Source organism: Herpailurus yagouaroundi, unplaced genomic scaffold, assembly GCF_014898765.1.
Source record: "Herpailurus yagouaroundi ecotype Mexico unplaced genomic scaffold, PumYag 159, whole genome shotgun sequence".
NCBI lineage: Eukaryota > Metazoa > Chordata > Mammalia > Carnivora > Felidae > Herpailurus > Herpailurus yagouaroundi.
Genome location: NW_024412400.1, coordinates 781,848 through 853,936, shown reverse-complemented (window position 1 = coordinate 853,936; position 72,089 = coordinate 781,848). Strand labels below are relative to the sequence as shown.

Sequence of the window (72,089 nt, the reverse complement as noted above, 5' to 3'; positions counted from 1 at the left end):
CCCAGACACTGACGCGGGGCTCAAACCCACAAACTGTGACAACCTGACCTGAGCTGAAGTCAGCTGGTTAACTGACTGAGCCACCCAGGCGCCCTAGTGTTTTCATTTTCTTTGGATAAATACCTACGAATAGAATTGTTGCATCAAACGGCATTTCTATTTTTAATTTTTTGAGGAACCTCCATACTGTTTTCCATCATGGCTGCACGAATTTACATTCCCACCAACAGTTGCACGAGAGTTCCCTTTTCTCCACATCCTCACCGACACTTATTATTTCTTGTCTTTTTGATAACAGCAATTCTAACAAGTATGAATGAGATGAGTATTTCATTGTGGTTTTGCTTTGCATTTCCTTGATGGTTAGTGATGTTGAGCACCTTTTCATATACCTGTTGGGCATCTGTGTGTCTTCTTTGGAGAAATGTCTATTCAGATCCTCTGCCCATTTTTTTTAATTGGAATTTTTTTTTTTTTTTGCTATTGCATGAGTTGTATGAGTTCTTTATATATTTTTGTTATAGACTCCTTATCATATATATTATTTGTAAATATTTTCTCCCATCAGTAGGTTGCCTTTTCATTTTGTTGAGGATTTCCTTTGTTCTGTCAATTTTCTGTATTAGGTTTTGTTTGAGATGCCTAGATGCTTTTTAAATTCTTGATTGGACCATGAGTGATATACAATAATAGCTCAGATGATCAATTTATGGCGTTTATATTTTAACATTCTGAAAACTGATACTTCAACACCTTCCAAGAAGTTGGAAAGCCTACTTGGAAAATCTTCCACCTCCCCCATCCTTTGAATGCCCTTTGTCTTTGAGATGGGAGCAAAACCTTGCTGTGGCAACTGTTGGATGTATAAGGGGGCACAGGCCATAAAGGTTTTGAATAGCCATGACCAGGCTGCAACCATCCATAGTTACCCACTTCCTCTTCTAAGACCCAGAAAAAGCCTGGACAGAAAAAAACACCTATCTTTGCTAACCAAATGAAGTATGCCCAAGGGTAATTTGGGGTGGGGCCTGGGGGAGGGGTGTCACGTCCTGGGAAGGAGGGAAAGGAAGGGCTTACAGAGGAAAATGTGGAAGCTAAGGTTTGAGCAGTGAGAATGGGAAATGAGGGAGCACCCTTGTGGGACACTCTAGAGGCCTTGTCCCCTAACAAGGAGAGTTAGCTACATAAATCCTCCGAGTCTATGTGATTCGGGAGCCTTACATTGGGATTCCTCCTAAAGGCATTGTGAAAACACCACCAGAGGTCACTTAACATTTAGTATACAGAAAACTAGCAAAGCAGGGTTTTCAAAAGGGCAACTGCCCTCACCCCCCCCACCCCCCACCCCTAAACAGCACACACACTGTATTGACTTCTGATGGACTCTAGCCCATTTCTCTCGACTGGCAGAAGAAATCCCAAGTTGGAGTCCCTTCATTTCTCCCTCTTGCCAAAAGGGCAGTGTGGGGCGCCCCCAATCCTGTGAGACAGAAAGGAGGGGCCTGGAATGAAGCTATGGTCCAATATTGGGGTAACCGAGGGCCAGTTCCTCTGCTTGTCATTTCTATGTCCCCGCAGAACAGCATATATTCGGCACTCAATAAATATTTATTGACTCAAATTTGGTATGCACTTCTGTGCATGCCACCCCCTCTGCCTCTTCTCTGCAAGTCTACCAACTGGAAAACACTTTGCAATTCTGTTTCTGAGCCAATACACATCATCATTTCTTTTACAGACCTTCTGGGACTTGGATTAGTTTTAAGAAATCCACTAGCATTAGGGAGTCCTATGAGAGGGTGCGAGGATAAAGAAAGACAGTCACTGATCAATATATTTTTGCTGACTGGTGTGCAGCTTGGATGTTAACTAGTATCAATGGCAACGAAGTGGCTCGCTTCTTGGGTGAGACTAACTTGAAATCTCTTTAGAAAAAAGAGGGCATGAGATGAGCTTTCCCTTCTGAGAAGTAGATTGGCAGGGCTTACTAATTAAAGTTAAAAGCAAATGTCTGAGTCACACTTCCTGGCTTTCTGGCTCCTTCCTTTTGGTCTCCCACTTATTTCTAAAACATGTGCTGCTCCACTGGAAAACACTGCGGATAACACATTTGACACTAATGCAGACACTAATGATTTTAAGTTTTTCCAACCAAATCTGAGAGTTTGTCTGTGATACAAATAAATATGTGCCTTGGGCTGTGATTCTTTCAGTAAATTCTTGGGAATTCCACACACTCGTTTCCCCCTTTCCCTCTAAAGCATAAAGGTTTTCACAAATGCAGGGTGTACGCATTGGAGGAGGGAATGATGTGGGAACTTACTGAACTCCAGGTTGATAAAATCCCGTGGGGCTTTGAGAGTGACTGCTCCCACTTTTCTCAAAGTATGTTGAGAGGAAACTTGCAATTCGTGGTTGCATAGCACACACTTCGAAAGGAGCCTCCTTATGGTTTTGTAATTGATTTTCAATTTTTTAAGTGAAACAATACTGCAAGTCTGGCAATAAAAAGCATTGATTTCTTTCTTCCTCATTACCAAGCCACAGGTCCATGCCCCAGAGGCAACCATTTAGTTCAGCTGCTTGTCCCAGTACTTACCCTCCTATTTCTAAATAACATGCTATGCTGCAATTTCTTGATTTACCAGTGTTGGAAATGATTTATTGACGTCCTATTAGGTTAGATAAGGATTTGGCACTCTTACAGATCACCTCCTTCCCTTTCCATTCTACCCATTTTCCTAAGATGCTATTTCAGGAATTAAAACAGTTGCCAGTGTTTACATTTTTACAAGTATGTAAATATTGGTCACTTCTAAAGCAGGATGGCACTTTCATCTTCTCATCTCTTGTACAAGTTTTTGTTTTTCCTGGAGTTGACCACTGCCTCTATTTTTTCCATTTACTTCATTTTTCTATGTATCCATGTCTATTTTTCCCCCATATCTTACAATGGATCTGTCAAGTATAATCAAATAATATATTTTTTTAAAAAATGTTAATGTTTTTAACTTTATTTTGGAGAGGGGGGAAGGGGCAGAGAGAGGGGGGAGGAGACAGAGGATCTAAAGCAGGCTCTGTGCTGACAGCAGTGAGCCTGATCCAATGTAGGGCTTGAACTCATGAACTGTGAGGTCATGACCCAAGCCAAAGTCGGATGCTTAACCAATTGAGCCACCCAGGCACCCCATGTTTTCTAAATGACCAAGTATATAGGTGCTTTATTAGTTCTCTTGATTTTCTAAAGGCCTCTCTTCCACGGCCCTCTATCCTTCTTTATTCTGGACTAGGTGTAGACTACTCCCAAGGTTCCCTTCATGATCCTTCCGTGTTGTTTCCTTTGTTTGATGAATCTAAAGTTTTCCTCTTTTCTTTCCTCTCTGCTTTCTTCCTTCTTTGCTTAAGCACATCCTCCGGTAGTTTCCCAATACTGGTTGCTTGAGAAGCAAATTTCTTGAGTTTGTACCCACCTAAAAATTTTGTTTTCAAATTTGATTGATAGTTTGGAAATGTAGATTCTTTGATTCAAAATCAAACCAATCATACTTTTAAATTCATTGCTTCCATTATGCTGTTGGGAAGATCAGTGTCATTTGGCAGCCCAATATTGTGTGTAGGGTCTATTTTTTCTCCTTGTTGGAAGCTGTCAGAGGTTTTTGTTATTCCTGGTGTGCTTGGTGTGGATCTTTTCCACTTCCCGAACTGGATGAGTAATGTGCTCTTTCAAGTTCTGGAAATTTTTCTTGTAATGTTTAATAATTCCCTTCTTCCTCTTTCTCTCATTTTTCTTTTTCTCATTTCTCTTTCTGGAATTCTGGATCGTTTATGTAATTGTCTTCTTTGCCCTATCATTCATATTTTTGACTTTTTGTCCTATTCTCTGGGAATTTTCCTATACTTTATCTTCTAGTTCTGTCATTTAATTTTTTTTATAATTTTAGTTACATTTTAAAGTTTTGAGACTGCTTTCGGATTTTCTGTTGTTCCTTTTCCATGGTATTCTGTCTGTCTGTCTCTCTCTCTCTCTTTTTTTTTTTTGACTGAAATATGTTTTCTTTTATTTTTAAGAGGATCAGTTTAGTGAGTAGGTACATTCATGTAGTGGGGGACAGGGTCCAGGAGTGTTTTTCTCCACTTTGAGCAGGCAAGGCTTGTAGACTGGTCAGTGTCCAAGGGCTATTGGGTTGCATTCAGGCCGGCCTCGCCCCCAATGCCAGGATCAGGAGGCTTTCCTTCAAAGTCTGCAGATTCTCTAGAGAAGAATCTTTCAGTCTTCTGCCTGGAGTAGAGGTGTCTAGATGCCCACATTTAGGGACAAGGTAAGGCAACAAGAAAGGAACTGCTCAGGATACAGACTTTCATTCTATCTGCTACCGTGAGCCCCATACCTCTCTGGCACCTCTCATGTGCTCATGTCACTGAATCTGAAATGTCTGAAAGGAATCTTTTTTTCTAGAAAAGAAACTTCTCATCTCTTGTGGGTAACAGTGGGTGAGACCCAGGGTTCATCCACTCTGTATATAGACAAAGCTAGTGTTTTACCCCTGCTTGCCCTTCAATTTCTGCGGTTTGGTGTTTTAGGGCCCTGGGATTTTTCATAATTCTGCAGGGTGGGCTCATTCTTTCTCAGCACTTAGGCTATGACTGCCTCCATGTGCAAAGTCAGAGACCATGGCTCCAAATCCTGTTTGCTTCCAAAGATTTTTAGAAGTCTCTTGTCTATGTCTTTTTGCTTCTTGTTTTCTCTATCTAAAATGAATCTAATTTTATTTCCTTGCTGTCATTTTAGGGGAGTTTCAGCAGGAAGCAAAGATAAAGGCTTCTGTAAAATATTTGCAAATCATGTATCTAATAAAGGTCCAGTCTGTTACAACTCAACAATAAAATGACAGACAACTCAATTTAAAAATGGGGAAAGGATTTGGATGAACATTCTTGCAAAGAAAGTATACAAATGGCCAATAAGCACATGAGAAGATGCTTATCATTAGTCATCAGGGAAATATGAATGAATGTCACAGTGAAATACCACTAGGATGGAGATAAAGTACCAAGTGCTGGCAAGGATGTAGAGAAATTGGACCCCTCATACATTATAGGTGCTGTCAGGAATGTAAAATAGGGCAACATTTTCCTTCAACAGCAAAAAAAGAATCTAGGATCTGACTATTGATCATTAGTCCATCTACCTGGCCATTGCTTCATTTTTTCAAAAGGTGTTTATTGAGCACCTACTATTTGCCACACAGTGTTTTAGATACTACTGGGATTCAGTTGGGAGCACTGCTCTGTGCTCATGAGGTTTTTCGTCAAGATGGACACCAATCAAATTGCACAAATACTCAATTATAACTGTGATAAATGCTGCAAAGGAAAAGCACTCTGCTTCTGTAGGGGGGTGTAATAGGAGGGCCCACCTGGGCTGTGTGAGGACTGGGGAAGCATCCCTCAGAAAGTAACTTTGAACTGAAATGAAGGTGAAGGAGAGTGTTCTAGACAGGAGTAAAGACCCCGAGGAAAGAGTACGTAGGGAGTGTTGGAGGAACTTCATGCAAACACATGTCTGTTTCTTGGAAAGCACAGCTCAGAAAGGAGTGAGTTGAGGCTGAAGCAGTGTTCCAGGGGCAGAAATATCCTTAAGGCCATAGCCACAATTTTGGTCTTTATTATAAAGGTAATAATAGGTCATGGAATGGTTTTAAGCAAAGGAGAGATATGATCCAATTTCTATTTCTTTGTTTGGAAAACTACCCTGGGCTTCTGAATGCAGAAAGAGTTGAGGGGAGCAAGCCTCAATGAGAAGTCATTGTTAGAGCTGTCCAAGTGAGAAAGCCAGTAGGTAGGCAAAGGCTTGGGATGGAGATGGAGGGAAGTGCTATTTAGGTGGTGTTAGTGGGCTTTGACAATGGATGGGATATAAGGTGTAAGGACAAGGGAGGTGTCCAGAGGAATTATTGGTGCCATTTGGGGAAAAGAAAGGTTTGTGGGGGAGGGGAGGGAGACCACAAGTTTGGTCCTTGACTTGTTGTGTGTGAGGAATTTGAGCCATAGGAGTAGAAATGCTGGGGACAGAGGGGCGGCTGGATAAGGGGGCAGACATGGAGCGAAGTGGGCCGGAAGTGTATATGGGGATGTCATGGGCATGCAAACTATTGACATTTGCTTCCTGTGCAGTTGTCACTGCCTTAACAAGGGCAAGGTGACAACAGTTAGGCAGCAGGAGACCTCAACCGAAATCTACTTTTCTCAAATGAAATCAGTAAACATGCTGACAGTTCACGGTGTACAAGGCTCCATCCTAGAGGCTGACAGGGAGTGTAGAATTGACACTGTAGCTGAAAAACAAATAAGAAACAACCCAAATAAGAATACAGAAGCCAAGGAGCGGACCACCACCATGAGATGTCCTAAACGGCATGCAGTGACTGCTGAGCATGAAGTACAACCGTGAGCCTCCTGGGTTGTCTGACCAGCTGAAAATAATAATACCACAGTGTCCACACTCCTGCCTCATCAGGAGCTTTGCTGCCACATTTCCATTACCTCTCCTTTTGCTGTAGAAAATAGCAAATGCCATATTCTTTCTTCCATTCCAATACCCCTCCCTTCCTGTGTTCCTCCCTCTCTTTCTCATGCTCTGTCCTTCCTCATCACCAGGCATCTAGAAGCAGAGATACCCACTTTCTGTGTCCAGGGGCAGCACGGACTCATAAAATGTGAAAATGAACCTCTGTGTCTGAAGAGCATCAAAGCCAACTTTTTATTAAAGTGAGGAAGGGAGGGCTTTTTTTCAGTAAAAATCACAATCCTTCCCAATAGCCTCCAAGAGGCTCCTGCTTGCATCCTGTTGACCAGAACTATGTCTTGTGGCCCCCGTAGCTAAAAAATATTCATGTTCTGCCACTTCCATACTGGAGATCGGTATTGAAAAAAAAGTATCGGAATTGGTGTTGGGTTATTCAATCACCAGAGTCTGCTGTTGCCTCTTCTTTGTTTCTGTAACAGAGAGAGTCAGGAAGTCGTACCTATAAGTAGATGATAGGTTGATCCAGTCAATCAACACCTGTCAGGTGTGTGTATATATGCGCTATATGTAATGTTTATCTTCACATATATATACATATGCATATATATTATACATACACACATAGAGATATACGTATATATTAGGGTCAGGTGAGCTAAAGTTTCCACTTTACGTTTATTGCGAAAAAAGGCAATTTCATCTTAAGAAAAAGACAAAAATATTTTTATTTTTGAGAAAAAACTTATTTTTCTTGTTTACTGAGAGCCTGTGTGTTCAGGATTTTGTGGGCACTGTTTTGAACCCTTAAGACATTATTGCCCCCATTTCGTAGCTGGGGTCTAACAATATACCATTGCTCAGCCGGGTGGAGCAGGATTTGGCCTTATTCCACTTTGATTTCAAAGCCAAGGGAACACAGAATCCAGGACAAGGAATCCCCAGAGGAGAACAGGCAACCCTGGGAAGGACATCTGAGAACTGCTCACTCCCAGGTGGGCAGAAATGCTGAGAAGTTGCCCGTTGGAGAACTGGTGCCACTGAGTGGGGACCCAGCAAGGAGCTTCCTTCCCCGGCTTTCCATCCTGGCTTCTCTCTGGAGAATCACCTAAAGCCCTTACATTTCTCTGAGTCCTAGAGCAGAGGGTCTTTCTCATCTTAGGCGCGTTGGAAACTTTTTTCTCTGGTGAGAAATAACTGCTCCCCTGCCAATCAGAACCAATGAGCAGAGGCCTGAATCCGTGCTACATCCCAGGGAACTCAGGTACCAAGCAGATTGTTCCAAACTTGCCACCTACGTGCCAGGTGTGATGCTGGATTGTGTCCTACATCGTGGGGGGAAAGTGTTGCTACAAAAAATGGCATTGGGGCCATTAGCGGTTGTAACAACGTTAATTCCTCAAATTTTATTCCTGAATGTGGTTATGTGAGAGAATGTCCTTTTTCTTAGAAGGTACATGTATAGTATTTAGGGGTCTAGGGTCTTGGTCTCTGCAATTGGCTCTCAAATGTTTGGCAAAAATAAGAAAGGAATGAATAATGTATATATTTCATATGGTTCAACCTTATAAACGGAAAGAGAGAAAAAAATTGATAAGGCAAAATGACAAAATGTGCACATCAGGTGAACAAAATGTGAGCTCCAGGTCAAAGATTCGTTGGGGTCCACTGAAATATTTAGGTCTGAGAAACGTTTCCTAAACAAAGGGTTAAGCTTTTAAAGGCTCCAAGGTGGAGTAACATGCTGTTGTGCAGTGGGCATACTAGAACACTCTGTAGTAGGGAAATGCTGTAATTTCCAAGTTCTGCATAGGTGTTGCCTCCCTTTCTCCACAAAGCATTCTCCAAGCAGACCTTGAATCCTGCCCAGATCATTTCAAAATCCCTCACAAGGTTCTCAAAAGCTGCATGTCTCAGAAGTGTTGCTAATGGGCTCATCTGCTAAGAGTTACCTTGACATTTGACTTATGGCTTTCCCTCACTCTCAGTTTGCTGTGAAAGACGAAGTGGTTTTCCAAACTTGGCAGAGTCCAATGGCCTTTCAAGGCAGAGTCTTTAGCTAGAGTTCCATGGCCTTGCACTTCACATCTGGAAGTTCCATTATGTTTTCCCAAGCTTCTTTGCTAGGAGTCGCTGCACCTATTACTACCATTAATATTGCATGTTTTGGCAAAGAACCTGAGAGTAAGTGCTTCCAGCAATTGCCCCATCAGGTGGATCTTCCCTGAGGCCTTCCTCAGAGTGCATCTTCCTGAGCCTGCTGAACTGATGACACTGAGAAGGGGTTCACTCAGCTAAAGCTCTAAGACTCATCAGCCCACTTGGTGGCGAGCGGGGGGGGGGGCGGGGGGCGCGGCGACAAGTCCCGGAAGTTGTCACCACCTCTATCTCATAGAGGGGTTTGGGGTCAGTGTGATTTCCAGAACCCAGAAGAAGGGAGTTGTAAGGAACAACCTGCTATGAGAAGGGTATAGGCTAGACAGAAGCATGCTCACTGAGAGAGAGCCCTGGCCTCACGCAGCCCACCTCTCACCTTCTTCAGGAACTCCCCTGCCAAAGTCAGTTGGAAGCCAGATGCTAAAGACCCCATAGAGGCAAGTCCCTGGAGCAAAGCGTGTGAGTCGGGAGGGGCAGCTGGAATACATCTAGCATATTCTATTTCCTCATCTGTAAAATGAAAATAATAAAAATAACAATAAACAAGACAATGTAAGTAGACAGTCAACTTAGTGCCTGTTGTTTTTATTACATTCCAGAAAGGAAGTCTTTATAGGAGAACTCTTCCAGGAGGAAGTTCTGTTCTTTTTGCTTTGCTTTGCCAGGAAGGAGTCAAGAAAACCCCACTAGTGTTGCTAATGTTGCTAGTTGAACTAATTTATGATTTCAAAACTTACCTCAAAGCTACAGTAATCAAGACAGTGTGATATTGGCAGAAGGACAAACATAGCTCAATGGAGAGCTATGAGTCCGGAAATAAACCCTTACATTTTTTAGTCAACTGATTTTTGACAAAGGTGCGAAGACAATTCAACGGGGGAAAGAAGTTTTCAACAACTTGATATCTATGTGCAAAAGAATGAATCGGGAATCCTACCTCATACTAGATACAAAAATTAACCCAAAATGAATCTAAGAGCTAAAACTATAAACTCCAACAAGAAAAAACTGGTGTAAATCTTCATCACCTTAGATTAGGCAAAGATTTCTTAGAACACTTAAGGCACAAACAATCAAAGAAAAGATAGATTAATTTGACTATATCAAAATTTAAAACGTTTGTGCTTCAAAGAATACTATCAAGAAATTGAAGACAACCCTGGAGTATATATTGTGAGTTATATATACATCCAGAATACATAAAGAATACTTACAACTCAATAGTCAAAAGACAAGTAAGCCACAAAGGATTTGAGTAGACATTTCTACAAAGAAGATATGCAAACAGTCAATGAAAAACACATGAAGATGCTCAATATCATTAGTTACTAGGGAGGTGCATATCAAACCCATAGTGACATAACCACTTCTCAGCTGCAAGGCAGGGAGAGCTATAATAAAAAAGACGTACAATGTCAAGTGTTGGGAATGATGTGGAGAAATTGGAGCCCTTATAAACTGCTAGTGGGAATGTAAAATGGTGCAGCTTCTGTGGAAAACTGTTCAGCAGTCCCTCGCCAAGTTTAACATGGAGTTAACATATGACCCAGCAATTTCACTCTTGGGTAGATACCAAAGAGAACTGAAAATATGTTTACACAAAAAGTTGTACATGAATAACCATAACATCATTATTTATAACCGCCAAATGTGGAAAGAACCCAAATGTCCATCAGCTGATAAACTGATAAGTGAAATATGGTTTATCTGTACCATGGATTATCATTCAGCCCCCCCCCATACAAAGATGAAGTATTAAAACATGCCACAACATGGATGAACCTTGAAAACATAACACTAAGTGAAAGGAACCAGACCAAACAATCACATGTTACATAATTCCATGTATATGAAATATCAAAAGTAGGTAAATTTATGGAGGTAGAAAGTAAATTAGTGGTTTCCAGAGGAAAGAGGGAGGAGAAAATGGGGAGTCACTGGTAATGGATAAAGGGTATCTTTTCTGAGATGATGAAATGGAATTACATTGTGAAGATAGTTGTGCAAGCTTGTAAATATGCTAAAACCCACCAAATTATACACTTTAAAATGGTGAATTTTGTGGTATGTGAATTATATCTCAATAAAGCCATTTTCAAAAAAACCATTGGACAAGTTGATATAGGGGAAAAGAAAATTAATAGAAAAAAGGTAGAGCTGAGATAACCACCCAGAAATTGCACAGAGGGAAAAAGAGATGGAAAATATGAAAGAAAAATGAAGAGATATGAATAAAAGCCTGAGTAGGACCAACATAGCCTCAAGGAGAATATAGAGTGAATGGAGAAGAATCATGTTCAAAGACATAAAGAGTCAAAGTTCTTAGATTGAACTTTGTATCTCAGATTAAATACAAATGAAGTCACACCTTGTTATAATGTAATAAAATAGCAGTACATCAAATACAAATAGATTATCCCAAAAGGTGCTAGAGATCAAAGAAATATTGCTGTCAATGTGCTTGGCTGTTCTTTTGGAAGTAGGCATCTTAAAAGAATTATGGTTGCCTCCAAACAAAGTGGTACCTTCAAAACGCTGAAGGAAAAGAACTCTCCAACCAAACTTCTATGCTAGCTAAACTATGACCCAAAAATGCCAGCAAGGCCATAGATATGTTCTGAAAGAAACACTAAAGTATGTGCTTCAGCAGGAAAACAAAAGCGAACCTGGAATAGCGGAATGGAAGAACCATTAAGGAGCAAAGAATTGGCTAAGTGTTGGCAAATCTAGACAAATGTTTCTGGACGTGATCTGTTTGTGATCCTTTTGGGATGATGGTGTTGGGTCACTCTACTCCACTTACGCTGGCAGTAAGCATTTGAGTATGATTTTCATTGGTCTTATTTGCAGCCAATATACGTTATGAGGCCTACATTTTTGCAAGAAACATTAGTTTCTTCCTCCCTTAGTTTCGGGCAGTTTCTCCCCAAAGACCCTAAGCTCTGTAAGAGTAGAAATTGTGCCCACCTTGCTCATCTGTGCCTCCCTGATTCCAGGATGAGGAACTTGGTATGTGTTCCATGCACCTCAGTTGAATGAATAAATGAACTTGACCAGTGAGTACAATCTTGAGTTTGTTGTCTGCCTTTTGTCTCTCTCACCTTGCTTGCTCTGCCACTGTCTAGACACCCTCCTCGCCTCAGGTTAGGTGTTCCTCTAGAACACCTTCCTCTCTGCCAGCTCTGTCTCACCATGCCTGGCTGCCCCTCTGTGCATACGCCATCACCCCACACCAGACCTCCTGATGGCTCCCCAGGTGAGTGCCCTTGCACTGGCCTGAGCTCTGCTCCTCTGCGCTGCCATGACTACCTTGGGCGAGAGTGCCTACTTGCTTTGCCCCACCTAATGGCTGCAGAGTGAATTGCGTTTTGAGAATGGAAGGGAACAACAGAAAGAGAAGGGAAGAAAAGGGGGAAGTGAGAGGAGAAGAGGAGGAGGACAAGCTATTTTTTTGTTTTCTAATCAATCCTGTTTCCTTCACAAAAACTATATTTTGTCTTGAACCATGATCAATTCTATTCGTGTGGTTCCCTCTCTGCATGCAATCCCTCTGGAATTGCCCCTACTCTTGCCTTCTGAAAATCTATTCGTTCTTTAACACAGAAGACAAACGTCTCTCTGGGGTCTCCTCTGATCACACACACACATGCACACACACACACGCACACACCTGCACATATGCACAGGCACACAAAGAGAACTGTTCACTAGATCACCTGAGTTCCTAAAGCCCTGTGCACAGCTTCTGTAATAACATTTAAGAGATTATATGATGATTGATTGTTCACAGTCAGCCCCCACTAGACTGGGAATTCTTTCAAGTCTGAGGTCCTCTTTTGCTAGCACCCCCCCCCCCCCCACCCAGGCTGGCATTGAGTGAGTACTGAATGAACTGCCAGTTGCTTTGGCACACACGGGCAACCTTAGTGTTGGAGAGCTGGTGGAGTTTGAGGCACTCCTTGAGTGGTAGTGTGCCTTTTTTTCAGCTTATTTAAACTTTCTCGGGCAGCTTTAGATAGCAACCATTTTATTCTAAACTCAGATATGTTCTGTAGGACAGTAGGGGGCTGATTCAACCCGATCTTATGGCGACGACTAACAACTACCAGAAATTCACCCACAGCATTCTCATGAGAACTCCGGTGCTCAGCAGCAAATTAATTACTATGGCTCATCAGTAAAAATCTATGCATTTTCAGCCTCTATTCGACTATAAATAAATTAACATGACAAAATTTTCAATTCGGAAAACAATGCCAAAGTATGAAGAATTGCACAAAGCAACCCGAGTGCAATTAGAGAGGAAGAATCCAGTACACCCTACAGGAATCTCTCTAACCCTGAATTCCTGCAGAGGAAAGGTACCCAAGTGTGCAGCACTGGCGCTAATTTAAACGTCTTTCCTGTAATTTTAAATTCAGGAACTCAGGTTGCCCTGGTATTCCTTGCTTCGCAGGCTCGGAGAACTTGTCATCCTCTATCATTTGTGTTTAGTTTCACAGTTAAATATACACACCAGAAGCAACCCTCCATCCTCTTTTATTTACTTCTTTCCCTTTCTCTCTCCCTCCTCAGACAGCACTGGGTAGGGTGGGCCTGGCTCTGTTCCAAGGTTCACTGAACATCTGGAACAATTTTTCTATTGTTCTTTATCTGAGTTTGAAAAACCGCAAATAACTTTGCTAAGCACCATTTCCCCTTAATTTTTAAGCCTGCCCAGATTTCAGATGTATTTCTGTCCCCTGCTTCTGATTCACATACTACACCTTACTCATCGAAGCTCATTTTGCATTTTCCATCTTCTTTATGACCCATTTGCTACCCAAGATGTTTGGGCAATCTTTGCAGTCTTTTTCAGCATAGTTTAACCTTTTTTCTTCCAGGAAAGTAGACCACTGACAGAATAAAGGAATAGGCATCAGGAACCCCCAGCTCTCACACTCCCTCCCTGTAACACCACCCAAGAAAAGCTGATGGTAAGTCCAGATCCTGAAACCATGTAGTGAAATGTACCTGCTTGGCAAAGAGGCCCCGCTGGGCACAAAACAGAGGGTTATTAGTGCTGTGTTGTAATTCATGTAGAGAAACTAGAAGGATTAAATGAAAGGATTTTTGTACACATAATGAAAGTATACATCACAAACATGCTCAAAGAATGGCTTAAATTTTTTTTTAAGTTTATTCATTTTGAGAAAGAGAGAGAGAGCATGAGCAGGGGAGGGGCAGAGAGAGAGGGGGAGAGTGAATTCCAAGCAGGCTCCACACTGTCAGTGCAGAGCCCAATGTGGGGCTCAATCTCACTAACCATGAGATCATGACCCGAGCTGAAATCAAGAGTCAGACGCTAACCAACCTAGCCACCGGGGCGCCCCATGAATGGGTTTTTTAAAAAACATTTTTGTTGTGGTAAAACATGCATAACCTAAAATTTACTGCTTTAACCATTTTCAAGTGTGCAAGTCAGTAGCATTAAGCAAACACCACCACCATCCATCTCCAGAAGTCTGCAACATCCCCAGCCGAAGCTCTGTGCCCATCGAATACTAACTCTCCATGCACCCCTGCTGCCACCCCCGGGGAGCCACCACTCTGCTTTCTGTCTCTATGAATTTGTCTATTCCAGGGACTTCCTACAAATGGAATCATATAATATTTGTTCTTTGGGTCTGGCTTATTTTACTTAGCATAATACATTCAGGTTTCAACCATGTTTGAGAACATCGTTCCTTTTTAAGGCTGAATAGTACTCCACTATGTGTATGTATATACCACATTTTGCTTATCAATTCATTCATCAATGGACATTTGGGCTCTTTCCACCCTTTCACTACTGTGAATAATGCTGCAATGAACTTTGCTGCACAAATACTTGTTCAAGTCTCTTTCAATTCTTTGGGGGTATATAACTAGGAGTAGAATTGCTGGATCATATGGTAATTCTATTTTTAATGCTTTGAGGAACCGCCATAATGTTTTCCATAGCAGCTGCACCATTTTACATTCTGACTAGCAATGCTGAATGACGTGGGTTTTTTTTTTAACTGTCTACATTATCAATGCCGGTGTAACCCCACCAACAAGAACATGAGGGACAATCTGTTTTCTCAGGAGAAGGGCCAAGGGCCAAGGTGTCGATTGCATCGCCCTTGTATTCAGGATGTCTGTCGTTAAAGAAATAACCGTAAAGGTACCCAGAACCCCCTTTCTAGTATACTGTTGTTAGACGTTCATAGCCAAATGCAGAGGTGTTCTGGCTAGATTGCATTGCATTTTTATTGTATGTGTATATCCAACAATCACATCCCAGCTACATTTCCCTCTCTGTGCACTCTCCTCCCTGCCAACTAAGCCACCTGGTGAACTTTTGTGTCCAGTTAGGAAGCATCCCCTTCCTCAAATAGCAAGTAGCCCCTGGCCTCACACCCAGGCTCTCCTCCCGATTTCTGCTTGCTTCTCACTTGGGGGAAGGACGGTGCTAATGTCCTATCCTCTGGGAGTCCCCAGGCTGGTCCCCGTCCTCAGTGGGACCAGCTGACAGATGGGAGGGGCAAAACGAACTTCTCAGTGAAAGCTTTGAATGGGCTTGAAGAGCAAGCTCATCTCTGTATGTGGTTCTGTAGTTCTCCCCATCATCACCATTGATACCTTATTATACCTCACCCCCAGCCAGGTTCTCTGGCCCAGGAACAGACTTCTATACAGTTAGGAGCTGGGAGGGTGTAGGAAGTGTCCTATGACAGACTGAGCCCCCGGGAGGGACCCCACTTGGCCAGTGAATCAGGAACAGGCCCCCGTCACCATGTAGACATCCGAGTGCCCCTGATCCATACAGTGTTGGCTGTACCGGTGACCCCTTACAGGGCCTGCTGAAACTATGATTGACTCCCCTGGTCAGGAATGGTGGTTCTAGCTCTGATTAGTTTTTCTTGTGGGGGGGAGGTCACGTAACTGCAGACAGATGAGCCTCACAGACTGTAAACTGGGCCAGGGTGGCCCATTTCAAAGGCATTAAGGAGGGAGCCAAGAAAGCAAAGAGGCAATTTCCTCTGGCCACATCACAGAAATGTTGGGCAGGTTGCATCTAAATGATTGCAAAGAGCCTGGAAAACTCCAGGCCACAGGCAAACCACAGCCACGAATAATTACACCCCCACAGTATCAGGGTGAGGAGGGTTTCCCACGGTCTCAGGATGAGAGCTCCCAGCTCAGCGTGTGGTCCCCAGACAAGGCCAGAAAGTCAGGGTGGGAGTGACTGGAAACTAGATAGGACCCTGGGAGAAAGGGACCGTCAGTCAGGAACTGAATAGCATCCTGACTATCAGGAGATGCCGGGACCCAGGCAACAGGCAGAAATGCTGGGGAGATCCGATGAGGACCACACGTGGAGTGTCGGAGAGAACATCACTTTGGGGTCAGCCAGACATGGGTTCACATTCCAGCTCTGCCACTGTCTTCTTCTGTGATCTCTCCCCCCACGCACACACAGACTCCGACAGGAGGAGCTGGAGGCAGGTAGTTGATTTGGAAGATAAGGCCAAGAGACGTCATCTTGGGGAAATGAGGGAGAGTAAAAGATCTGGCGGGAGTTCTCCAGCAGTTCGCGCTGTGGGAAAGGAGGCACAGGGCTGTTCCCTGGGAGAGATGTCCACCAACACCCTTCCATCATCAGTCGAGGCTGCTAACTCTGTGGCCTTGGGAAATGGGGCACTCAGGCGGAAAGTTCATGGGGTTGCCATAGGCAGATTTTAGTATGGAAAGGTGTTGACGGGATATGGGTGGGCTCCAGCAGATACTTACTTCCCTCAGGGACCTTGGACAACCCACATCACATGCTCTGTGTCAACATGCATAGTACAGACAAAAGCCACCTTCTTCTGAGGAAAGTGGGTCCTGCTTGACTGGAGGCTCTTTGTTCTGCCAACAACCTCATAGGCTTGGTTCAGCTCCTTGGGTGTGGAGGCCACAGTGTCCAGCCTACACGACCTTGCAGAGCAGAGGGAGGAGAGCCGAGAGCTCCTGGGTGAGCAGGAGGGAGGGGGTTGTGGGAGGAGAGGTGATAGGATGGAAGAGGGGAGGCCAGAGAGAGGGCAAAGTCATGTGAATCCTGCAGCCCAGAGTCTGTAGTGAAGTCTACAGAACTCGAGAAGAACCCAGTGCGGGTGGATGTGCCAGGCACCCGTGAGGGGCTGGTTCCATGATCAAACTGGTGTGGGGACAAGTAGGGACAGCAGGTCTGAATGGGTGAGCCAGGAACAGAAGCCTGAGAGCTCCTAGGGACCGGTGGAGATTCTGAAGAAGGCTTTGGATCTCTCTAGGCTGTGCTAGTGTCCATGTTCACCCAAAGCGGCTTCTGGAATAAGGATTTGGGTGCATGTGGTTTGCTCGGGGAGGTGATCCAGAGATGGGAGTGTGTTAATGAGTGGGTCTCCACCGTGGTCAACCGGTGATCCCCCCTGCCAGGAATAGTTCTCTGAGGAACTATGTAGAACAACCTCAGGGTTGTCCCAGGAGGAAGAGAAAGCTAAGTTTAACTAGAGGCGCCCTGTTTGGGTGAGAGCTGTCCCTCGGGTGTGAAACCCCCACACTTGTAGGCTGCCATGCCCAGGCTGAGCAACCTCCTGTGCTGCCTGGGAGGGCCTCAGTTAGGGAGCGGGAGGACGCAGACACTGGGAGTGGCAGCTGTCACATGTGGGGACTCCTCTCAGCATCATGTGAACCCTGAGGTGAGCAGTGGGAACATGTAGCTTCGGGTACACCTACCTAGAGCTCTGAGGGCAAGATGGTCCCAACAGCATGTGGGGCGCAAAGATAATGATCTTTCTTAACAGCGAAGGTGTCTGGAGGCCAGTGGCTGTTGGTAACAGGTGAAGCCAGAGTCTCCAGATGTTCAGATATTCCAGCAGGCAGACAATTAAGGGCTTCATGGAAGTCTGGCCACACACAGGAAGAGGACGGCAACCTCCAAACAGGGCAGGGGAGACCAGCATGATTCCTGATCCTTTTCCCTAAACTTTTTTTGTCTTTAATCCATTTAGAGTTTACTTTCTTGAGTGGTGTAAGATAGGGGTCCAGTTATGTTCTCTAGCATGTGGATATCCAGTTTTCCCAACACGACTTATTAAAGAGATTATCCTTGGGAGCACCTGGGAGGCTCAGTCGGTTAAGTACCTGACTTCGGCTCAGGTCGTGATCTCACTGTTCTTGAGTTCGAGCCCCGCGTTGGGCTCTGTGCTGATAGCTCAGAGCCTGGAGCCTGCTTTGGATTCTGTGTCTCCACTCTCTGTCTCGCCACTGCTCATACTTTGTCTCTCTCTGTCTCTGAAAAATAAATAAACGTTAAAAAAGAGATTATTCTTTGCCTATTGTATATTCTTGGCACCCCTGTTGAAGATAAGCTGATGTATAGGTTTATTTCTGGCCTCTCTACTCAGTTCCTAAGTACCTTGTTCTATGTATGTTTTTTTCTGCCAGTGCCACATAGTTTTGATCATGATAGCTTTGTAACATCATGGAAGTCAGAAAGTACGAGGCCTCCAGCTTTGTTCTTCTTGCTCGAGAATACTAATCAGGGCTTTTGAGGTTCCATAAGAATTTTAGGATTCAAAAAATTCTGTGAAAAGTGACATCGGAATTTTGATAGAGATTGCATTGAATCTGTAGATCACTTTGGGTAGTAGGGACATTTAACCGATATTAATTCTTCCAATCCCAAAACGTGAAATATCTTTTAAATTGTCTCCTTCGCTTTCTCTCCCCAATGTCTTATCAATGTACAGGTCTTTCACTTCCTTGGTTAAGTCTATTCCTAAGGATTTTGTCACTTGTAATATTGTTATAAATGGGATCGCTTTCAGATAGTTTGTTGTTAGTGCGTAGAAACCCAACTGATTTTTGAATGTTAATTTTTTAATCCTGAACATTTACTAAGCTCACTTATTAGTTCTCACAGCTGTTCAGTGGAGTCTTTAGGGTTATATATACATAAGATAAGGTCATCTGCAGACAGAGACAATTTTATGTCTTTGTTTCCGGTTTGGATGCTTTTACTCCTTTTTCCTGCCTAATTGCTGTGGCGGTACTTCCGGTACCATGTCGGATAAAAGCGGAAAGAGTAAGTACTTACCTTGTGGTCCTAATGTTCCTTATTCCTCTTTCATTGTCGAATATGATGTTAATTACGGACTTGTCACATTTGGCCCTTCTGTTGAAGTTTATTCCTTCTACACCTACTTTGTCGACAGTTTTAATCATGAAAAGATGTTAAATTTTGTCAAGTGCTTTTTCTGCACATATTGACATGATCGTATGATTTTTATCCTTCATTCCGTTAATGCAGTGTATCACACTGATTGATTTGTGGGTGTTGAACCGTTCTTACATCCCAGGAATAAATCTTACTGAATAATGATGCATGATCATTTTACTGTGCTCTTAAACTTAATTGCTATTATTTGGTTGAGGATTCTTGCCTCTGTGTTCATCAAGGCTATTGGCTTAGAATTTTCTTTCCTTAGAGTGTCCTTATCTGACTTTGGTATCAGGATAATACTGGCCTCATAAAATATGTTTGGAAATATTCCTCCCTCTTTATTTTTTTTTAAGAAAAGCTTGAGGATTGGTATTATCATAGGACCAGTGAAACCATCTAGTTCTGTGTTTTTATTTGTCAGGAGATTTTTGCTTACTCATTCAATCTCCTTGCTTGCTATTGGTCTGTCCATGCTTAGTTATTTTTAAAGAAAATAAACATTGAGTTCAGGGGGGACAATTAGAACCACGAGCAGCTATATCCATTAAGATGAAGTTAGTCTGTAGCAAGAGACACAAAGCATCATGGCTTAGACAAGATAAAAGGTTATCGCTCTATTAGGTAAAAGGTTGGAGCTCTTCAGCTGGGGGCTTGTGTGATGAGCTCTCTGATGAAGTCTGCAGGGACCCAGGCTCCTTCCAGCTCCCTGTAGTTCCACTCCTGTGTGGCCCAAGCAAGTAAGCCTGACATTCCATTCCATGCACAAGATGGAGGAAATGACCAGAAGAGGGAGAAGGACAAAGGGCACGCACAGGCTGTTTTGAAGGAAGGTTCCCAGAAATAGCTGTGCCATCGTTTCAGTCACATCGCCTTAGTCCATTCCGAATCTCATGACCATGCCCATCTTCAGGACAGGCTGGATACGTGGTCTGTTTTCTGTGTGACCACATACCCAACTAGAAATCCTCTCACTGAGGAAGAAGGAGAAAGGGAATGTTGGATTTCACCAGCCGCCTGGGCTGCCGCAAACTTGCTGGTCACCTTCCAACTGGGGATGCTTAGCCAAAGGTGGTTAACTGGACACGGAGAACATAAAATATGTATTTCATAGATGTACTGAGCAATGAGCTCAGACACTCCTGCGCCCTCCCGTCTCACATGATAGTTTCGCCCTTGTGGCGAGTGTGATTGGTGCCCCACCTCCTCCCTTGCACCCTCCTGAGCTCACCTGCAGCTGTGGGAAACAGTTCCTGCATGAGGTGGCCACCTCTGAGAGACACGTGGTCCTTCCTCTTTACCCGAGACTTTCTCCTGCACGTGAGAACTCGCTCCACCACAAGCACAAGTGACATTTGGAGGCATTAATATACCTGGAGCGACCTCAAGAGGGACCTAGGAATCAACTGGCTCGTGCCACAGGCCCCCAGAATTCTGGGGGAATTCTGAGAGTGTTCATCATGGTTTTTCAGGTGTGCCCCAGCAGGACTGATGCGCGCTGATCGACGGTTACCATACCCGCTCCTGTTATTTTCTCCACCCTGCTTCTTCCTCCCCACCGTGTTACCCAGAGAAACTCCCTGCACCCACGTCTTTATCTCAGGGTCAGCTTTTGGAAGAACCCAAGTGAAGACAGCTTCACACACCTTCCCTGTGGTCACCTAGATAGTGGCTAAGTCAGAATTCAAACTCCGATCTCTAGGCTTTCGGGCCAAGTGTTTTTTTCCACAGTGCCAAAACAAGAACGTAGGAACATTTTTAAAACCACTCTGTCAACAAATTGCAGCGCTGAAACTGTTGACCCGATGTCTGAACCAAATCCTAGGCCCACAAAGAGTGAACGGGGTAAATGAACATGCAGAGAAGACTCCGTCTGTGTATTAAAGATAATGACCAGGACTGGTTTTGCTGATGAATGGAGCCTGGGCCTCCTCCTGCCCAGTAATTCTGGGGACAGCTGTTTGATTTAATCATCGTGTTTGTCTTTGTTAGGATGCTGTGCACCGTGGCAGGAGCTGCTGTGCTGACAGGAAGGAGCTCTGCCCTGGTGAACCCCAGAGACCGTGCACCCCAAGGCCAGGACACAGAGAGACCCTGTGGGGGAAGTGCCAAGGGTCATCCAGGACCCAGTCAAACCCTGCGGCACAGGAGGTGGGCACAACCAGCCTCCCGCAGCCAAATGCTACCATCCATTCCCTGTCAAACACATGTGCGGGTAAACTGAGGCAGATGACTGCGAACCGGCCAGGGGTTGGAGTCCTGCAAAGCAAAGGAGGAGAAGGGAGTGACAATCGGATGGAGCCAGCGGAGAGCCTGGGGGACGTGGCCCTGAGATCCTGCCCCCTGCCCTGTCCCAAGTCCCCGTCTCCTCGGCTCCTGGCTCTGATTGTTGTTCATAGACTGCAGCATGTACACGTGCCTCAACCAGATTTGGTACCCCCAGCATTAATAATGATTCCTCTTCTTCTTCTTCTTCTTCTTCTTCTTCTTCTTCTTCTTCTTCTTCCTATTTTACTATTATTACCACTATTTTGCTCTAATAATATTGAGAGCATCAACTCCTTCTGTTTTCTTTGGCTGAATGTTTATATGGCAATGGCTTTACTTTTAATATTACCTTTAAGCTTGACAACAGTCAATAATCCCATTGCACAGATGAATAAACTGAGCCACAGCAGGGTTACGTAATTTGGCCAAGACCACACAGCCAATAGTTCCAGCCTGTCTGCCCCCAAGGCCACGTTTCTGACACCATGCCACATCGCCTTTTGGTGGGCTTTCCCGGGCCAGCGGGGTTACAGTGCTCAGACCCCAACAGGAATGTCGGTTTTGACTCTCACCAGTGACGACCAGATGACCTGATTCCCTGACTGCCCTTCCAAGTTAGGAGGCTGACATGAGGCCGAGGTGGGTGAGGGGGAGCCAGGGTCCCCTTACCCTTCGGCCTTCCAGTGAAGCCTGCTTGCCCTTCCCCAGGAACCTGGAACAAAGCCTCAGAAAGCCCTGTCCAGGACCACAGAGGGCCTCTAAAGGGCTTCAGACCCTCCAGTAGGCAAGGTGGGCTTCATGCCTGGGTAGCTGCCACTGTCCAACCCTGGAGCAGTCCCAGCAATGGCTATGCCTGCCTCAGGCTTTCTCCAGAATACGTTCCAAAAACGAACCTCCTTGGAGAAACAAGGGTTATGAGAGGGAAGAAAGAAAGAAAAAAAAGTGGGGGCAGAAGTATCAACAAATGATCTGGGATTCATTCCTTTGAGACAGCAGACTCCTTAAATTTTTCTACATTGCAGCCTGGTGGTTAAGTGCTGCTGGCACCAAAGGCTTCTGGGAATGAGCGGGGTGTTGGGGGTGGAGGGAAGGACCATCCCACTGAGGCTGCAAGCCCACTTCTGCAGGGTCTGAGCTCCAAGGACGTCTCTGCGCTCCTTTGGGCTCCCCCTGCCTTCTAAATCATCAGCTGTCAACCTTCAGGCCCTGCCTACTTTCTATTTAAGGTGTGTGTGGTGGGGGCAAGGTGGCACACGCTGCTCTGGCTGTTTCTAAACGAAACGGACGGGTTCGTAAGTGTTCATGAATGCCAAGGACCAGAGCAGTGACTGCAGCCAGGGTCTTCCCATTGCTATTACAAGGCCAGTGAGCAGTAGGCTGTCTGCTGGAAGCCTCCGGAAAGTGAACACAGCAGCCAAGGAGCGGTGACGGGTGGGGGCCGGTGTGCTAACAGCTGTGCAGAAGAAGGGACCCTGGGGCAAGAACAACAGGTCTGTGCTTCGCGGACCACAACTGGGAATGTGCAAAAGGAAGTTTTCTTTGTTTCTTTGTGAAAGAACCGAGCGAGGCTCTCAACGGGGATGATATGCTTTCGAGCTTTTATGCACCAATTGCAAGAGGCCAAGCCCCAATGCCCGTGGCACATTTGCTTGCCAACACCCATTGGTCAAAGTGTCACGCGGCCGAGCCCACAGTCCAAGGGTGGAGGAATGACGAGAAGTTGCAAAGTCACCCTGCAAAGGGGCACTGTGCGGGGATGCGCATAATTAATCGTTTTAGCCACCTTTACAAACAATCTACCACAGACTGGCTCTTACCTCCAAGATTATTTGAGATTATTTTTGTCTCACTCCAGTTCATTGTCCAAGATGGCTCTAAGTGAACTGAACGGGGCACTGTTATAAGTGATGGCAGTGGGGAATTGGGAATACTGGTGCAAGGCATGTGTTACCTGGGAGGCGGTATACTGTTGTTTGAAAGTGGACTTGAATTAGTTGTAAGTGCATATTGTAAACTCTAGGGCCATGACTAAAATACTTTTTTAAAGAAAGGTAATTGATATATTAAGAGAGAAGATAATTTGGAATCATAGAAAATGCTCAGTTAAAACCAAAGAAGGCAGGAAAGGGGAGGAGGATGTTTTTAAAGCACCAAAGATCAAGAACGACAAGTAGAAGACAGATACAAATATGGTAGTCATTAGTTCAACCAAATCAATATTCACTTTAAATGTGAGTCATCTAAATATACCAATTAAAAGAAGAGTTTTATCCACTGACAGAGAGGATTAAAAAACAATATCCTACTACACAAGTATTGTTTACACACACACAAAAACATTTTAAGTGGTTTAAAAGATCACTCTAGGGCCATTACAGTGGTGCCACCATAAGCCCAAAGAACAAGGTCCAAGTTCTCTAAAATGGCATTTAGTGGTTTTTACAATCTGGCCCCCACCTGCCTACTCGACACCACTCACCCTGCACTCCAGAAGCCTAACTAACTGCACATTTATGCCTCCATGCCTTTTCACCTTCTCCTCCCTCCGCCTGGAAATCCTTGCTCTTTCTTTGTTCACTTAATAAATATCGGTGGACTTACATTATGTGAGAATTTAATTGACAAAAAGTATCTTGGTGAGGGGCACCGAGGCGGCTCGGTACGTTGAGCGTCTGACTCCGGCTCAGGTCGTGATCTCACGGATCGTGGGTTCGAGGCCCGTGTCGGTCTCTGTGCTGACAGCTCAGAGCCTGGAGCCTGCTTTGGATTCTCCCTGCCCCTCCCCCGCCCATACTCCATCTCTCTCTCTCTCTCTCTCTCTCTCTCTCTCTCTCTCAAAAATAAACATTAAGAATTTTTTTAAAAATTAAAAAAATTATCTTGCTGAAAGAGAGACAATTTTAGACACTGCCCGTGATGCTGAGAAGGATTCTAGTATCAAAAGTGTACTTTCAACTGTATGTCGGTCTTTACCTTTTATGCCAACCCCGGACCCTCCCTCTTCCTGCAAGGCATCATTCCAGTGTGCTACTTCAGTGTCCTTCAAGACGGGCAGACAAGGTGCCTGCTCATAAAGCTCCCTTGGGTGTCTCAGGCTGTCGGTTTCCCCTCCAAGTTCTTACAGCAGTCTGTGCCTCTATCTATTCTGGCACTGCCCCACTGTGTGCTGATTATTTATTTCAGGCAGACTGGGAGATCCCCGGAAGGAGAGAGAACATCTTGCTCAGCTTTGTACTTTCTTGAGTCCCTCTCTCCTGCCCATGCCCAAGTACAGTAGCTGGAACCCAAGGGGGGATCATAGTAGGACGGGTGGGGGGGTAAGGGGATGGGTGAATGAACGGACGGATGTGATCTCATTTGAGTTCCCCCAAGGCAGACCCAGTATGAGGACTTGGATGCAGGTAGTTTCTCTAGAGGTGACCCCACGGAACCGAAATGGGGGGGAGGGGAAGGGACGGGAGGGGGAGCTTAATCCCACCGACTTGGGATTCCTCCATAAGAAGGAACCTATTGGCTCAGAGGGGTCTCACAGCTGAATAAGGAGCCGAGATATTGTGAAACTCTTCCCATCCCCCCTAGTTTGATGGTAACTGTCCTACTCTCCTGTACTCCCCAGTCTCTTCTACCGCAACTAAGCAATTTCCTGTGGTGTGGGGAAAGCCCTCGGGCAGCCCATCAACAGCATCTGCTACAAACGTACATGTACCAGAAGATGGAGCCCTCAGTAATATTGAGCGTTAGAGTGAGAATGTTTTCCCAAGCCCATTCGAACCTGCACACACTGTTTTCATTGCAGATGGTCGACAATTACCTACTTACTTGCTATCTGAAGCGCTGCACTCTGCCCACGGTGTGGTTCAAGTGGAAAGGTGTTTAGTCCTATGCCCCCCACACCCTGGGGGATAGTGTGTCTGTCACTCTGACCAATGGTCTAAGCCACTGATGTTATGTAGTACAGCTCCACACTCTGCTCCGCAAATGGTCACTATGTCCTCAAGGTCCTTCCCACCCACATAAAAATTCCAAGAACAGGATGGATCCCCAACAGGGAATCACCTCCCAAGCACCATCATACAAATGACAAAGAGCCTAAACATGGATGTCCAGGAAGGAAGTGCCATCTTGTTACAACAAAGCTGTACGGTTTTGCTGATTTTCCTTCTAGATCTGATGGTCTTTCCGGCTGTGTGGAAACTATATAAGGAGGAGATAAAGAGCAGTTTGGGGTGGCGGAGGGAAAGAGAAAGAGCTGTGTAAGCACGGTTAATAGAATTGCTGGGTTGAGACATTTTCTATTGTTTTGTTTTTCTTTTGCATTTTAGGATACAACAGAGGAGGGTTGGAAGCATTACTCGAAGAGTGCCTGGGTGGCTCAGACGGTTAAGCCTTTGACTCTTGATTTTGGCTCAGGTCATGATTCTGCCTTGGGATCCCTGCTTGGGATTCTCCTTTCTCCCTCTCTCTCTGCCCCTCCCCCCTCATCCCCTGCCCCTCCTTGTGCAAGTGCTCTCAAATAAATAAACTTAAAAAAAAAGGAAGTATTACTTGAAAAGGAATTCTTTTAAGCTGAGAAAGAAATCCAGTGTTGTTTTGACTTTGTATTTTTCTTGTTAGTTAACTGGAAACATTTACTCACCTGGAGCTTGGACAAGGATGTTGGACAGAAGTTCAGCAGAGCACTCTGGACTGGAGAGAACTTCCTTCAGAAGACAGTAGGCATCTGAGCTAAAAAGTTCTCGGAAGAAAGCAGAACCTGCCCCAGGGTTCTTGTTTGGGAGTGCTCCCGGGGAGCTGAGGCGAGCAGGGGGAGGGGCTGAACAAGAATGTGGTTAGCTCAGCCTGTCCCCCTGGGAGCTCCAGAGCATGAATTGCACCGGAGTTGTCCCCCTTGAGGGAAAGGGGCGGACCTTTAATGTTTATTTATTTATTTTTTATTTATTGAAAGAGTGCGGGGGGGGGGGTGGGGGGTGGGAAAGGGGTAGAGAGAGAGAGACACACACACAGAATACAAAGCAGGCTCCAGGCCCCGAGCTGTCAGCAGAGAGCCCACTGGGGGGACAGCTTGACCCGAGCCCAAGTCGAAGTCGTTCACTTAACCGACTGAGCCACCCAGGCGTCCCAGGGCTGACCTTTAAAATCTCACGTCATTCAGTCATTGGTCGGGTTTGTGGGTGTCAAGGTGCCTTGTAATCTTGAGGAATGTGGAGGTGGGGGTGGCTCCTGTTCCTGTGGGAGGGGGCAGCTGTGTCCCACTGGCAGCCAACACTCACAGCAGGCGAGGACAGGTACACTTGCTCTGTGAAGGGATCTGAGTGGACCACCAGCAGCATCCACCGCTGGAAGAAACACCACACCTGCTCCACATGAATAGCCAACACCAAGAAACACATCCAAGTCACCATAAAGCAAGGTTCATTATGTGATCTTGGCATTGACACTGCTGTTTCCCAGCTTACCATAAAAGATGGGTTCCCCAACTGCTTTCTCTCGGTTTCCTGTGGGTGAAATAAGATCCCTTACATCCTTCCCATCCATTAGATTCTGATATTTTAATGATTCTAATCAATAGAAGACTACCTGGCTCTATTGAGCTTTCCAGGTCGAAATGTGTGTTTCTGAGCTACTGCTTATATGTGCCTGGGTCTTGCATTTATTTATTTATTTTAATTTTTTTTTCAACGTTTATTTATTTTGGGGGCAGAGAGAGACAGAGCATGAACGGGGGAGGGGCAGAGACAGAGGGAGACACAGAATCGGAAACAGGCTCCAGGCTCCGAGCCATCAGCCCAGAGCCCGACGCGGGGCTCGAACTCACGGACCGCAAGATCGTGACCTGAGCCGAAGTCGGACGCTTCACTGACTGCGCCACCCAGGCGCCCCTGTGCCTGGGTCTTTTAAACTGAGAACAAAACCTGGGGCGGGAGGAAAGGTAGCTTGCTACATCCAAAAGGAATCAAATCCAAGCTCTCTTAAGTGGAGCATGAATCCGAAACATAAATGAGAAGCAGATTTATATACTTCCCCAAACTACCGAAACAAAGAAAAGCCTGCACGTTGAAAGAATCTTGAAATTTTGGTGCAGTTTCACTTGGTTTGAGTCACTCGTGGACATTGGTCTCCAACAAGCAGCTGATTCAGTTCCGTCATGATGTTCTCACATCTCTGTTCTATTTCTTCACTCTTCACTCAGAATCTCCTTGGTTACCTTTTCAATTTGCCCCTTCAAGGTGGAGGAGGGAGGGCGGGCAGGGGGCTAGTTTTCGGATCTGCTGAGTGCATAGACAGGGAAAGGGTTGGTGGGAAGAAATGATTGTTGTTCCGCCGCAAGCTTCTCTGGTTGTTTTTCTTTCATATTAAAGAATGAAATTCACTCCTTCCCGCCTCTCTTGTCCTCGTCACTGCTCCCGGAAGCAAACCACACTGAAGTCGCTTTGGCATTGCCATATACCCTCCACATTCCAGGCATGGTCCTGGGAAACTGCAGGGGAGTAGATCACGGTCGTCTCTGCGGCTCAGGCCACGTGCAGTCCCAGGCGGGTGCCAAGGGAACGGAGGCGGGCTTCATTTTCCCGAGGACTTCCAGGCGGCACTGACACGGCAGCTGGCAGTCAGTGATGTCTCCCTGGGCTACAAAGGGACACGGGGCCTGCTGTTCATTCTGGCAGGATCTCGTCAATTATTTTACAAGGCTGTCTCAGGATGACTTCCCCCTCTTTCCCTTGAAATATTTGCTTACATACATTTTCTCACTTTTCTTTCCGCCTTCCCACCCTTCCCACATACACACTCAGAAATAGCTCACTTCTCTAGAGTGGCAGGCTGGGGCTCCCAGCTCTCTAGGCAGGGCTGTCGAAGCCTGTGGTCTCTCCCTGGAGCTGGCAAGCCGCCGAGGAGGGAGAGAGGGCTCTGGCCTCGAACCAAAAACGTAATTACTGACATGCTTAGCATCCATTGACTCTTCTCCTATGAGGGCGTTGCTAATGAGATAATCCACCACACAGGACTTTTCCTGTATTCACGTTGCAGAGAGAAAGAGAGCGAGAGACAGAATGGGGACCCAGAGATTCAAAGCCCCAGGAATGGGCTCGGGTAGCCCTTGGGAAGATCCATGAAAAGTGCGAGCAAAGCCTAAGCCCTTTGACCTAGCAGAAGTCTAGACTTAAGTACCCGTACTCGTAGCATGCACGCTCATCACAAAAATCCGAAACAACAGCAAAAAAAGTAGAAGAAGAAGAAGAAAGGAAGGAACGAAGGAACGAAGGCAGAAAGCAAGAAAGCAAGATTGAGCGTTTGACTCTAAAATTAAGCAAACTCACATAGTTCTAAGCCCTGGCCAGAAACCCATGCTCAGATGAGAGATACTCCCAATGACATCTGAGGTCCGAAACTCCGTGGGAGATGTGTGGGGATGCCAGGTGCATTCCTGGCACATCGCTAGTGGAAGTGCAAGTGCAAATGATGATGACAAAGTGAGTGCTGCGGGTAGGGTGGGGACCATAGTGCGGGAAGGACTGATGTCAGGTACAGGAGGCACCTGCTGCTGCATTTGCCCCAGGTAAGTTTAGCCACATGTAGGAAAATGGCCAGGGTTGCCAAAAGCTTCTCTCAAGAGGAGCCTAAAATTCAAAATTTTATATGGAATCTCTGATTTTTCAATACCTACATAGTTTTCAACATCGTACAGGCCAAATCACATACCAGTTATGAGTTGGATCTGGCCTGAAGCCTTTGAGATGATTCTCACGTGTGAATAAAAGCCGCAAAGCGAAAGGCCTGATGCCCATGAACTTTGCAGACCTTCACAGGGATTATACGCACCACTCCAAGGAGATGCCGGAGACACTGCTTACATTACCTGCCGTTAGGATTCTCCAGTGATACTGCTGGAGTCACAGACACCGAAGGGAGCCAGACCTGCAGCGTGAGGCTGTGTTTCTCCGTCAGGCCAGGATGACTCAGGAAGCCGGCCTTGGGCTGAGCCAAAGACACTGCAGCCTTGCTCGCTAAGAAACGGCCCGACGCCTGTGCAAGTGGTGCAGGGGACAGTCCTCCACCCGCAGCCACCCACTGCTCAGTGGTTGGTCAGAGAGCAGCGTGACCCTCTAGTCTGCAGATTCCATGTGGAATCCCAATATCCGACTGACGCATGACAGGACTGAGGAGCAGCCCCAGTGAGCCCCTCCTACTGTCCTGTAGACACAGTCTGGAGCCCCAGAACCTCACCCAACATGCAGCCAGGAAACTTGCTCCAGCCCCCCAGTCCCTGTGGAAGCCCGCAGCCCTCCCTATGATTTCTATGAATTCTCAAGCCTTGTGTTCTCAATGCCTCTCAGGGTTGCCTCGGCTTTTACTCAGTCTCTACAGTTGCCGAACGCTTTAATAGATTCTCCTGAGGACACGAATGAACATGGTCAACACTTTCCTTTACCTCTCAGGCATCCTCCTTCTTCCTCTGCCACCAGGAGGAGAGCAAAATCCCTCCCCATGTGGCACGCATAGCAACATGGCAAGCATCATGTTTTCGAGTGCTTGCACCTGCCCTTGAGGCCTCACCTGCTCCCCCCAGCTACTGATCCAAGGGCTATACTCAGGACCGGCTTTGTGGGCCTGTGACCCATGCAGTTGCTTGGGACCCCACACTAAAAGAGCCCCGAACTGGTTTAAGCCTCTGTTGTCACCATATAGAAGTTGTTAATAATTTTTGAATGAAAGCGTCCCCATTTTCTTTGCATTGGGCCTGGCCAATTATGTAGTGAGTCTTGGCTGTACTTGTCTAAACCACACAGTGCCCTAGGAGGAATGGTAGCACACGATAATGGTCTCTAGTCCCATACCCCTCACTGGGCCCCAGTCTCTTCACCTGTGAAATGGTCAGGGAGCAGGAATTCCTGTCCCCTTCAAGGTCCTTCTAGCTGGACTAAGATGCAAATTGACAGGAGACTGGAGGTTAACGGGGGAAATCAAATTTCATAGCATATGTATGGGGAATCCACACAGACATCGAAATTCCAAAGACAGGTGCAATGAGGTGGTTATGTCATCCCAAACTAAGAGAAGGGGACAAGGGTCTGGAACTTCAGAGAGAAGGAATACAATTCACAGGAAGATAAAAAAAAAAAAAAAAAGAGTAAATGTTTGGTAAACACATGTTTGCTGGGCCACTTGGAAACAATGGAACATAGAGGACAGATCAAATAGGCCTTAAGAAAACCAAAAACCAAAAACCAAAAAGCAGGCCTTGCCAGCTTCCTCCCCTGTCCACCGTACCTAGTTCATACAATGAACTTGTCTATGGTGATGGCACTCTTCCTGGAGCAGGTCTTCTATCTAAACTTTTAGGCAGTTGTAGGGGAGATAAAGAGTTTTTCGAGAATCCGCTTTTTAAAAAAAAAAATGTTTGTTGATTTTAACGGGGGGCGGGGAGAGAGAGAATCAGAAGCACGCTCCATGCTGTCAGCACAGAGCCCGATAAGGGGCTTGATCTCACGACCCTGAGACCATGACTATGGGATCATGACCTGAACCAAAATCTGCAGTCGGATGCTTAACCAACTGAGCCACCCAGGCACCCCTGATTGCTTTTTAACCGAAAGTAATCTTCTTGCAAAAGTGGCCCGTCCTGGGGTGACCTGCCTTCGGTCCCCAACAATGGTAATACCAATCTCAAAGGACACTTGCAGGGATTAGCCGTGACCATGAGTGGGAGGGGTGGCACAGGGCCGGGCACAGTGCAGAAGCTGCCATTACCGGTTCCCCTGGGCCCTGCGGGCAAAGCAGAAAGGAGCTATGATGGGGGAAGATGTGGGTGCAGGGGCCACATGCCGGTGGCCCACGCCACAGGGGGCGGGGCTTGAACTGCAGGACCCGTGAGGAGGCTCCCTGTTAATAAAAAAACACCCTTAATTGGGAACATATTGCACACCAGGCACTTTCCATTCATTATAACTCCTCCGTACAGCTTTCTGAAAGATACGCAATATGTGATGTTCCCATTCTATGGATGGGAAACTGAGTCACGGAGGGCAATTTACTCAGGTCCGGAGTGCTGAGTTGCAGGACTGGAATCTATTCGGACCTCATTGTGTCTGACTGGAACCCCCCTGCTCTTTCTGCCCTGCCATGTATGGGGAACAAAAGTACAGGGTCATGGCCTCCTCTTTGAGCCTGGGAAACCATGCTGCCATTCCTGTCATGAAGAAGCTCACAGCCTTGGCTCAGCAGGTCTCCAGCAGATATCTGGCCAACGAATGACAAGAATGACCAGAAGGGAGAGAAGTGCGGTGACCACATCACTGAGCATCCAAACCAGAACCCTTCTGAGTTTGGACACAAGGACCAACAAGGACTGTAGCACGTACAATGGGGCATCTGGTTACCCTGGAGAGAACAGAGCTGACTGACATTCTCATTATTCCCAGGAGATTTACTTTTTCATTGTTTAAAGATTCTCAGAAGATATCCAACATATCTTTTTTGTTGTTTTTTTGGGTTTGTTTTTTTTTTTTTTTTTTTTTAGTTCTTTTCTGGGCTGACCTCTCCTCCAGTCGGTTCCTGAATTCTGCACAAGCCACTCACCGTGGAGGGTTTTCCGCCCACCGGCCAGGCTCTGTGTCTAGTTGGCCCTCACTCAGCCCATGTGCACAGCTCCCCACCCCAAACAGGGGGGCCGTGCTGGGCACAGTGGCTTGCCATTGGACTGTTGCAGGGTGGGATGGCGCCCCTGTGCCTCCTAAGCTGAACTTCCAGGCTGATCTGTTGCTCTAGGGTGAAACAGTCATCCAGTCTTCCACAGAAGGCAGAGAATTCACTTGTATTCACTACTGCCCAGGAGACAATGCAGCCTGTTTCCAGGCCCACTGCAGGAGGCCAGAGATAGTGATGTTCAAAGAAGTTCCCAGTTTCTGGATTGTTTTTCTTCCCACAAATGTAACTTTTTAAAATTTCACATGTAGAGAAAAGTTGCGAGACTAGGACAAGGAACATGCATGTACTCTTTACTTAGAGTCACTGATGCTAAACTTTGTCCCTCCACCACCTCCACTTGGGAGCGTACATGCAACACTTATTAAGAAGTAACACCTGTGAGCAATAAAAGCGAAGAAGCAGGATTGAGCAGCAAGTTTTGGTTGGCCCTAAACTTGGTTGGCAAGTTTTGGGCAACCTAAAGGAGCGTTCCAGAGCAAAGAGTGGCCATTAGAAGAGTTCTGTGCTGGGCCAGATGGTCAGGCCCTAGAGCACTCTCCATGCTCAGTCATCAGCTGGGCATGAATAGATGGGGGGCCCGGGCTCACTGCATCCTCCTAGCTGAGGGCAAGTCCTTTCTTGAGGGAAGATCCAAGTGCAGCCCCATTGCTGCCAGAGGGCCCCACCTCAGGCTCAGTGGGCCCACAACCACACACAACTGTACCAGAGTCTTGGGGACACCTACAACATTTCCTGTTTGCACACAGCCCCAAATGTCCCTGACACAGGGAGCAGAAGTGATGGGTGCTGGCCTGGAGGGCACGGCGCTCACCTCTGCACCCGAGCTACCCAGTGAGCACTTGCAACTCTGCCTGAGGGCATTTTGGGGCATGGGAGCATGTTGTGTGTATAGACAGCGGAGGCCAGAAATGCTGCAGAGTTGCTGACCCTGGAAGCAGCCCTTGAAGAGCAATAGGACGAGGTATGTCCTGAAGAGCGTCTCAGAGACCCCGGTGGGACCAGGCCTCGGTTGCCTTCCATGGAGACCTGTGGAGAAAAGCACCCTGTAGGAACCCGCTTCTGTACCCTGACTCACTTCCCCAATCCCCTCGAGGGCCTTCCTTGGATCCCCTCCCAAATTAACCACTTGCACTTGAATTTCTTATCTCGGGGTCTGCCTCTTGGGGGACCCGACTGAAAGCAATGCCCACGTATTTGCCATTTTGGGGTCGTGCCGAAGTGAATCGTTGCAAAGGAGGCCAGGCAGCGGCTAATCAGTAAGCCAGCGTGTGGGGCTAGCAGACCATGTGGCTGCTCGCCTCACCCAGGCCTGGTCACTTCCGTGAGGTCTGAAGGAGGCACTTACGCTTGTCCGTCTTACTCTGTGGCATCCGATGGATGTCAGAGCATTGACACCCAGCAAGTGACTCTTAATGGGAGAAGAAGGAGTTTGTCGAACACAGCTCAGAATCCGCTTCCTGATGGGCTGATTAGAGCCATAAATGTGGGGCATTTAGCCCTCACCGTCTCGGAGATCCCCGGTGGGATGTGCCCCGTGCCACTTGGGATCTAGTTTGACCTCTTTCCCTGTTTCCTCTCCTTACTCCTTCCCGGGATCATATCCCAAATGAACAACTTTGGCCCACGTCTTTGTCTCTGGGTCTACTTTCAGGGAAACACAAACTAAGATGTCCCCACTTTTCAGATGAGGAAACTGAGGCAGCGAGGCATCGAGGAATCTATTCAAGGTTGAACAGCTGTGATTGTAGCCCCGGGCAGTCTGGCTCCAGAACCTGAGTTCTTAACCTCTAGTGCAGGGGCTCTGGAGCCGAGCCATGCACTAGAATCATCCAGAGGGTACGCTAAAGCCAGATTGCTGGGCCCCACCCTCACTGCCCAGAGTTTCTAGGGTCTAGGTGAGGCCCTAGAATTTTCATTCCTAACCAGTTTCCGGTAATATTATTGATGCTCCCACACCACACTACGAGAACCACTGCTATCACATTTAAGCCTCAGTAATTAGCAGCCTATCATCCTGCTGACGGAAATGCTTGTTCAAATGGATCCATCTTGTCAAGGTGGTGGGGCCTGTCCCTATGCAGGTTGCACGCCCCAGTGTGGCTACTACCCTCCACGGCGTGCTCACACACGTCCTTACCACACTCTGGTGGCACAGACACTCCTACCACGCCTTGTGGTGCGCTTACACTCTTGCCACATTCCGTGACGTGCTCCTACATACTACATCTGCACTCCAGCCCGTATTGTTTGAGCGCCCTACGGCAGGCATTGTGCAAGCCACTGCGGGATACAGAAACCTGTAAGAACAATGTCTCCTCTCAGAGAATGTGGGTCCAGCCTAGGGCGGAGCATTCGAAACCCAGTCCAGACTGTGATACTAGGCAATTTCCAAGACGGTGGAGAATCTGAAGCCCGCGTTAGTACCTCAGAACAGAGAGGCCAAGGACCGGAAATTCACCAAATCCGTCATCAGAGGGAGTGGGAAGTCGAGCCTTGGCGTGGTGGCCACAGGACTGTGGCGAACTGTGGGCACTGCTCTTGGTTGCTGACTCCTGTGTTATCTGCAGGTAATTAGCAAAGCTCGTGGGGCGGCATCCGAATGAGACTCCATCAGAAAGCCCAAGTCTCTTGCAGTTTTGATACTGACACTGGAACTCGTTACTCTACAGTCTTCATTGTGCTGGCAAAAGGAGACTAATTCATGGGATGAAAAGAAACCATATTAATGGACGGGACAATATAAATTTGTATTCAGTGAGGCAAATCAGCAGTGCTCCACAACTACCAGAGCGGGAGGCAAAGAATGGCATGTTAAATTACTCCTGTCTTGGGCTGTCAATTTAAAACACCTTTTGTGCATTCTTTTCTTTGACCAAATACATGTGCATTTCATGCACAGTGTGAAGGCAATACCCGCTAACCTGCAGCGCTAGCCCCTCCCCCAAATATAAAGGGTTCAATAGCAGAGGCTTGTAAGTTTAAACAGAGTTGCTTTTATTGGAAGCATTTTCGTGTATAAATATAAGGTAGCTACTAATGTGTGTTGTGTGCATGTGTGCGTGACTTAGTTGCAATTAAAAAAAAAAGAAAGACTGCAGTGGTTTGAATGATAATGATTTGCAACTAAAAACCCATTAGCCCTGTCTATGCCTGATGCTAAATATACCAAACGTCAGGATGTGGTGGACGGGAAGGACAGCCTTAAAATAGTTCCTTTGAAAATAGCCCCTCCGGACAGTTTTTCTCCACAGATCTATCTCCTTGACATATATTCCTGGGAAATAAAGCCATGATCAGGGTACAGGGTCAATTCTACAGAGGGAGGAACAGATCTGATTCTTTCACGGTGTGAGACCCCGGGGATTCCAGGCCAGGGGCCCCCACACCTGGGGCTGCCCTCCAAGCCCTGGTCCCAGGACACCTGGATCTCTGCCCCCTCTCACGCTGGCGAGACAGCTGACCTCACGGTCAGGTGCAGGTCTGCTGCAGTCCTTCTCTGAAGCTGTTAATATGCAGCATCTAATGTGCAGATAGGGCCAGGAGAGGATAAACAGGCTTCAGGACTTCAGGGTAAACAGGGGACTCCCCTCTGAAGGGAGTTACTTGAAGCGGTTGGGGGCTTGGCCAGGCTTCCAGCTTCCGGCCTCCACCTTGCTTTTCCCGGGGGCTCTCTCTGCTGCCTTGTGCCCACGCTGCTGGCTTCGTAGCAGGCTCTGAGTGCCAGGGAATTCACTTCCCATAGGGGCAACCCTCACCCGAGGAAGGGTTGCACAAATACTCCAGCAACTTTGCCGTCGGGTGAGACAGATCTGAGGCATATGTTTTACATTTATTCTTGGAGTTGCTCAAAGGAATAAAATTCCAGAGCCGTCCAGTGGTAACCTGGCCGCTCCACGTCCTTTATTGACTGCCTTCACTCCCGCATCTTGCTTCACCAGTGCCCTCCTGGAATTTCCTGGTCTCACTGCCCAAATAAGCTATTTGTACGTGAGTCTCATCGCAAGGTCTGCTTCTGGGGGAACCCAAAGCAGTGCAAATGTATGACTTCTATTAGAGCTATTCCAAGTCCTTATTTACTTATTTTTCCAGAATACAGATGAAAACCATAAGGGAAAGTGCCAGATATTTGATTTTTATATGCTATAATTATATAATGTCTTATGCCTATTATAATTATGCATATAATTAGGTACCATGACCTAATGGTAGAAGCTGGGAATTTGATTGATGGAGAGGAAAGACGTTTAGCAGAAACAGAACAGCATCTGCCTCTAGATGGCTTCTCTACGTTTTCCTTACGTTACAAGGGTTGCTTTGGTTCTTATTCGGCACCCAGGGAACTCTAGTAGGTCCAACAAGCCCACTAGGAAGGTTTCTGTATAAAGATTCTTTTGCCAGGGGTTGAGGAGCATAAAGACTTTGGGACTATTGATCCAGACGAAGAACCAGGCTCGGAAAGGACCGAGGCTGCCCCTTCACCCTCCCTGGCATGCCGGCCATGTCCCAGAGGCGGGACTTGGCTCATGGGCTGGCGGCAGCAGTGGCACCTGGGAACTTGCTGGAAATGTGGGTTCTCAGCCTCATCTGTAGACCTACTCATCAGGAGTTGCATTTCAGTACACTCGATCTTAGCAAAAAGACCGAGAAGCGATTGGAGTTGCATTTCAGTAGACCCCAGGTGCTCTGTGAGCCGTCTGCCTCTGGAAAGGGGATGAGGTAGAACTGGAAGGTGGGAAAGACTGGGCTATTGCTTTTAACTGGGTGGACATATGACTTTAACAAAAATGTAAAAACCGCTATTTAGAAAGGGAAATAGATGTTTGAGAATGCAATGTAAAGGTATAAAGTATAAAAACAAAAGACCTAAAAGTTTTAAAAGACGCAATATGTGTGAAGGCAGAGTGAGGGCAGAGGACTAGAATACATTGGCCAAATGCTGGATCTCTCCTATAGAGAAGAAACGCTATTTAGAAGAAATGTGGATAACTACTGGGGAAAAAAATATGAGAGCAGAATCATGTTAAAGTACTTGGTTCCAGGAGCAGTATTAGTGGAGAGGTGATGGCCAGGAAAGGCTTTTAGTTTTTATTTTGGGCTTTTCTGTACTGTTTGAACTTTTATTGGCATATGCATACATTATTTCCTTTGTTACTTGTAACACGAAGTCTTAAAAGAAGAAAACTAAATAAAACACTGGTACAAGGGCAAGAGGGTTCTTTAGAATATAAAAGACTTGGACATATTTATAGGTAGACGATAAAAAAATTAAAAGACACTAAGGATAGAAGAAAAAAAGTGGCAGATAGAGCTTGGTTTTTTAATCGTATCTGTACCTGGACCTCCGAAGAACCTTGGTTGGAACTTTTTTTTCCCCCCTGAATCCCAGAACATCACTACACAACTTTTCTTTCTTAAAATTGATTCTTTCCTTTCTCAATTGCAGAAGCCACCTCCACCTCCCTTCCTCAAAAGTCATCGATGTTGTTAGTTGGGCACGTTTTGTTCCTGTGTTGGTTAGCCAACATAGAAAACAACATTCTGGTGGCAGACAGCAACAGACATTTCTCGCTTCATGTCTAGTGTGGTCAGTTTGGCAGCCCTACTCATTTTGACCAGGTTTGCCCACAAGTCAGGGGGTCACCTATCAGCCGATCTAGGATGGCCTCGTCTGGGAGAACTGTGGAGACTGGACTCTCCTCCCCCAGCAGGCTAGCCTGGGTATGTTCTCTGAGTAATGGAAGAGGCCTGGGAGCAAGCCAGCCCCCTGGCACCGGTCTCTCTCAAGCTTCCAGTCGCATCAAAATTATCAACAGCCCATGGATTCAAAGCAAATCACATGACTGAAGTCAGAGACAGAAAGGGACTGGGAAAGAAGACACATAGCAAAGGGTACAGACACAGGAAGTAACGAAGAATCAGGGCCTTCACTGCAATGGATCACACCACTAGATTAGGAGCCGACAAGTTATGGACCACAGGCTGAATCTGGCCTACCACCTGATTTTGTCAATAAAGTTTTATTGAAAGACAGCCATGGTTATTCATTTATATACTGTCCGTGGCTACTTTTATACTATGATGGGAAAGTATTTACAACAGAAGTAACATTTTTAAACAAGATGTTTGTTTATTTTGAGAGACAGAGAGAGAGCGTGCATCATGAGTGGGGGAGGGGTAGACAGCAGCGGAGGGATAGAGAGAGAGGGAGACAGAGAATCCCAAGCAGGCTCTGCACTATCAGCACAGAGCCTGACACGGGGCTCTAACCCAGGAACCATGAGATCCTGACCTGAGCAGAAACCAGGAGTCCGATGCTTAACCACCTGAGGCACCCAGGTGCCCCACAGCAGAAGTAATATTAACACAACTATTTACCACTAGGCCCTTTATAAAAGAAAAATATGCTGACTCATGTTCTAGACCTTTTTCTAATCATTTATACACACACACACACACACACACACACACACATATATTTATACATATGTCGTGTTAACTGGATGTTAAATGTTTTCCATAAAGGGGAAGCCATACATATTCTGTAATGTCTTTTTCTGCTTCCTCGGAGATCTTTTCATGTAGCACGTATAAATCTACCTCGTTCTTTTTTAAACTTCTGCATAGTTTTCTGCCGTGTGACTATACCATGGCATATTTAACCATGGACACGCTCACCCCCACCTGCCTTTTATTTTTTTCCACTATCACAAAAATAGTACAGTGGCTACCCTTACACAGGCCTCTTGGCACACACGTGGAATGTATCTCTCCGGGATAAAAACTAGACATAAACGGAGTGGATCAAGGGTGTATCTATTATTTTCTGATACTTACGTATGAAACTTGCAAACAACCAGCAAAGATAAAGTAAGTTTAAGTGAGTACCAATATATCACTATCTACCATTCCACCGTTAGCATTTTTTGTATACTTGTTTTATGATACATCCAACCCATTTCTCTATCAATCCACTACTCCTACTAGTTTTCTGATGCGTTTCCAATTTGAGAAAACAGTTCACTTCCCTCTAAATGCTTCCACTTGCATGGAGTTGACTAGTGTCAAATATTTTTCAGAGTCTTAATTTCTTTTTACCTAAAATTCATGTACAATAAAATACTCGGATATTAAGTGAACGTTCACGGAGTTTTGACAGATGTTATGCCCCTGTCATGCTGAGATCCATCAAAATATAGAAAATAAACATCCTTTAAGGTTTCCTCATTCCACTTCCTGGTCCCTTCCCATCCCCCCACAAAGAAGCAACTGAGTTTCCTGAATTGTTTTTCACCCTTTTGCCTGTTGAACATCATTTAAATGGAATCCTACATCCTCACCAACGTTTAGTATTATCATTCTTTTTAATTTGAGCCGATTTGGGAGATCTATAGCTGTATCTTACTGTGATTTTAAATTGTATTTCTCTAATGGCAATTGACAGCAAACGTTTTCAAGTGCTTGTTGGATAGTCCTGTATTTTCTTTTGTAAGGCATCTTCAAGTCTTCTGCCCATTTTCCTCCAGTATTTGTTTTTAAATTGTTTTCAACATTGTGTGTGTGTGTGTGTGTGTGTGTGTGTTTACTATATTGTATCTGTGTCTTAGGGGAATTTATTTATTTGTTTGTCTTATTTGAGTATAGTTGACACACAATGTTACATTAGTTCAGGTGTACAACATAGTGATTCAACAAGTTTATACATTATACTGTGCTCACCACACATGTAGCTGCCATCTGTCTTGATAAATTGCTATTACAGTATCACTGACTATATTCCTTCCGCTGTGACTTTTACTCCCATGACTCACTCATTCCATAACAAAGCCCGTACTTCTCACACCCCTTGACTCATTTTGTCCCTCGCCACCCCTTTCTCCTCTAGTAACTGTCAATTTCTTCTCTGTATTTATATGTCTGATTCTGCTTTTTATTTATTCATTTGTTTTGTTTTGTTTCAAACTTCTTTATATAGGCGGAATCTCAGACCTTTGTCAGTTACATGTTTTGCAAATATTTTCTTCAGTTTGTGGCTTGCCTATTTACTTCCTTCACAGTGTCTTTTCATGATATGTTTTAAATTTTGATAAAATATAATTTTTCAATTTTTTAAAAGGTTATTGCTTTCTGTAACCTAGGAAACATATCCCTACCCCAATTCATAAAGATATGCTTTCATTTTTTTTCAGAAACAATTTATGGTTTTAGCTTCAATGTTTAGGTCTAGGAGCTGTCTTGAGATAGTTTTGAAGTATAAAGTGAATTAGAATAGAATTTTATTTTTTTCCCATATGGATAACCTGCTCCATTTGTTGAAAAAAAATCCTCTCTACATTGGATTATTTTAGCATCTCTGTTAAAAATCAAGCGGCTTCATAAGCTTGAATGTATTTCTGGGCTCATTGTTCTGTGTCATTGACCTAATTGCTGACCTCTATACCAGTATGACTCTGTCTTGATTGTAAGTTTTGTGGCTTTGCTATCTCTTCTCAGGTTTGCTTTGGATATTCAAGGTTATTTGCATTTGCATATAAATTTTAAAATCTAGTTGTTAATTTCTTTTTAAAAACATCTGCTTTTAAAATGGAGAGAAATCTGAAGACTAATTTAGGGCTAATTCGCATTTTACCAATATTGGATTTTCCAATTAATTAACATGATATATTTTACCAGTTATTTAGGTCTTTTAAAATTTATCTCAGCATATTTTCCAGTTTTCAGTGTAAAGTTCTTGTGTAGCTTTTGTTAACATTTATCCTAAATATTTTACTTTTATATTTTTTAAAACAATGGAATTCGTTTTCTAAAATTTCATTTCCAATTATTGGCTGCTGGCACATAAAAATGTATTTCATTTTGGTATATTTAACCTTACTAATTAACTTCTGAGTTCAATAGTTATTTTATAGACTCCTGTTGAATTTATGTCATCTGAAAATGACAGTTGTATGCCCCTCTTTCCAAATATTATGTCCTTTACTTATTTTTTCTTGCCTTACTTCAATGGCTAGCATCTCTAGTACAATGTTGAATAGAAGTGGTCAAGGTGGGCATTCTTGCCCCATTACCAGTTTTAGTGGGAAATGGTCAAAATTTTACCACTAAGCATGATGTTAGCTATAGATTTTCAATAGATTGTTTTATCAGGTTGAGGAATATCCTTCTATTTCTGGTTTTCTGTGAGTTGTTATTACAGACAGATGATGACTATTGGCAAATTCTTTATCTGCATCTATTCAGATGATCATATGGGTCATGTCTTTATTTTGTTAATATGATGAATTGCAGTGATTGATTTTCTTTAATGTTACACCAACCTGGTAATCCTCAGATAAACATTACTTGGTCATGATACATTATTCTTTTAATGTAATGTTTGACCCCATTTGCTAATACTTAATTAAGGAAATATGTGTCTATATTCATGAGGGATATTGGCCTGTAAATTTTTGGGGGGAATACCTTTGTGATATTTTGGTATTAGGGTTAAATTAGCCTCACAAAATAATCTGGGAAGTATTACCTGTTCCTCTATTTTTTGACAGAGTTTGTATAAGATTGATGTTATTTCTTATATGTTTGGTAAAATTCATGAATGAAACTATCTGGGCCTAAAACTTTGTGTGCCACAGGTTTTTTTTTTTTTTTTTAATGATTATTTCAATTTCTTTATACTTTATAGGGCTAATCAAATTTTCTCTTACATCTTACGTCCACCTTGGTCATTAGTATTTGTCAAGAAATTTGAAAGAATTTTTCCATTTTATCTGATTTGTCAGATACATTGGCATAAAAGTGCTAATATTCTTTTATTATCCTTTTTGTGCTTGTAGGACTGGTAGCAATATCCTTCCTTTCATTCCAGATATTGGTAACTTGTGTTCTCTCCTTTTTTTTTTTTTTTTTGTCTTCATCTGTCTAGCTGTTGGGTTGATCTTTTCAAGAAACCAACTTTTAGTTTTGTTAATTTATTCTATTCTTTGTCAATTTTTATTTCATTGATTTCTGCTCTTTTAAATTTTAAAGTATACTACCTAATAGATTTCTAAAAAAGCTATTATTATTCACACCCAACAACAATCTACAAGAGGATGCAATTCTCCTTTACCTGCTTTAATTTAGGATATTTATCAACATATAACATTTAAATAATTGGATTGGATAAGACTAATTCTTTATTACTTTAATTTTTATTTTCCCAATTACTCTTGAGATTGAGTGTTGTCACATGTTTATTGGTGATTTTTCTTTCCTTTCCTATGAACTGTTTATTCTTAGTTCCCCATTTCTAATTGGGCTGTATTGATTTTTTTTTCTTGGGTTGGTAATTTTTATATACCTCTATATCAATTCATTGTTTTGCAATGTAACTGCATTTTTTAGGTCAATAGCATGCAATTTAATTTTCTTTATAACATCTTTTATCACACTATAGTTCTTTAATGTGGACAATTTTTCTTTTTCTGTGAGCTTGGGTTTTCTTTTTTTTTTTTTTTTAAGACTCCAAATACAAGTGAGACTATGAAGTATTTGTCTTTCTTTAACTCACTTCACTTAGCATAATGCCTTCAAGATCCATCCGTGTTGTTACAAAGGGTAGGATTTCCTCACTTTTTATGGCTGAATAATATTCCACACAGTGGAATATGTATAAGTACACAGTGGAATATGTATAGGTACACAAATATACATATACACATACGTATACACAATGGAATATATATCGATATCTATATATCTCTCTATATATATAACAACTTCTTTATCCATTCATCCATTAATGAACATTTAGGATGTTTCCATGTCTTAGCTATTGTAAACAATGCTGCTATAAACATGAAGGTGAAGATATCTTTTTGACAGTGTTTTCATTTCCTTTGGAAACGTTCCCAGAAGTGGAACTGCTAGACCATATAGTAGTTCTATTTTTAATTTTTTGAGAAAACTCCATACTGTTTTTCATAGTGGAAATCCCAGTCTGCAACGCACAAGGTTCCCTTTATCCATATCCACTCCAGCATTTGTTGTCTTTTATCTTTTTTATGATGGCTATTCTAACAGGTATGAGGTGACATCTTATTGTACCATATTATTGCATTTCCCTAATGACTAGTGGATGTTGAACATTTTTTCATGTACCTATTAGCCTTTAATATATTTAAATATCTATTCAGGTCCTTAAAAACCCATTTTTTAAATTGGGTTACTTGGGGGGTCTTTTGCTATTGGATTATATGTCAATCTTATCCTTCTTAACTACCAACTTTCACATGTCATATTAAGTGTATCCCTTATAAACAGTATCTATCTGGCTTTATTAAGCTATTAATCTTTAAACAGGTGAATTTAAACCATTCACAATTGTTTTGATTACTGGTATGTTAGGGTTCATTTTATCTTATTTTATGTTTTCACTTTCTCATACATTTTTTGTTGTTTCTGTTTCCCTATTCCTTTATTGACCTGATTGCATTTTTTGTTTTATCTTTTCTGATAGTCTATTAGATGTACTCTATTTTCTTAGTTATTATTCTGAAATTGTAACACACACACTTAAGCTTGTATTTACCTAATAATTTTTAGGTTCACTATCTATATCCTTGCCCTAAGAAGATAAAGTATTTGGCATAGTTTTTCCTTTCTTAATATCATTCTCATCTTCTGATTTACTTCCTCTATCAAATTTGTTTATCATCAATCATTATTTAGTCTAACGATAAATCTTACTAAGGATTTTTCTCACCAATGCTTTTTTGTATCCGATTTCTTTCTCTTTGATTCATTTTTTTTCCTTATGTAAGAATACATCTTTCAGTACATCTTTCAGATAAAGCGAATGCTTACGTCCCTGAAGTGTCATTCCAATCCCACACTTACTTGAGAGTTTGGCATCCTGTGCCTTTACAACTTCAAAGATGTTACTCCATCACCTTCTTGTGACCCTGGTGGCCTGTAAGAAATCTGATATGAATATAATCATTATTCTCTTGTAGGTAATATCTCTAGAAGATTTAGGGTTTGATTTCTTCTTTTGTGTTCTGAAAATTCACTACAATTTGTCTAAATTTATATGTGAGTGTGTGTGTATTTCAGTAACCCTGCTATATACTTGGTGGGCCCTTTTTATCGTATTAAAATCTCATCATTTTATAGTTTATGTAAGGGAATGTTTTCCTTTTACAGCTTAATTTTCTCTTTCTAGAAACCCTATTCATTAGATAAACATTTAAAATTTTGAATACATCTTTCACATTTTATCTCTTTTTTCATACTTTCAATTCTTACTCCTTTTATGTTGGGAGTAGGGAGAATTTCTTGATTCCATCTTTCAACTCAATTCATTGACTCTATTCATTCTGTTATTCAGGCTAGCTACTGACTGCTTTTTTTTTTTTTTTAATGTCAACAATTGATATATTTTATTTCCAAGATTCTACTTGTTTCTGTTTAATGGGTGTAACACCCTTTAAAATTTACTCTGCTTTCTCTATTTTTTAAAAATATATGAAATTTATTGTCAAATTGGTTTCCATATCTGTTTTCTCTATTAACTCCATTTCCTTGGATATACATTTTTTACTTGGTTGAACTTTTAGGGTATCATTCCTTCTTCGATCCTGTCTCATTTGCCTTTTACATGTTGAGGATTTCTCACAGTTTCTGATTCACCAAGAGTGTTCCTTGTTTTTATCCAGCATAGTTATGGATTTATTGGTTTTTCTTTCCATTTTCTTTCCTATTTTATTATTTAGGGGCAGGAGGAAGAGGGCAGAACAGAAGCTCAGTCCACAGCCATGCTGAGGAGCTTGGATTTTATGCTACTAAAAATCCAGTACCAGTGGACCTTCCCATCTCCTTCCCCACCTCACCACTCAGTGTCTGCACTGGAGCCATGCAAAAGCGTTGGAGTTTCTTCATTTTTCCATGTATCCGCAGGCCCTCATGTCTTTACAACTCTATACCTTCGTTATTAAAATCTCTTCCCTCCCATGTGCTAATTTTCTACTCATCTTTTAAGACCTAGCACAGACATTATCTCCTCAATGACGCATTCATGGACTTCCCATCAGGGTAGTGAGCGCTGGCTCCCCCTAGTTTATACCTTTCTCATGACACTTAGTTCACTGTGCTACAGGGTCCAATTTTAAAATTTATTGATGTGCTTTTTTTTTTCCTTTGCTAATCTTTGTCTTACAGCAGGGATTGGCAATTTTTCTGTAAAAAGCCAGATGGTAAATATTTTAGGCTTTACCAACCATATAGTGTATGCTATTAACTACTCAACTCTGACATTAGAGCATAAAGCAGCCAAAGATCATGCATAAATAAACAAGTGTTTCTATTTATTCCAATAAATGTTTATTTCTAATAAACATGAGTGTTCCAATAAGACTATTTACAAAAACGGGCAGTGGGTTGAATTTGACTTAAGCCATAAGCTGCTGACCCCTGTCCTAAGGGCATCACATCATCCACATTGTGGGGGAAGAGATTAGGAACAATCAGCAGATGCTGCCAGTGTCTCGCCCGTATCCCCTTACTCTCACAGTACTTGCTGCTGACTTCAAACGCCAACATGGGCATTTCTATGCCTAGAGCTTGCTCACACCTAGAGCCCATTTTGCTACCCATGTACCAGACCAGCAGTGCCAGGGAATTAACGCTGCCTAGAAGAGGCTTTCAGCCAGTGTGTATCACTCGCCTCTTGAATGGAGCAACTCTGAGTTGCATGTTTACAAGAGTTAGAACCAGCTGCAATTTTAGAGGGAGCACATTCACACAAGACCACCCTCACTTCTGACACGATTTGCAAGTTTGGGGGTTCCCAAAGCCACGTTACAATAATTCACCAGAAGGACTCAGAGTTTACAGAATGCTGTTATACTCACGGTTACAATTTACTATGGAGAAAAGAAACAAGATTAAAATCAGCCAAGTAAAGAGATGCATAGGGCAGAGTCCAGGAGGGTTCAAGCATATGGCTTCCAGTTGTCCTCTCTCAATGGAGTCATGGAAAGCACTAACTTCTCTCAGCTACTATATGTGATGCTACACGTGGGCTATTGTCAACCAGGGAAGCCCCCTGAGTTTTTATTGGGACTCAGTCACATACTGCTTGTGTACCTGACCTTTAGTCTCTAGTTGCCCTAGGGGCAAAACTGATACCATCTGGCCCTAAGACCACCATAAATCATACTGTTACACTGTTTGGTGGTCAAAGCTGCCAGGCAAAAAGGGACACTCTTTCAGGCAGGACATTCCAGTAGCCAAGGGCAAAGGCCAGACTTCTCTCTGGGTAATGTTAATTCTTTACTACACAGTGTTCTACACTGGCTCTTTGAGTTCCTAGAGGGTCTAAGCCCCAGTTGCTCATGGTAGTAACTGATGAAGTTTTGGGGGGTGATAGTGAGGTGGGGTCTGGAGCCAATGACCGAGAAAGAATTCTTGAAGACGTCTTTGGTGCAGAAAGGTGATTTTAGTGAAGCATGGGACAGGAAGCTGTGGGCAGGAAGAGCTGCCCCCGGACCATGAGGAGAGACTGGTTGTATACTATGGAGTTGGGGGGAGGTAAAGTCCAGGGGAAGTTTCCAATGGGATTTTCATCTGCTAAAGAAGACTCACAGGATAGGGGAGGCCTTGTTATTGTCAAGCTAAGGGTTGTTTTTCCCTCTAGCAAAGCATTAGCATTAAGACAGTAGGGAGCTCCTGGAGAAACTTTTTACTCTGCCAGCCTCAAGTATTTGTCGATGGGCTGCAGGTTATAAGGAAATTAAATTTCACCTGCCGTTTCCTTCTGCCTTTGTTCCCCACATCACTACGGAGGAGCTATGGAGACTTAGGTCCTGCAGGACTATGATCGTTCTCAGTTAACAATTTGGTTTTTTCCCCCTTCCTTGTTTTTGGGCACCCAGGAGTTCTGAGGAATATCTCACATATCCCATGGTGGGGGCTGGGGGGAGGGGTGTTTGCGGCCTGTCAGCTTGCCTTATGCTCCCTTAACAGTAACTTCTTGATTATATTCTCTTTAGTGCCTCACTTCATTTCCCAACCATGTACATTCTTCACTCCCATGTTGGTGTTTCCTGGGGGTCATTCCCCAAATAAACTAAGTACACTGGAATCATTATCTCATGTTCTTCTTCTGGGGAACCACACGGGGACAAAATGTCACAAAACTTGGCTAATTTTTCAGAAAGACTAATTTTTCAAATTCTTCTAGTTCTTATTTACATTATCATTCTCCTGATCCTGGGAGTCAATGTTCACAAGGTTCTCTACTAATATAGGCAAGATACTTCTGTCAGCCATGAAGACTTAGATGAAATCATAAAGAGGGATAAGACATCCAAACAGAAAAAGAAAGGAAAAGGTCTACCTGTCTCAGTTTCCAAGAGATCGGAAGAAGAGGTTAAGAGCAAAGCAGAAGAGTGAGACAAGCAGGGACCGTCACATGCACAGAGCCACATCCAACGCATCGGAGGAGAATCTCTACCAACTCCCTTTTCTAAGGTGAGGCTTGTAAATCAGTGGTTCTGAAATCTAAGTGTGCATTGAAATCAGAATGACTTGGGAAGAAAATCAGACTGATGAATCTGTTGCCTCTTAGAGTGGGGTCTCAGAATTTGTGTATCTCTCAACAGATACCTGGCTGAATCTAGCATAGCCTGTTACAATTTGAAAGCCATGGGGTGGATGACCTGTGAACTCCCACGCCACACTGCCTCACCTCAGTTGACCAAAATTCTGAGTTTAAATATTTGTTGTTATTCTTCACAGTGTGTTTCCTGAAAAGTGCGCCCATTGTCACATCAGTGTTGATCTCATTGAAGGCTCTGAGTCTTATTGTCTTCCTTTGCTTAGGAAAATACTTTTCATTCAAGTAGGAAATGGATTGTGAACATTTGTAAAGAATGCTAACATCCTCCCACCCTTCCTACCTCTTCCTTCCACCTGCACAGCCTCAGGGCTGAAAGGAAGAGGGGAAACCATTGTGTGTCTAAATGGGCTCCCATTTGTACAGTCACAAAACTGTGTGCTTAAGCCTGAGTTTTCACATCAAGCAAATTGGGGTAATTTTTTGCTTTATAAAAATTATTCTTTGTTGTACAAAAGGATTCAATGCAGGTTTTCTTTTAATATCCAAGTTCTTTAGAGCATTTCAAATATAATTCAGTTGACTTTTTTTTTTAAGGAACACATCGATTGTGTAAAGCCAGGTATGCAAGAAAGTTCCTCATTATTGGTTTTTATGCCTTTGAAGTTTGAGGATGAAATTCTATAAATTCATAGTAGACATTGGAGGACCTGGTTATGGTTTCTGGACATGGAATCTCCCATTAAGTTGTTCAGATGAAAAAAAAAGCTAAGGAAAAATATCACAAGCTACCCTTAGACCCTAAAGTCTATATTCATTGTCTACTTTTGGTAACATCATCATTTTAAAGCTGATATCATCCTTAAAATTTTGCAAGGCAATAACTATAATTGATATTTCAACTTGAATTTCTTGAGCCCATACTTCCTAAAGGTTTTTAGGTAAGAGATTCCTTAGTTTCCATCTAACAACCCAGAGAACCAAGGTATCGAAGATTGACTGAAAGGCCCAGGGCAACAGATTTATCTGTGCACTATGGAATGCTTAGCACATGCCTAAGTTCATTATTTGATGCTCAATAAATATTTGTCAAATGAAGAATCTGAGTCTTTTATCTGGCTATTTTTGCAGACTTCTCACTTCATTGTGCAGCCTCTCATCAGAGACTAATTGCAACAACCCGCTCATGAGGGACTACCTACATGGCAGGTTGGAAGATTTACTTCTTGTTTGTGTACTTTGTGTATAAAAATGCAACCCACACACCTAGCCGCTCCATGTGCCTAAGGTGCACAGTCAACTTAAATATTTTCCCAGGGGTGGAGTAGTGTGTGTGGGGGGGGTGCCTATTTACACATGGACAGATAGCATGTGACCTGTGCAGTCATGTTCTGAAAGGCCTTGTACATGGCTTGATGCTCTATTTCATGTCTTGAAATTCTTCATAATTTTTGAGAAAGGGGCCTGCATTTTCATTTTGCCCTGGGCCCTAAATATGTAGCCAATTCCTCTCTACAGAGAACAACCATAGGAAAAAATAGAACTCTAAAACATCAAGGCTTTTGATATGAATGATACTTAAATCGGTAAGATTTTCAAATGTCGTGTAAAGAATATCTTTGTTACAAAATAGGATATATTCTCCATGGTGAGAGGGGAGAGTGAATCTGTGTCAGGCAACTCTACATTCCAGGACCTTTTATCTTCTCATTTTAATTTTTTTTTTTTAACGTTTATTTATTTTTGAGACAGAGAGAGACAGAGCATGAACGGGGGAGGGGCAGAGAGAGAGGAAGACACAGAATCGGAAACAGGCTCCAGGCTCTGAGCCATCAGCCCAGAGCCCGACGCGGGGCTCGAACTCACGGACCGCGAGATCGTGACCTGAGCTGAAGTCGGACGCTTAACGGACTGCGCCACCCAGGCGCCCCATATCTTCTCATTTTAAATGTGAAAGAATCATTAGGGTCCTCTAGCCAACCCACTCATATTACAGGCAGAGGGGGCTCAGCAAGCCCATGCCCACACAGCTGGTTAAAGGTAGACCCCAGGACTGGACTGCTAAGGTGACTTATTGCCAAGTTCAGTATTGTCTTCAGTGATCACATAAGTGGGGAGATGAGAAGGTACTTCCTGAGCCGGAAGCATTGATATGCCTTGGCTGTTTTTATTCCTATTTCATACGGTGGAAGAAAATACCCTCTAACTGATGCAGCAGAAAATCTGAGTGAAGCAGGTTAAGGTCACCAAAACTAAATAAAAACAAGATTGGAACGGGGATGGGAGTGTGGAGGGACTCCTGGCAGTAAGCCATTGCAAGCTATATGAAACACCTTTGTAATACAGGGTAAATATTTCTGAAAAATAAACCACAAGCTATTTTTGCATAATTTTATTGTAGTAAAATATACATGACATAAAATTTACTCTTTCATGAGTTGTATAGACCAGCAGCATTAAGTACATTCACAAGGTTGTGCAAACGTCACCACTGTCGATTTGCAGAACGTTTTTTTTAAATGTTTATTTATCTTTGAGAGAGAAAGAGGGAGAATGCGAGCAGGGTAGGGACAAAGAGAGACAGAGACACAGAATCCGAAACAGGATCCAGGCTCCGAGCTGTCACCACAGAGTCTGACGCCAGGCTCAAACCCATGAACCATGAGATCATGACCTGAGCTGAAGTTGGATGCTTAATCAACTGAGCCACTCAGGCACCCCAGAACTTTTTCACCATCCCAAACAGAAACTCCTTTTTTTTCTTCTTTACCACTGAATCTAGATACTTTTTAAAAATTTAGTTTATTGAAGCGTAATTGACATACAATGTTACATTGGTTTTAGTATACAACATAGTCATTTAACAACTCTGTATACTATGCTATGCTCGCCAAAGTATAGCTACCAGTCAACATACAACATCATTACAATATCATTGGCTATATTCCCTAGGCTGTACCTTTCATCCCTGTGATTCATTTATTCCACAGTTGGAAGCCTGTGTCTCTCTCTCCCCTTCATCCATTTTGCCCATCTTCCCCACCCCCTCCCTTTTGGCAATCATCAGTCTGCTCTTTGCATTTACGGGTCTGTTTCTGCTTTTTCTGTTTGTTTGTTCATTTGCTTTGTTTTCTTAGATTCTATGTATAAGTGAAACATACAGTATTTGTCTTTCTCTGTCTGACTTATTTCACTTAGCATAATGCCCTCTGGGTCCATCCACGTTGCCACAAATGGCAAGATCACATCCTTTTATGGTTAAGAAATATTCCATTGTGTGTGGAATATTGTGATATGCAAGCTATAGGAAACACCTTTGTAATATAGGGTAAATATTTCTGAAAAATCAAACCATAAGCTATTTTTGCATAATTTCCACACTCCCATCCCCATTCCAATTTTGGTTTTATTTAGTTTTGGTGACCTTAACCTGTGATATATATATATATATATATATATATATATATATATAATCATATCTTCTTTATCCATTCATTTATCAACAGACACTTAGGTTGCTTCCATAACATGGCTATTGTAAATAATGGTGCAGTAAACATGGGGATACATATATCTTTTTGAATTTGTGTTTTTGTTTTGTTTGGGCAAATACCCAGTAGTGGAATTACTGGGTAGCACGGCATCATCTCTGGTCACAATGACCTCTCCAACTTTTCCTAAGTCATGAGGCTGAACATCTTCAAGATATAGTCAATCTTTCTCCCAACATTAGACCACCAGTAGCAATAGGCACATCTCTAATCTAGTTCTTTCTGTTGTTGCCCAAACCTGGTGTTTTGACTGCTACAACCTGAAGACCAACTTTTAGCCTATTCAAACCAGTGTACTTAGAGCTTCTCCATCAACATCATCAGCAGTTATGACTAAAGGCTTACAGTAAGCATTGGCAATTTCAAGAGCAGGTCACTGGACAGGATAATAGAAATTTTCTTTTCACTCAGTAGAACATGGGCATCTTGGAATTCACATTTCTGACATGTTGATGTATTAATAAAGTATACAGAAATATAACCTCAATCAAACATCATGCCTTTAATAATTTCTAATTCATCCTTCAGTGTTTTTCCATCCTTTACTGTGATGACACCCTGATACCCTTCCTTTCAACCATTTTTATTGCATAAGAAATAATGTCAATTTCTTTGTCTCCAGTTGCAGAAATCGCAGCAATCTGGACAATTTCTTCAGGGGTTATCACAGGTTTATACTGCTTCTTAAGCTTAATAGTTACAGCATCAACAGCTAACATCATATCTCTCCTGATTTCCAAGGGATTAGCATCTTTGCTAATCTTCTCAAAGCCTTCCTTGGCAAAAGAGTGTCCTAGTATGAGTGGGAGTAGTGGTACCAGCCTCAGCCTCTTCATTTGTGTTAGTGGCAACATCTTGAACAAGTTTAGCACCAATATTTTTATATTTATCTTTTAAGTCAATGGACTTTGCAATGGTCACACCATCTTCTGTTATTTTGGACTTTCCCGGTTCTGTTCAATAGTCACTGTTATTCCCTTTGGCCCCATAGTAATGGCTAAATCATCAGCTTAAAGGTCTCCACTTTGGCGCATTAAGGCTCAGGCATCTGCACCAAATTTTGGCATAAGCCCAAGTGACATAAGGAGCCAGTGCCCTGGACACTGACCTAATTTGGCAAAGGACTGTGAGTAATGGAAGCATTTCTGTGGGGCAGCAACAGAGTGTGCTGGTGGCGAGACAGGCTATTGGAGGCAAGTCAAGGATAGAATGCATGGCATACGTGGCTAGGATTGTATGGTATCTCTATTTTTAATTATTTGAGGTACTTCCATACTGCTCTCCATAGTGGCTGCACCAATTATATTCCCACCAACAGTGCATGAGGACTCCTTTCTCTCCACATCCTCACCAACACTTGTTTCTTTTGGATACTAGCCATTCTGATGGGTGTAAAGTGATACCTCATTGTAGTATTGATTGGCATTCCCCTGATGATTAGTGATGTTGAGCATCTCTTCAATCTGTATGACTTCTTTGGAAAATTGTTTATTCAGGTCCTGTCCATTTTTAGTCAGATTATTTGGTTTTGGGGGTGTTGAGTTATGTAAGTTCTTTATATATTGTGGATGTTAACCCCTTTCAGATGTATCATTTGTAAATATCTTTTCCCATTCAGTAGATTGCTTTTTTATTTATTTCATTGATGATTTCCTTCACTGTGCAAAATCCTTTTATTTTGGCCTACTCCCAATAGTTTATTTTTGCCAGACAGAAACTCTTTACCCCTTAAACAACGATTCTCTATTCCTTCCTCTCTCTAGCCCATAGTAACCTCTATTCTACTTTCCGTGTCTATAAGTTTATCTATTCTCATTATGTCATATAAGTGGAATATAATATTTTCCCTTTTGTATCTGACTTTAAGGCTAGGTAGTATTCCATTTATGTATATACCACATTTTGTTAATTCATGCATCTGTTGCTGGATATTTGAGCCTTTCCATCTTTTGGCTATTGTGAATAATGTGGATGTAAACACTGGCATACAAGTATCTATTTGAGTCTCTGCTTTCAATTCTTTGGGGTATATACCTGGAAGTGGAATTGTTGTATCATGTGGTAAATCTACGTTTAACATTTTGAGGAAACACCAAAACATTTTCCACAGAAGCTGTACCATTTTACATTCCCACCAGAAATGCACAAGGTCCAAGTTTTCCAAATCCTCAAAAACACTTGCTATTTTCTATTTGTTTGTTTATAATAGGCATTTTTGTTTCTAATAGGTGAGAAGTAGTATCTCATTATGATTTTGATTTCCATTTCTGTAATAACTAGGGATGTTGAACCTCTTTTTATTGATTATTAGTATGTCTTCCTTTAAGAAATGTCTATTCAAAACCTTTACCAATTTTTGAATTGGTTCATTTGTTTTTATGTTGTTGAGTTGTAGGACCACTATATATGATCCTTTATCACATATATGCTTTGCAAATATATTCCTCCATTCTGTAGGTTGTCTTTCTACTCTGTTGATGTGTCCTATAATGCACAAAAGTTTTTTAATTTGGGTGAATTTATCTATTTTTTTTTGTTGCCTATACTTTTGGTGTTATAACCAAAAAAATCATTATCAAATCCAGTGTCACGAAACCGTATACTTTTTGTTAGACAAAATGACTTTTAGAATTTTATCAATTGTCAATAACAACAACAAACCTTAAAATGTTTGATGTTTGATGCATGAATGATCCAATTCTGTGATATAGGAAGGTTGAAATTTAAGGATGGAAAAAGACATATCATTAAAATATATATATTTTTTAAGTAGCAGGAGTGGCTATATTAATAACAGACGAAATGAACTTCAGAGCAAACAAAATTACTAGAGACAAGGGGGACATTATGTGATGACAAAAAGATCAATCTCAATCTATAGGAAGACATAATCCTTAATATGAATGCACCAAACCACAGTCTCAAAATATATGAAATAAAAGCTGAAAGCTGATAGAGTTTAAAGGAGAAATAGACGCATCTGCAATTATAGTTGGGGACTTCAATATCCCTTTCTCAGTAACAGATAGAATTACTACACAAAGTCATTAAGGACATAGAAGAATTTAACAACATCATCTTATAGGACCTAATCGACATTAATAGAACACTCCACTCAACAATAGCAGAATACACATTTTTTTTTTCAGGAGTCCATGGAACATTCACCAAGATATACCATATCTTGGTTCAAAATACAAACTTCAACGATCAAAAAAAATTGAATCATAGAGTTTATTCTCTAACCATAATAGAGTAAAATAGAAATCAATAACAGAAAGATAACAGACAAGTCTCCAAACACTTGGAAATTAAACAATATGTTTCTAAATAAGTCATAGATCAGAAGAATTCTCAAAAGAAAAATGTTAATATCATAGAACATAATGAGAATGAAAATACAACACATCAAACTTTGTAAGACATAGTTAAAGCAGTGCCAAGAGGGAAATTAATAGCACTAAATGCTCACATTAGCAAATAAGAAAGGTTTCAAATGAATAATATAATTTTCTGTCTCAGGAAGCTAGAAAATTAAAGCAAAATAAATCCAAAGCAAGTATAAGGAAAGGAAAATTGAAGACAGTAATAAAAGATTAATGAAATTGAAAATAAGAATACAATCAAGAAAGAGCAATGAAACAGAAAGCTCGTTCAACAAAATCAATAAAACTGATAACCCCCAGCAAGGCTGACAAAAATAGAGAAGACACAAGTCACCTATATCATGAATGAAATTGAGTATATCACTACAAATTCTGTGGCCATTAAAAGAAAAATAAGGGAATACTATGAACAACTTTATGCTCAATTTTCTAGAAAAAATTAGAAAGCTTAGAAGAAATGAATCAAGTTACTGAAAACCATAAACTACCAAAACTCAGCCAAGATCATCTGAATTGTCATATAACCATTAAAGAAGTTAAATTCATGAAGAAAAACTTATTTTAAAATTTCCAAGCCCAAGTGATTGCACTAAAGTATTCTACAAAATATTGCAAGAGGAATTAACATCAATTTTATACAATCTCTTCCAGAAAATAGAAGAGCAGAGAACAATTCTCAACTCATTTTATGAGGTTCTGATACCAAAACCAAACAAAGGCAGTACAAAAAAAGAAAAGTTTATGTTAATATCTCTTATGAACTTAGATTCAAAAATATTCAACAAAATATTAGCAAAGTCAATTTAGGTATGTATAAGAAGGATTATGCACCAAGATCAAGTGGGATTTATTCCATGTGTGCAAATATGGTACAACGTTCAAAAACCAATCAGTGATATCAATTCACCATATCATATAATCATATCATTTGATGCAGAAAAGGCATTTGACAAAATCCAACACCTATTAAGTATGAAAACCCTATGCCAGTTAAGAGTAGAGGAGAATTACCTCAACTTTATAAAAAGCATTTGCAAAACCTTACAGCTAAAAACATACTTACAGGTGGAAGACTGAATGCTTTCCCCCTAAGATCAGGAACAAAACAGTTTCTGTTCTCACCACTCATAACCAATGTAGTACTGGAAGTTCTAGCCACTAAAATAAGACAAGAAAAAAATAGAAGTCATACAGATCGGAAAGCAGGAAATAAAACTGGCCTTCTTTGCAAATAACATGATTGCTTACATAGAAAACTCCTGGAACTGATAAGTGATTCAGCAAGGTTGCAGGACACAAGATCAACACACAACTATTAAACTTAATTTCCACATATTAATAATGGTGATGTGGAAACCAAAACTAAAAGTATAATATCACTTAAAATTTTTCCAAAGAAAATGAAAACTTCAGGTATAAATCTAACAACACAAATAGGGTCTTATGCTGAAAATTTAAAAATGCTGATGAAATAAATGAAGATCTAAATACAGGAATAGATATACTATGTCCATGGATTAGAATATTCGACATAGAAAAAATGTCAGCTTTCCCCCTTCTATAGATCACTATAGAGTTAAAGCTACTCCTATCAAAATCACACCAAGATTCTGTTGTAAATATAGCAAGTCCATTCTAAAATTTATCTGGAATAGCACAAGACCTAAAATAGCTAACATAATCTTTAAAAAAGAACAAAGTGAAAGGAATCTCTGTACTCGATTACCTTACTATAGCTTATTATAGCTACAGTAATTAAGACAGGTTGGTATCAGTGAAGAGAGAGACATATAAGTCAATAGGACTGAATATAGAACACAGAAACAGACCCACACAAATATGCCAGCTGACTTTTCATAAATGTGCAAAAGCAATTCAATGGAGGAATCAAAGCTCTTTCAACAAAAGATTCCAGAACAAGTTGGGATCCATAGGCATAAAAATTTCACCTCACACCTAAACTTCACACCTTATAGAATAATTAACTCAAAACAAACACAGACTTAAATATAAAATGTAAAACTATAAAATTCATTTTAAAAATTGGAGAAAACTCTTCAGAATTTAAAGCCAGGCAAAAGTTCTTAGACTTGATACCAAAAGCATGATCCATAAAATGAAAGATTGATAAATTGGATCTTACTAAAATTGGAAATTTTTGCTCTGCAAAAGCTAATGTGAAGAGGATGAAAAGGCAAGCTAGAGACTGGGACAAAATATTTGCAAATCACATATGTGGAAAGGACATTTTCTAGAATACACAAAGAAGTCTCAGAAGAATAATGACAGCAAGTGTAGAATAGGAGATCCCAGACCTTATCCCCATACAAAAATTCCAATTTAACAACCATCCTTGGACGAAAAAGTTTATAAGAGCTCCAAATTCCAGGTCAGTGGTTACATCACACTAGTAGAGCACAGAAATGAGAAAAGAGTCATTGAAAAGGGTAAGAAAACATTTTCTCTTTATCTGCATTAGCTTTCCCCCAAGCCAGCCCAGTGCAGAGCCAAGAGAGATCCCCTTAGCCAATGAGTTGTCTCATGGGGGAAATAAAGAACAAGCCCACTCACAGTCCCACACTGGGTCCACTCATGGTCCTCACCAACTGGCCTGCCCAGAATCTTTAGTTGGGCTTATTTGTGAAGGGGTTTCCCTGACAAAGGCAATTTATAAAGACTGAAGAGATGATTGCTTCTTCAAATACTCAGAAACCAATGAAAGGCTACAAGAATCATGAAGAATTGGGGAAACATGACACCACCAAAGGAACAAAATAAAGCTCCAGTAACCAGCCCTAAAGAAATGAAGATCTATGAACTACCTAAGAAAGTATTCAAAATAATCATCTTAAAGAATTTTGGTGAGCTACAAGATAGCACAGGTAGACAACAAAATGAAAAAGGACAAACAATACATGAACAAAATAAATAGTTCAATAAAGAGGTAGAAACCATAAAAAAAGAAACCAAACAAATTCTGAAGCTGAAGAATACAATGACTAAATTGAATTATTTAGAGTTTCAACAACAGATTTTACCAAGCAAAATAAAGAATCATTGAACTCAAAGACAAGTCATTTGTTGGGGCACCTGGATGGCTCAGTCAGTTAAGTGTCTGACTTTGACTCAGGTCATGATCTTGTGGTCCATGAGTTTGAGCCCCATATCAGGCTCTGTTCTGACAGCTCAGAGCCTGGAGCCTGCTTCAGATTCTGTGTCTCCCTCTCTCTCTGCCCCTCTCGTGCTCACACTCTGTTTGTCTCTCTCAAAAATAAATGAACATTAAAATTAAAAAAAAAAAAAAAAGACAAGTCATTTGAAATTACCCATTCAGAAGAAAAAATTAGGGAAAAAAGAATAAAAAGAGTGAAGAAAGCCTATGAGACTTATGAGAGCCATAAGGAAAGCAAAATACATAATATGGGAGCACCAGAAGAAGAGTGGAATAAAAGGGAGGACAGAATGCTTATTTTCTTTCTTTCTTTCTTTCTTTCTTTCTTTCTTTCTTTCTTTCTTTCTTTCCTTCTTTCTTTCTTCCGATAGTGTGAGCAGGGGAGAGGGGCAGAGGAAGAGAGAAGAATTGCAAGCAGTCTCCATGCTGAGCATGGAACCTGATGTGGGCTCAATCCCACGATCCTGGGATCATGACCTGAGCCAATGTCAAGAGTCAGACATTCAACCAACTGAGCCACTCAGTCACCCCCAGAATTCTTATTCAAAGTAATAATGGCTGTCACCTGGGTGGCTCAATTGGTTGAGTGTCTTACTCTGGCACAGGTCATGATCTCACTGTTCATGAGTTCAAGCCACCCATCAGGCTCACTGCTGTCAGCCTGTCAGTATAGAGTCTGCTTCAGATCCTCTGTCTCCCCTCTCTCTGCCCCTCCCTACTTTTGCTGTCTCCAAAAAATAAATATTAAAAAAAAATAATAATGGCTAAAACCTCCCAAAATCTGTGGAGGGAAATAGATTGTCAGATTCATGAAGTCCAAATTACCCTCAAAAGATCGACTCTAAAGACATCTATACCAAGACACATTATACTTAAATTGTCATGAGTAAAAATCAAAGACAGAATTTTTAGAGCAAGAAAAGAAAAGTGACTTGTCACATATAAGGGAACCCCCATAAGACTATCAGTGAATTTCTCAAAACAAACTTAGAGACTTGGAAAAAGTGGGATGATATATGCAAAGTACTGAAAGGAAAAAAAAAACGGGCCAACCGAGAATGTTATACCTAGCAAAACTGTCCTTTAAAAAATGAAGAAGGAGGAGCTAAGATGGCAGAGTGATAGGGGGACCCTATACTCGCCTTATCCCTTGAACACAGCTAGATAAATGTCAACTCATTCTGAACACCCAAGAAATCAATCTGAGGACTGAGAACAAACTGCACAACTAGCGGGAGAAAAGAGGCCACATCACGGAAGGTGGGAAGTGTGGAGATGTGATTTTGGCGACAAAAGCATCATATGTGCTGTGGAGGAGAGGGAGCCCTGATCATGGAAAGAGGAGAAAGAGAGAGAATGCACACAGAAAACACAGGGGATTGAAGAAGAAAAACAATTGCCCAAAATCATTTCCTGGGAAAAGAAGAGGGGCTAATTACCGTGAGTTTTTACAACCAGGGGGGTTCAAAGACTGAAGTTTTAGAAGTCTTCCTAGTGGCTGGTGTAGCAGTGCTCCTGTGGAGAAGGAGGGCAGAGGCCTGGGAGCAAAGGGCATGGTCTCAGGATCTCCTCAATCTCACTGGGAGAGACAGTTCCCCTTCTTGGAGTACATTTGGGAGAGGTGGCACTGCCTCTTAGGAGGAAAAAGAATTGGAGGGCACAATTGTGCTGCCCCAACTTTAGCATAGGGGTAGAGACACCTGCTGAGGGAAGCTAACCTGGATGCCAGCTTTTTGCTGGCTTTACCATAAACTCCAAGCCCCTGTGAGGTCAAGCTACTGCCCTTCTGGGACAAACTAGCACCAGCCACAGTACGGCAAGACCCTCCCCCAGAGGACCAGTGTGGGTCTGCACCGAACCATATCCCTAAAATTTGGAGTTTTGAAACCTATCCTGTGTGCCTGAGAAAACACTGAAGCATTGCACTTCCAGGTGGGCAGACAGCTTGGACACAGACCGGGTGTAGGCAGGGATCTGAGAGAAGGCTAAGACACAAGAGGGGTGAATGCTTACTCTTCTGTGAGGGATTCCTGGACAGTGGACAGCACAATTGCCCTTCTCTGGAGATGAGAGAGCAAGCAGTACCATTTTTATGCCTTGCCAAGAGCACTGACAGACTTCAGTGAGCAGCATAGCACCCACAGAAGAGGCTTGAGGTGTTTACACCAGTCCCCTCCCCCCTGCTCTCTGCAGGTGCTCTTTTTACTAGGGTAAATGTGCCTGAGAGCCAGAGTAGCAGTGGGCCCCTGCCCCAGAAGAGCAGCACAAAATCGCTGCACACACTGTCTTCTGACCATAGATTGCTGCAAAGCTTCAGCTCTAGTGGAAATAGGATCAGGCTCATTTTAATAAGCAGACTAAAACACATCTAGTTAAAGCTCACCACACACTGGACAAGGACCAAACAGTCCCGACTGCAGACAAAGAGAATTTACCTGAGGGAAAGAGCAGCCAAAACACAACAGCAGAGTGCACATAGCACACACCAGAAACACTTCCCAAGGTGCCAGACACTGGGCAGTATATGACCTCCTAATAAAGCCATTACTCTCAGGAGCAGGAAACATAACAGGTTTTCCTAACATAGACAGAGACCTAGACAAATGCCAAAATGGAGGAATTCATCCCAAAAGAGAGAACAAGAAAAGGTCAGGGCCAGGGATCTAATCCAAACAGATAAAAGCAATATGTTTGATCCAGAACTTATAACAACAATCAGAAGGATACTAGCTGGACTTGAGAAATGTGTAGAAAACATGAGGGAGTCCCTTACAACAGAGATAAAAGATCTAAAAACTAGTCAAGTCAAAATAAAAAAAATGCTATAACTGAGAAGCAAAACCAACTGGATGCAATGCCCACAAGGATGGAAGAAGCAGAGGAACAAATACGTGAAATGGATAAAAGTATGGAAAATAATGACACTAAAAAGAAGAGGGAAAGAGGGGCGCCTTGGTGGCTCAGTCAGTTAAGTGTTTGGACTTCAGCCCAGGTCATGATCTTGCAGTTCATGATTTTGAGTGCTGCATCAGGCTCTGTGCTTACAGCTAACAGGCTGGACCCTGCCTCTGATTCTGTGTCTCCCTCTCTCTCTGCCCCACCTCTCTGTTCTGTGTCTCGCTCTCAAAAATAAAAATAAACATTAAAATTTAAAAAAAAGAGGGAAAGAAAAATATTGGGTCACAAAAATAGACTTAGGGAACTCAGGGGCTGCATAAAGTGTAATAATATTATTATCACTGGATTCCGAGAAAAAGAGAGGGGGAAAGGGACAAAAGGTTTATTTGAGCAAATTATAGCTGAAAACGTTCCTAATTTGGGGAAATAAAGACATCAGAATCCAGGAGGCACAGAGAATTTTGATCAAAATCAATAAAAACAGGCCAACACCAAGACATATCATAGTATAATTTGCAAAATACAGAGAAAGGGGGAAAAAATCCTAAAAGCAGCAAAGAAAAGAAATCCCTAACTCATAAGGGATGAAAAATAAGGTTGGCAGAAGACTTATCCAGAGAAACTTGGCAGGCCACAGGGAACAGAATAGAGAACCCACAAACGGACCCACAAATGTATGACTAACTAATCTTTGACAAGGCAGGAATGAGCATCCAATGGAAAAAGACACTCTCTTTAGCACATGGTGCTGGGAAAACTGGACAACAACATGCAGAAGAATGAACCTGGACCACTTTCTTACACCATTCACAAAAATAACTTCAAAATGGATGAAAGACCTAAAGGTAAGATAGGAAGCTATCAAAGTCCTAGAAGAGAAAACAGGCAACAACCTCTTTGACCTCAGCCACAGCAACTTCTGACTTCACATGTCTCTGGAGGCAAGAGAAACAAAAGCAAAAATGAACTATTGGGACCTCATCAAGATAAAAAGTAACACAGCACAGCACAGGAAGCAATCAGCAAAACTAAAAAGTAACTGACAGAATGGGAAAAGATATTTGCAAATAGCATATCAGAATAAGAGTTAGTATCCAAAATCTATAAAGACCTCATCAAACTCAAGACCCAAAAAATAAATAATCCAGTGAAAAAATGAGCAAAAGACATAAACAGACAATTTTCCAAAGAAGACATCCAGATGACTAATAGAACATGAAAAAATACTCCACATCACTCATAATCAGGGAAATACAAATCAAAACCACAATGAGATACCACCTCACACCTCTCAGAATGGCTAAAATTAACAACTCAGGCAACAACAGATGTTGGTGAGGATGTGGAGAGACAGAACGCTTTTGCACCGCTAGTGAGAATGCAAACTGGTGCAGCCACTCTGGAAAACAGTATAGAGTTTTCTCAAAAAGCTAAAAATAGAACTACCCTATGACCCAGCAACTGCACTACTAGGTATTTATCCAAAGGATACAAAAATAGTAATTAGAAGGGGCACATGCACCCTGATGTTTATAGCAGAATTACCAAAAATAGTCAAATTATGGAAAGAGTCCAAATGTCCATCAACTGATGAATAGATAAAGATGATGTAGTGTGTGTGTGTGTGTGTGTGTGTGTATAATGAAATGTTACTAAGCCATCAAAAAGAATGAAATCTTGCCATTTGCAAATACACAGATGGAACTAGAGTATATTATGCTAATTGAAATAAGTCAGTCAGAGAAAGATAAGTACCATATGATTTCACTCATATGTAGAATTTAAGAAACAAAACAGATGAACATTGGGGAAGGAAGAAAAAAAAAGAGGGAAGCAAATCATAAGAGACAAGATCTTAAATATAGAAAACAAACTGAAGATTGCTGGAGGGGAGATGTGTAGGAGGATGGGCTAAATGGGTGACAGGTTATTAAGGACAGCACTTGTGATGAGCACTGGGTGGTACATGTAAGTGAGGAATCACTAAATTCTACTCCTGAAACCAATAACACACTATATGTTAACTAACTAGAATTTAGATAAAAACTTGAAACAAAAAATAAAGAAATAAAAAATTTTATTGCACTCTAGGTATTTATCCAAAGGGTATAATCCACCAAATATACTGATTCAAAGGGGCACATGCACCCCAATGCTAATAGCAGCACTATCAACAATTGCCAAATTATGGGAAGACCCCAAATGTCTATTGACTGATGAATGGATAAAGATACAGAGAGAGAATGGAATATTACTCAATGACCAAAAAGAATAAAATCTTGCCATTTTCAACAGTGTGGATGGAACTATTTTTTTAGTTTATTTATTTATTTTTGAGGGGGAGAGAGAGAGAGAGAGAGCATGAGCAGGGGAGGGGCAGAGAGAGAGGGAGACATGGAATCTGAAACAGGCTCCAGGCTCTGAGATGTCAGCACAGAGCCAAACGCCAGCTAGAACTCACTAACTGTGGGATCATGACCTGAGCTGAAGTTGGATGCTTAACCGACTAAGCCACCCAGGCACCCCTGGAATTAGAGTGTGTTATGTTAAGTGAAATAAGTCAGTCAGAGAAGGACACATATATGAGTTCCACTCATAAGTGGAACTGAAGAAACAAAACAAATGAACCTAGGGGACGGGAAGGAAAAATAAGATAAAAACAGAGAGGGAGACAAACCATAAGAGGCTCTTAAATACAGAGAACAAACTGAGAGTTGCTGGAGGAGAGGTGGGGGCGTGGGCTAAATGGGTGATGGGCATTAAGAAAGGCACTTATTGGGATGAGCACTTTGTGTTACATATGAGTGATGAATCACTGGGTTCTATTCCTGAAGCTAATACTACATGGTATGTTGACTAACTTGAATTTAGACAAATAAATTTTTAAAAATAAAACATATAAAAATGGAGGAGGGACAAAGACTTTTCCAGATTAATAAAACTGAAAGAATTCATCACTAGGCAACTGAAATAAAAGAATGCTAAACAGCAACATGAAAGCATATGAAAGTATAAATTTCACTGGTAAAGTTTATGATATATAAAAATACAGAGTAATGTGATAATGATGGTGTATAAGTCACTTAAAAATTTTTTAATGTTATTATTTTAAGATAGAGAGTGCAAGCTAGAGAGGGGCAGAGAGAGAGGAAAATCTCCAGCAGGTTCTGCACTGTTTTTGCAGAGCCTGACATGGGGCTTGATCACACAACCGTGAGATCATGATCTGAGCTGCAATCAAAAGTGAGCCACCCAGGTGCCCCATAAATCACTTTTAATCCTAGTATGAAAATTAAAAGACAAAGAATAGAATAAGAGCCTAAGAGGAAGTGTAACCACAAAAATTTGCCCATGGATATACAGTGTAAAAGCCAGAAATCCTGGTATAAATAAAATGAAAAGGGGAGAATAAGAGTGTAGTTCTTTTTAATGCAGTTGAATTTAAGTTGTTATTCGATTAAATAGACTGGTATAATAAGAAATTTTATTCAACCTTTATAGTGATTACAAAGGAAAAAACCTAGGGTAGATTCAAAAAAGAGAAAAGAATCAAAGTGTGTTCCTACAATAAAACCCCAAATATATGTCAAATCACAAAGACAGCAAAAGAGGAAGAAAGGAACAATGGACTACAAAACAGAAAAAAAAATTAACAAAATGACAATAGTAACTCTTTACCTATAAATAATTACTTTAAATGTAAATTGATTAAACTCGCCAATCAAAAAATATAGAGTGGATGAATGGATATAAAACAAAATCCAACTATATGCTATTTATAAGAGATTCATTTTAGATTTAAGGACATATGTAGGCTGAAAGTGAAGTGATGGAAAAAAAATATTCCATGCAAGTGACAACCAAAAGAGAGCAAAGGGGCAGTATTTTCATCAGATGGAAAAGACTTTAAGACAAAAATTGTCATAAGAGACAAAAAGGTCATTAATAATAAAAGGATAAATTCTACAGGAATATACAACAATTATAAGTATATATGCACCCAACATCATAGCACTTAAACACATAAAGTAAATACTGGCAGATCTGAAGGAATAGTTAGACAACAATATTAGGAAATTTCAACTTCCCACTTTCAGTAATGGATAGGTCATCCACAAATATAATCAATAAGGAAACAGACTTGAACAGAATATAGACCAAATGGCCCTAACATCCATATATAGAACATTCTTCCTAATAGCAGCAGAATATACATTCTTCTCAAGTACACACAGAGCATTCTCCAGAATAGGTCACATAATAGGTCATAAAACAAGTCTTAACAAATTTAAGAAAATTGAAATCATTCCGAGTACTGTTTCTGACCACAATGGAATAAAGCTAGAAATCAATAATAAAAGGAAAACAGGAAAAGTAAAAGACAAATAAAAATGAGAACACATGGGAATGCAAGCTGGTGCAGCCACTCTGGAAAACAGTATGGAGGTTCCTCAAAAAACTAAAAATAGAAGTACCCTATGACCCAGCAATTACACTACTAGGTATTTATCCATGGGATACAGGTCTGCTGTTTAGAAGGGACACATGCACCCCCATGTTTATAGCAGCACTATCAACAATAGCCAAAGTATGGAAAGAGCCCAAATGTCCATCGGTGGATGAATGGATAAAGAAGATGTGGTATATACATACAATGGAGTATTACTCAGCAGTCAAAAAGAATGAAATCTTGCCATTTGCAACCATGTGGATGGAACTGGAGGTTATTATGCTAAGTGAAATTAGTCAGCCAGAGAAAGACAAAAATCATATGACTTCACTCATATAAGGACTTTAGGAGACAAAAGAGGTGAACATAAGGGAAGGGAAACAAAAATAATATAAAAACAGAGAGGGGGACAAAACAGAAGAGACTCATAAATAGGGAGAACAAACTGAGGGTTACTGGAGGGGTTGTGGGAGGGGGGATGGGCTAAATGGGTAAGGGGCACTAAGGAATCTACTCCTGAAATCATTGTTGCACTATATGCTAACTAATTTGGATGTAAATTAAAAAAAAATTTTAATTTAATTTAATTTAAATAAAGAAAATTAAAAAAATAAGATAGGAAAAAAAAATGAGAACACAACATACTCAAACTTATAGTATACAGCCAAAACATCACTAAGATGGAAATTTATAGCAATAAATGCTTACATTAAAAAAGAAGATCTCAAACATCCCCGCTTTATACCTCAGTGAACTAGAAAAAGAACAATTAAGCCCAAAGTTAGCATAAGGAAGAAAATAACAAATGTTAAAACAAAAATAAATGTAATAGAGATTAGAAAAAAATCAATGAAGCTAAGAATTGTTTTTTTTGAAAAGATAAACAAAATTGACAACCCTTGAACTAGACTAAGAAAAAACTCAAGAAAACTAAAATCAGAAATGAAAGAGATGTTGCAACTGAGCCACAGAAAGAAATAAGATCATAAAGGACTTATGAACAAGTACATGGCAATGAATTGGACAACCTAGAAGAAATGTATAAATTCCTAGAAACATACTACCTATCAAGATAGAATCAAGAAGAAGAAGAAATGGAAAGCCTGAACAGACCAATAACAAACAGATTGAATCAGTAGTAGAAAACTTCCCAAGAAAGAAAAAGCCAAGACCAGATCATGTCACAGGTCAATTCTACCAAACATTTAAGGCATAATTACCAATCCTTTTAAAATCCTTCCAAAAATAGAAAAGAGAACACTTCCAAACTCATCTTATGAGGACAGCATCACCCTGATATCCAGATCAGGCAAAAACACCACAAGAAAAAAAAACTACAGGCCAATATCCCTGATAAAAATAGATGCAAAAATCCTCAAGGAAATATTAGCAGAGTAAATTAAACAGCACATTAAAAAGATCATACATGATGAAATGGATTCATCCCTGCGATGCAAGGATGACATAACGTATACAAATCAATGTGATATACCACATTAACAGCATGAAGAATAAAAATCACATGATTATCTCAATAAATGCAGAAAGGCATTGGACAAAATTCAACACCCTCTCAACAAAATAGGTACAGAATAACATACCTCAACACAAGAATGGCCATATATGAAAAGCCCACAGTTAACACTATACCTAGTGGCGAAAAACGGAAAGGTTTTCCTGTAAGATCTGGAATAAGGCAAAGATGTTTACTCTCACCACTTCTACTTACCATAGTACTGGAAGTCCTAGCCAGAGATATTATGCAAGAAAAAGAAATAAAAGTATCCAAATCAGAAATGAGGAAGTAAAATTGTGTCTGTTGGCCAATGACATGATCTTATATGTAGAAAACCCTAAAGATTCTCCTTCCCCCCCCAAAACTGTTAGAACTAATAAACATATTTAGTAAAGTTTCAGAATACAAAATCAGCACACAAAAACGAGTTGCAATTCTATACACTAGTAACAAACTATTCAAAAAGAAAATTATCCTATTTACAGTAGCATAAAATACTTAGTAATAAACTTCACCAGGGAGGTAAAAGACTTATACATATAAAAGTATAAAACAGTGATGTTGGGGTACCTGAGTCGCTCAGTAGGTTGAGTGTCCTACTCTTGATTTCGGCTCATGCCATGATCTCTTGGCTCATGCTGACCACGTGGGGCCTGCTTGGCATTCTCTCTCCCTCTCTCTAGGCCCTCCTCTGCTCACGCTCTCTGTCTCTCCCTCAAAATAAATAAATAAACATTTAAAAATAAAATGAATAAAACACTGATGTAAGAAATTGAAGCAGACACAAATAAGTGGAAAGACATCGATGTCGCATGTTCAAGAATTAGAAGAATTTATACCGTTCAAATGTCCATACTACCTAAAGCAATCTACAAATTCAATGCAACCCCTATCAAAATTTCAATGTCATTCTTCACGTAAAAAAAGAAAGTCCTAAAAATCCATAAGGAACCAGAAAAAATCCTGAGTAGCCAAAGAAATTTGAGCAAGAAGAACAAAGCCAGAGACATCACTCTTCCTGACTTCAAAGTATATTGCAAAGCTAAGTAATCAAAATAGTATGGTACTGGTGTAAAAATAGACTCACAGGCCAATAGAACAGAATAGAGAGACAAGAAATAAGCCACAAATATACCATCAACTGCTCTTTGACAAAGGTTCCAAGACTACATAATGGGGAAAGAATCGTCTCTTCAATAAATGGTTTGGAAAAGCTGGATATTCAAACGCAAAGAATGAAATTGGACCCTTAGATTACACCATACACAAAATTTAACTCGAAAAGGATTAAACATAAATTTAACATAGCTTTAACATAAGGCCAGAAACCATCAAACTCCTAAAGGAAAACTTTATAAGGGATAAGCTTCTTGACACTGGTCTTGGCAATGATTTCTTGGATGTGGTAACAAAAGCAAAAACAGACAGTGGGACTACATCAGACTAAAGATCTGCACGATAAAGGAAACAGTCAACACAATGAAAGGACAACCTACAGAATGGGAGATATATTTGCAAAATATATATCTGTTTAGGGTTAATATCTAAAATATATAAGGAACTCCTACAAGTCAATCACAAAACAGCAGCAACAACAAAATAACCCTATTGAACATGGGCAAAGGAACTGAAAAGACATTCTCAAAAGAAGGCATACAAACGGGGAACAGGTACTTGAGAAAGTGCTCAACATCATTAATCATCAGGGAAATGCAAATAAAGGTCATAACAAGATATTATCTCACACCAGTTAGGATAGCTATTATTTGAAAGAAAAAAAGATAACAAGCATCGGCCAAGATGTGGAGAAAAAGGAACTCTTGTGCTCTGTTGGTAGGAATGTAAACTGGTGCAACCACTATGGAAAACAGTATGGTGGGTCTTCAAAAAAAAAAAAAAGAAAAATAGAACTGCCACATTAAACCAACAATCCCACTTCTGGGTGTATATGCAAAAGAATTGAAATTAGGGTCTTGAAGAAAGAGTTATCTGCACTCCCATGTTCATTGCAGCATTTTTCACAGTAACCAACACACTGAAGCAGCCTAAGTGTCCACAGATAGATGAATGGGTATATACACAGGTATATACAAATACATATACAATCTACACACATAACATACATACATAATCTACATACGTATATACATATTCATGTGCATGCATGTATATGTAATGTGTACATATGCATATATGTATGCATGTAGATTATACATGTATTTATAGAGAGGTCAATATATATGTGTGTGTATGTGTGTATGTACACATAACGGAATATGATTAAGCCTTAAAGAAGGAAACCCTGGCATTTGTGATAACATGGATGTACCTGGAAAACATTATGCTGAATTAAATAAGCCGGACACAGAATGGCAAATACCACCCGACACGACTCACATGAGGAATCTAAACCAGTCAAACGCATAGAGAATGTAATGGTGGTTGTTAGCTCTGGAGGGAGAGGGAAACAGGGAGTTATTAGTCAAAGGGTACAAAGTTTCAAAGATTAATAAAGTCCTAGAGGCGCCTGGGTGGCTCAGTCAGTTAAGCTTCTGACTTCGGCTCAGGTCACAACGTCACACCTTGTGAGTTCCAGTCCTGCGTCGGGCTCTGTGCTGACAGCTCAGAGCCCGGAGCCTGCTTTGGATTCTGTGTCTCCCTCTCTCTCCCCCTCCCCCGCTTGCGCTCTCTCTCTCAAAAATAAACAAAAGATTAATACGTCCTAGAGACCTACTGTGCAGCATATCACCTATAGTTAACAATATTGTATTCTAAACTTAAAATTTTTCTGAGAGGGTAGATCTTATGTTAAATGTTTTCACTGCACACAATAAAAATAATAAAGAAGGTGGGAGAAAATTTTTAGAGGTGATGGATATATTTATGGCACAGGTTGTGATGATAGTTTCATAGGTGTATACTTATCTCCAAACTTACCAAATTGTATACATTAAATACGTACTGTTTTTTTGTATGTCAACCATACCTTAACAAAGTGCTTTAAAAAAGAACTCCGGGGACACCTAGGTGGCTCAGTTGGTTAAGCGCTGACCTTGGCTCAGGTCATTATCTCACGGTTCATGGGTTTGAGCCCCATTGGGGTTCTGTGCTGACAGCTCAGAGCCTGCTTCAGATTCTGTGTCTCCCCCACTCGTGCTCTCTCTCTCGCTCGCTCAAAATTAAATAAACATTAAAAAAAAATTTTTTAAGGAACTCATCAGTAAAAAGAAAAAAAAACAACCTCTATTTAGAAAATGGAAAAACATGTGAACAAACACTTCACAAAAAGGGTATAAAGATGGCAAGTCAGCATCTAGAAAGATATTCAATATCATTATCCATCAAGGAAATAGAAATTAAAACCACAATGAGATATTGCTGTACCTGTCAAAAGCACTAAAATAAAAAATAGTGGCAAAACCAAATGCTGTGGAGGATGAGGAGAAACTGGATGTAAAATGGTACACTCTGGGAAAGAGTATGGCAGTTTCTTACAAAATTAAAAATGTGCTTACCCTATGAACCAGCAATTGCCCTCTTAGACATTTATTCCAGAGAAATGAAAAGTTATGTTTACACAAAAACCTGTACACAAATGTTCATAGCAGCTTTATTTGTAACATCCCAAATCTGGAAACAACCCAGATGCCTTTCAACCAGTGAACAGTGAAACAAACTGTTTACATTTGTAGCACCTTCATAGCATGGCATACTACCCAGCCAAAAAAGGAATGAACTGTTGATATACACAAGGACGTGGATGAATTTCAAGGGAATTTTGCTGAGTGAATAAAGACAGTCCGAAGAGACTACATGACTTTGTAATTCCATTCACATAACATTCTTGAAATGACAAAATAATAGAAAAACAGATTAGTGGTTGTCAGCCGGCCCCCCCGCCCCCCGGTATGTGGGTTATAGAAGGTAACAAGAGGAATTCTGTGGTGATGAAGAGTTCTGTCTGTATCTTGAAGGTGGTGGTGAATAGGTACCTAACACATTTGATAAATTCTATGGAACTAAATACACAAACATGCGCGCGCGCGCACACACACACACACACACACACACACACACACACGAGTACAAGTAAAACCGGGGAAATCTAAATAATATCGGTGGGCCAATGCCAACATCCTGGTTGGGATATTGCCCTACAGTGTTGGGAACCGTTGCCAGCATGGAAAACTAGGTGAAGGGTGGACAAGATCTCTCTGCATTGTTTCTGAACAACTGCATGTGAACCTACGATTATCTTAACATAACTTTTATAGTATTACTAACGTGCGTCTCTGCCGCAGCATCCACGATCAGGGTTATTTATTTTTAAAAATAGAGTGCAACCCTTTAGAAATGCGACGTCAAAGCCAGAAAGCTATTTCACAAATTTTAAGAAACCACCTAGCTCCGAAGTGCCACTCCCTCACCTTGCTCTCAGCGAGGTGATGTGTGCTGCATAGTGTTGGAATTAGCAGTTCCAGAGGGAGACACTGGCCGCGGCCTCGCGGCGTGGAGGGAGTGTGTGTGTGTGTGTGTGTGTGTGTGTGTGTGTGTGTGTGCGCGCGCGTAGGTGGGCACTGGCATGAACGTGAAGAGGAAAGCAGGGAGAGCCATGCCTCTGTTACTGTCAAAGAAGGTGGTGGGTGGGCTGCGGAAGGTAGCGCTGAACGCCAGGCAGGGGTGTAAGGAGGGTGCCGGCGCCTCAGGAACGCCCCCCTGCTGCCTCCTCCGGGGAGGCCGTGGGCGGCGGCCGCACACCCGGGCGCAGGGACTGAACCCCAGCAGCCGCAGCAAAAGGTGAGCGCGGGACGGGGGCGGGAGGCGCGGCCTCCGCGCGGCGGCCCGCAGGCCCCCCGAGCAGCCCCGCTCGCGGCGGCGGCGCCGGGTCTCGGAGGCTGCGGCCGAGACGCCAAGGAGCCTCCGACTATGCCAGGAGCGCGGCGCGCAGGCCGAGGAGGGTGGGGCCGCCCGGAAATCCCGGCGGCGCCAGCCGGGCAGCTTCTGCAGGCCGGGGGCGCGCACGCGAGGGGCACGTGGGTGTGTGGGTGCAGCGGTGCCGCGGGGCCTCCTTCCCGCGGCGCCCCCGGCCGGGTGCCGGCGCTTGGAGGGACGTTGGGCGGGGTGCCTGCGGGGCACAGGCGGCGCCCTGCGGGCAGGCCGGGGGCGGGGACAGCCCCGAGGCCCAGCGCCTGGAGGCGCTCTCCGTTGGGGTCTCCTGCTGGGTGCCCGGGCCCCCCTCCCGGCTCCAGTGCGAAAAGCCCGGCGGCTTTGTCCGCGGATGGCCAAGGGTGCGGGCGGAGGACCCCGGGGCTCCAGATCCCGGCAGGGGGGGGGGGGGGGGAGAGAGGCTGGGATGGACAGAGACCGGCGCGGGCGCCGTAGGGCTTCGAGGCAGCTGCACCCGCCACCGAGCTCCGGGGCACCGGCGCCGGGACCCGCGAGTTCCACGTGGGTGGACTGCGAGCCGGGGTCGGCGATGCGGTCGCGGGTCGCCGTCGTGTGCGCTTCCTTGCGCCGGCACACGGGCCCGAGCTTCCACCTGTCCCGGGCGGGGGTGGCGCTGGGAGCGCGCGGCGCCTGCAAGGCTGCCCCGCCGGGGGCCTGGGCGGGGTGGGGAGCCGGGGGG

The 72,089-nt window shown here is 42.4% G+C and overlaps 1 pseudogene; it reads right to left on the bottom strand.

The window, feature by feature from the left end:
* Positions 1-30,937: 30,937 nt before the first annotated feature.
* On the bottom strand, positions 30,938-52,184 carry LOC121033435 (60 kDa heat shock protein, mitochondrial-like; annotated as a pseudogene).
* Positions 52,185-72,089: the final 19,905 nt, after the last annotated feature.